The sequence below is a fragment of the Hyperolius riggenbachi genome, chromosome 2, assembly GCF_040937935.1.
Source record: "Hyperolius riggenbachi isolate aHypRig1 chromosome 2, aHypRig1.pri, whole genome shotgun sequence".
In the NCBI taxonomy this organism is placed as follows: domain Eukaryota; kingdom Metazoa; phylum Chordata; class Amphibia; order Anura; family Hyperoliidae; genus Hyperolius; species Hyperolius riggenbachi.
In genome coordinates, this window is record NC_090647.1 from 559,784,536 (window position 1) to 559,856,241 (window position 71,706).

The following is a 71,706-nucleotide window of genomic DNA, read 5'->3' on the forward strand; positions in this document are numbered from 1 at the left end:
TCTCGCTAACCATCTCCACTAAATAGGCAGAATAGTCTCCTTCTTGAAAACCTGAATCACCCTCAACTTTTCTGCCAGTTAGGCCTCTTTTCCACAAACTGTTGAGCTGTGTGCTCAGCGAGCAGTTACCAGGCAGCAGTCAGCAGTTGTGAGAGTTTGAGAGGCATTTCACTTCCTGTAAACAGTTCGTGGAAAAGAGGCCTTAGGGCTCAGCTACACTATAAGCTCCTTTCTGAGCGCTTTTAAAAAATCTCTCCCAATCACTCTCATTAAATTAGCTGTAAAAATCGTTTAAAAATTGCTGCAATTTTTCACGTATGAGATCACGCAATCGCATCGATTTTTACTGCAATTTTAATGAAAGTAAATGGGAGCAATGTTTTAAAAAGCGCACAGAAAGCGCTAATCAATCACAAAGCACTCAGAAAAGTGCTTTAAGTGTGGCTGAGCCCTTGGCCCTCTTTTCCACGGACTGTTGAACTGTGTGCTCAGCAAGCAGTTACCAGGCAGCAGTGAGCCGTTATCAGGCAGCAGTGAGCCGTTATCAGGCAGCAGTGAGCCGTTATCAGGCAGCAGTGAGCAGTTATCAGGCAGCAACAAGCAGTTATCAGGCAGCAGTGAGCCGTTGTTAGAGTTTGAGAGGCATTTCACTGCCTATCAACCGTCCCTGGAAAAGAGGCCTCAAACATATTCAAACTTCATAAATTTGCATAAAAAGTTTGCATCAACTTGGAACTATTTGCATTGTATTGACCTTCCTAATCTCTAGTTGTTGGTCCCCCACCCCTCCTTCCAGCTGGTAATGGTACAGCCCGCACATATATAAGCACTTGCTCTGGTTACCTGCAGTCATTCAGTCAGTTGCTGCACAATAGAAGATGTGTGACCAGAAGCCCCAAGTTCAGCAGCCTTTGGATGGAGGATTTGGGGAAGTGCAGCAGGTAGATGAGAAGATCCAGGCTCTCTGTGATGCAGTAAGTGGCAGTGATATTCTTATAGGGAGATTGTAAAGCTCATATATCAGTTAGAGGAGCCTTCTCTGAAGGCTGTAATATGAAAGCAAGTTTTTATTTGTTGATATAAATTTTACAAATCTAATCTAAAGGCTTACCACTGTTTCTTTACTTTGGCACAGTAAGTAGTAAAGATCTGACCAGTCTGGTTTGGACTAGTCTATCACCTCATGGAGACCTTGCAAGAATTACTTTAATTTCAAAAATGCTCCTTGGTTGACAGGCACAACCCAACTGCCGCCACATTGAGCTCTAGTCACAATCACACATGTGGTAAGAGACTTTTGACTGCTATATTCTCTAGTGATAACTTCTGTTTTTTTTGTCGTTTGTTTTTCTCCTTTACACACGAAAAATGCTAAGACCAGCAAACCTAGTGCTCCAGACTCCACTTAAAGGGATCTGAGATGAGAAACTATAACAAATTGCTTGTCTTATCTAAAGTTTGGATTGTTTACACAGCAAATCTAGCTACAAACAGATTCAACAGTTTTTGATTATTTGTTCCTGTGATACAATGAAAGCAGCTATGTGTGTCACATTACACACAGGCAAGCTGATAGCATCTGCAGCCCTCAGCTCCATCCCCTCTCCTCCCTCCTCCCCTCTGCCCCTGAAATCTCAGTCTAATAACCTCCTCCTCCTGCCCAGACTGAGGTCCCATAAGCCCTTGCTACAGCAAGTGCAATTCTGCATGTGGAAAATTATTGTGAATAGAGCCCAATGGTGTGCAAGTGCCTGATTGTAATCTGCTACTTATGATTATACAAAATGTTGTGTAAATTTCTTTTCTTGCAATTACAGCCATATGTGATTAGTTTGGACATGCGATTGAAGTGACCTATCTGAAATCTTGCACAATTTCATGCTGACTCTAGGGGGTTATAGCAAAGCCCATATGCATGCTATCACCAAAACTGCTACGTATGCTAAGGGTATTATTGGGAAAGTAAATGGGGTGTTTCTCCCCCCCCAATATTCCCCTTAACATAGCAATTTTGGTGATAACATATGGTGGCATTGCTGTTAACTGCTAAAAAGTTGATGCAAAATTACAGCTGGATTTAATTTCCATGTGAAATATTCCCAAAACGTTGCATTACAATTTCTTGTAATTGTGAATTGGGATGCAAAATTACAATTATGACACTAGTAAAGAATGAATAGTATGAGGGATATGGACTTATATTTGTGCTCTTTGGGGGCTTAATGTAACATAAGGTGAAAACAGATGAAGAAGCTTTGCCTCATGCCCATGTGTAGGTAGGCTCTCGTACTACATGGCAGTGGTAAGATGGGCCAATCACAATTGGATGTGTACCTGGCTTAACCACTTGATGACCCACCCTTTACCCCCCCCCCCCTTAAGGACCAGTGCTGATTTTTGTGATCTGTGCTGGGTGGGCTCTGCAGCCCCCAGCACAGATCAGCTGGCATGCAGAGCGATCATATCGCCCCCTTTTTCCCCCCTATGGGGATGATGTGCAGGGGGGCTCTGATCGCTCCTGCTGGTGGCATGTTGTGGGGGGGGGGGCACCTCAAAGCCCCCCTCTGCGGCGACATTCCCCCCTCCCTCCCGGTGATCGGGGCTGCACAGGACGCTATCTGTCCTGTGCAGCCTGTGACAGGATGTCCTCTGTCACATGGCGGCGATCCCCGGCCGCTGATTGGCCGGGGATCGCCGATCTGCCTTACGGCGCCGTACAATGTAAACAAAGGAGACAAATGTCTCCTGCATTTACATTTAGTCTGCGAGCCGCGATCAGCGGCTCGCAGGCTATTCACGGAGACATGCTCCGTGATCTAACAGGAAACGGCCGCTCGCACGAGCGGCCTTTCCTGATATTAGGGAGGCACCTGGCGACGCAAATGTGCGTCGCTGGTCCTCCAGCTACCACTTTGCCACCGCACGGTATGAGTGTGCGGTCGGCAAGTGGTTAAAGGACAACTGTAGTGAGAGCTATATGGAGGCTGCCATATTTATTTTTCTCTTAAATACCAGTTGCCCGGCAGCCCTGTTGGTCTATTTGGCTGCAGTAGTGTTTGAATAACACAAGAAATAAACATGCAGCTAATAAACATGCAGCTAATCTTGTCAGATTTGACAATGTCAAACACCTGATCTGCTGCATGCTTGTTCAGGGGCTATGGCTTCTAGTATTAGAGGCGGAGGATCAGCCAGGTAACTGGCATTGCTTAAAAGGAAATAAATATGGCAGCCTCTATACCCCTCTCGCTACAGTTGTCCTTTAAGGGCTGGGTTGGGGTTAATGGGAACCAGTGCTTGTCAATGACATGCACATAATACTCTGTCCCAGGTTCTCAACGTGTGGTACGCATACCCCAGGGGGTACTTCTGATGGTTCCAGGGGGTACTCTGTTTTCATATACTTAACCAAGAATAACAACTTTAGAGTCTTAGAAAATGATAAATCTTATTTAAACACCAAATTAGTATTTTAGCTGATTAAAAGCAATAGTAAATGCTTGGAAATAGTTTAGAACCAATTATCATGTACTACAATGAAATATATTTGTCAAGGGGTACTTGTGATAATGTTTACTATGCCAGGGGGTACTTGGAGAGTACAGGGTTTTAAAATGGGTACATATACCAATAAAATGTTGAAACACTGCTCTATGTAGTCTATGCAGCTTGCAGGCTCAATAGAGTGAAGCTAAGGTGACTCTACTGGTCCATTTAGCTGCAGCAACTCAGCAGTAGGAGTGATCAGTCACATGCACAACATTCTGACTTGAAGCTTAATTTTATGAAAATGATGTAGGTTAATTGACCAATCAAATGAAACTGAGGCAGAAGTTAATCCAATGTCCACCTTAGTTTCATTTGGTCACAGCATAATTTATATTATCCTGCCTCCACTCAGAATTGCCATGGTAACAGCCCTGTCAGAAGGCTGCAGGTTGATTCCTGCTTGGCAGAGCGGTGGTACAAGTGCAGCTAAATGGCTTCTTCAGTCACTACTTTAGGTCCTCTTCCTTAAAGGGAAACTAAACTGAGAAGGATGTGTGTTTTTTTTTTTTTTGTTTTTTTTTATATATTCCAGTTACCTGACTCTCCTGCTGATCCTGTCTCCAATACTTTAGCCCCTCAAAGAGTATGCAGATCCGTAGCTATGACTGAAGTCAGACTGGATGAGCTGCATGCCTGTTTCTGATTCAGCCAATACTGCAGCCAAATAGAGCAGCAGGACTGCCAGGGAACTGGTATAGTTTAAAAAGAAACCTCCCCATCCCTCTCAATTCTCAATTAAGGTTCCCTCTAATGAAAAGCTAACAGGTCACTCTTGTAATGTGAGACACAATACGAGCATGGAGTACTCACAGCCAATGTGTCAAGTGATATTTGAGATTTCATCCACAAAAGCTGGTTCTCTGAAAGACGTTTGCAAACATTCTTGGCTCCTGTCAGGGTTGGAACCCACTAGAGCGTATTTGTGAGTGTTTAGGGAGCGATTCAAAACACTAGCGATTTCCCTAAACACTCGGCTAATGCTAAAGGATACCTGAGGTGACATGAGATAGACATGTGTATGTTCAGTGCCTCGCACACAACTAGGCTGCGTTCCCCTTTTCTTTTCTCTGCCTGGAAGAGGTAAATATCGTATCTTTTAATGGATGGGCCAAATTCCACTGGAGCGATTGCAAACGCAGGACATTCAGCATTTTTAGCATTAACGTTTCTGCAAAGTATATAAACAATGGCCTAATTGCTCGTCAAACTACAGAGCGATTTTGCTAGTTTTGAAGTTATTGCACACTGTAAAAAATTAACTAAAAGGACCAATCACTTAAAAATGCTAATCACTACACACTTGCTGGCAAAATGCTTACTCTTTAAAATCGCTATAAAATCGCTTACAAAATGATAACCGTTGCAATTACCAATTTGTAGTGGGTTCCAGGCCTCACTTTGAGGGACTCTTTAGGAACCCTGTCCCTCTTTCTCCCTCATGTGTCCCTCTTTTAGGACTGATATACAGATCTATGTAAAATGTGTTTTCTACTGAAGTGTTTAATTGACTCAACTTTATTCCATCCTTAAGGTGGCCACACAATAACTTTTTTTTTTTTTATTTGTAAAATTGAGAATTGCAATCAATTTCTGACATTACAAACATCTGACCAATGTACCACACCGATGTTCAATGCCCCCCATTATGATCAAACTGATTGAAAACTCTTAGACTTGCTAGTGTGAACTTGAGGGTAGTTGGAATTACATGCTGTGTAATCTTATATCTCCCTCCCCTCTGCAGGTGAAGCCGCAGTTCTTGGAGCAGTCTGGAGTGAACACCACCATGTTTGTGGCCAAATCGTACAGGCAACAGGTTGTGGCCGGCATGAACTACCTCATCAAGGTAACTTGTGCACATGTGGATGCTGGGGGGTCTTGGCACAAGAAGTTTATAGTATTAGTAACCTTACCTTGCTGAGATTTAGTAATAGAAGGCTTGCAACACGCATTAATCCTACTGACTTCATCTAACACTTTACAGGGCCGGTTCTAGACTTTTTGCTGCCTGAGGCAAACTTGTGAGGGTGCCCCATCCCCTCCCCAATTTGAAATTATTGCACAGCAGCACCAGACAATTTACTCTGCTTCATTTAATGCTCTCACATGACATGCTGCAGCCCAACACAATAGCACGCTGGCTGTGGGTGACAAACTGCTCACCCTCAGCTACTCCATTCCTCCTCAGTCAGGACAGCAGTGCCACCTCCTCCCTTCTGCTGTGCAAGTCAAATGAAACCCTGTTCCCCTTCTGCCTCCCTCCTAACTCACTGCCAGACTTCTCACACAGCACAACAAGCTGCTTTTCCCCAATGACCACTCCACCTAGCTCTCCTCTTGCGTCTCCTCCTCCTCTGCATGTTGGTGTAAACACAGCACAAAAATGCTGCCCCGTAAGCTCTGCGCCTGATGCAAATGTTTCACGTTGCTTGGCGAGAACCAGCCCTGACATTATGCGTCTTGCTCCTGCATTCTTGGTTACCTAGAAGTTGTCTACTTGCTGACTTCTGGCACTCCCTGATTGCAGAGCCGGGACAAGGTGTTCCAGCACCCAAGGCTGAGATACCAAAGTGCGCCCCTCTATCCCTCCCACCCCAGCTGCCACACACTGATTGCTATTAGACTAAGAGGCACCTCCCCATCCCTCCCAGCCATCACACACTGATTACTATTAGACTAAGAGGCACCCCAGGGCCCCAACACCTTAAAGCACGTGTCGAACTCCAGGGCTGGAGGGCCAGATCCATGCCAGTGTTCATGATGGACTGAGAAAGAGAGGAATGTGTTATACCTGATGGACCGCACCTTTCCTGATTCAGAACCATCAATTAATTTGAGCTGTCAAAAATGTTAGGACCTTGGCCCTCATAGGACCGGTTTGACATCCCTGCCTTAAAGGGATTGTCCAACAAAGTTTCACTACCTGGGGCTTCTACCAGCCCCATGCAGCCATCCTGTGCCCTCGTAGTCCCTCACTGCTGCTCCAGTCCCCCGCTGGCAGCTAGTTCTGCTTCTACCAGCCCCATGCAGCCATCCTGTGCCCTCGTAGTCCCTCACTGCTGCTCCAGTCCCCCGCTGGCAGCTAGTTCTGCTTCTACCAGCCCCATGCAGCCATCCTGTGCCCTTGTAGTCACTCACTGCTGCTCCAGTCCCCCGCTGGCAGCTAGTTCTGCTTCTACCAGCCCCATGCAGCCATCCTGTGCCCTCGTAGTCACTCACTGCTGCTCCAGTCCCCTGCCGCCAGCTAGTTCTGCTCCTACCAGCCCCATGCAGCCATCCTGTGCCCTCGTAGTCACTCACTGCTGCTCCAGTCCCCTGCCACCAGCTAGTTCTGCTTCTACCAGCCCCATGCAGCCATCCTGTGCCCTCGTAGTCACTCACTGCTGCTCCAGTCCCCCGCCGCCAGCTAGTTCTGCTTCTACCAGCCCCATGCAGCCATCCTGTGCCCTCGTAGTCACTCACTGCTGCTCCAGTCCCCCGCTGACAGCTAGTTCTGCTTCTACCAGCCCCATGCAGCCATCCTGTGCCTTCGTAGTCCCTCACTGCTGCTCCGGCGGTCCCCCTCTGTCAGCTAGATTTGTTTTTGCTGACCGGGGGGGGGGGGCGCGTTGGCAGGCTGCATTGCGACCATTTTTATGCATTCCAGCTGGTGCAGGAACATTACGCATACAATTTTTTTCATGTTAGCGGTGCAACACTAATATTTTAGCATTGCCCCACAAATGTATTAGCGTTGCACCGCTAATGTGAAAAAAATGTATGCGTTCCCACACTAGCAGGAATGCATACAAATGTACACAATGCGGCCTGGCAAAAATGAAACTAGCTGGCGGCGGGGGACTGGAGCAGCAGTGAGTGACTAGGAGGGCACCGGATGGCTGCAGGGGCTGGTAGAAGCCCCTCCTTTTTTTTTTTTTTTTGTTTTTTTTTTTTTTTGTTTCCCGGACGTCCCTTTAATCTCTATTTGGCTTGCAGTCACTATGTATCCCCTTTTCTTATATCTCTCTCTGCTTCAAACACAATAGGGGGATGATGGCTAAGTGAGTTGTGTGCCCCCTCCTACACTGAGGGCTCTCTCGCCTCTGCCCGGCCCTGCCTGATTGTAATCTAAGCATCCCAGTGTGCCATAGCAACAGTTGAATTGCAGGCTATGGTTTGGAGGGAGCACTGAAGAGACAGTAGCTTGTATGGTTGAGCCAGCATAAAGTCCATGGGGGGGGAACAGTTTTCAATCCACAACTTGCATCGTTCTACCTGGCTGAACAGTGTGGGCATATTACTACAACCTATCTGGATATCGGTAATATTTACCAATGTTTTTGCTATGCCCTACTACAAGTGTACATTTTTGTTCTACAATAGTTTGCCATTTTATTAGATGAAGCAATAAAAATATTATAACATTTCAGCTATACCCCACAACCTTCTTCTGGTGCCCTTATTTAATGCATGGTGTATAGAGCTGCCTGTGGTTGAAAGTGAAGTTCTGAAGCCTTAAGTATGTCCAAAGCTTTAGTTTAGGCTCATTTAAAGCAACCCAGAGACGAATAAAAAAAAAGCAGCTTTAAACTTACCCGGGTATTCCTCCAGCCCCATAATCACGAATGCGTCCCTTGCTGTCCTCACAGAATCCTCCATGCAGCTGCAATCAAACCCCAGACTGTCTGACATCGCCAGGGCTTTCTGCGCTTGCTGCAGTTGAACGGGACATTGTAGGACGGCGAGGGACACTGCCATGCTTATGGGGCTGGAGGAAGCCCTGAGCAAGTGTGGAAAAAAAAGCTTTATTCATCTCTAGGTCACTAACTTGAATCAAAGATCAGGAAAAGCATTGCTTGTAGTGTTCTGCCAACCAGTCAATGGAACAAATTAAAAATCTTGCAGCATTTACATTGACACTCAGTTGCGCTATGCATGGCTCTGCTTCTGAGCGGCAGGAGATTTGGGCACATGAGGCAAGCAGACAAAAAATGGCACCGCCATTGACTCATGTTAAATATTTAATGGGTGCTTGATAGGAAATTTGGGCACCCAGTGAATAACATTTTCAATGGGTGCTGGTGAATAACATTTACAAACATAATTATAGTTTCTATGTAAAGTTCCATACTACAATATTTAGTAGAAAATACAAAAATGCCTCAACTCAATATAAATTTTTATTTTTGATAATTTGAGTTTTAGGGTTAGGCACCATCAGGGGGGTTTAAGGGTTAGGGATAGGTACAGGGAGGGTTCTGTGAGTAGGGTTAGGTATAGTTGTAGTAAAATGCTAGTAAAGCTGCTACAGTTATAACTCTGTAACAAGCTACTTATATTTTTTCCTTGGTTTAAACAATCCTTTAAGATTTTATTACATGAAGAAATGATAAAAGGTTATACACAATACATTATTTTCAGTGTTCTAAACTATATTTTTGATTTTTATCACAACTGATAAAATATGGTTGACAAAATCCTTAAATTTCAGATACACCACATGCCCTTTTCCAGGTTTTTTATGTACGCTTGCTGCTCATCAGATTATGCATACAAGTTGCTGGCCTGGTGGGGGGGGGGGGGGGGGGGTCAACTTGCTGATGTGCTCCTGGTCACACCCATGCTGCTTCCTCCCAGGTATCAAGTGTGGGAATGTGGAGCAAATCAGCTATAGGGGTGACATACATCACAAGAATTTACAATTTTTAATCTAGCAAACCTATGAGGGTCCAAAGAAATGTATACTTCCTCTGACCTTGACGCTCCCTCGTTGTCCTCAGTTGCCACCAGTATCCTTTGCAAATTGCCCCTGAAAGTTGTCCGGTACATGCTGTGTGGCTGCACACGCCCCTGTCTCATGTTCTGTGCTGAATGCCCCGGCCATGGGAGCATGCCTGGCTGGACTACACTGACTTACTGAAGCCAGTTGTGGACAAACCAGGCAGCGACTGAGGACAAGGAAGCTATCAGGTCAACGTGGGCAGGAGGAAGCACCAGGGATGTATCAACTTTTCCTCTGGTACATTTTTTTTTTTTTTTAATCCCCCCCCCCCCCCCCCCAAAAAAAAAAGGCTAAAGTGAGAGAAAGTCTGAATGCTTGTTACAGGTGTGACTCAAACACAACCAGAGCAGGACAAGGTCCTCCAGCACCCAAGGCTGAGACCCTAAAATGCACCCCCATCCCTCCGTCACACACTGATTGCTATTTGCCTAAGAGGCCCCCAATACCTTAATCTCTAGTTATCTGGCTTGCAGTCACTGCCATGTATCCCCTTTTCTTATTTCTCTCAGCTTTAAACACAATAGGGGAATGATAGCCGAGTGAGCTGTGCACCCCCTCCTACACTGCGCCCTGAGGCTGGAGCCTCTATCGCCTCTGCCCGGCCCTGTGCCCCCTACTACACTGAGCCTGGAGCCTCTCTCTGCCTCGGCCCCGCCTCACGCCCCCTCCTACACTGCACCCTGAGGCTGGAGCCTCTCTCGCCTCAGCCCCGCCCCCTCCTACACTGCGCCCTGAGGCTGGAGCCTCTCTCGCCTCTGCCTCGGCCCGCCCCTGAACACAACTATAAAACCGAAAGCTTAGCAGGACTGCCAGGCAACTGGCCTTAATTATAATGGAATGAAGCTGACTGTGCTCCCCTCACTTCACTTACAAATAAAAATTTTAAACCAGGAAATCACAATTCAGCAGTGTATGTGTATCAAACACAGGAAAGTTTGCATTCTTTGTGGTGGAATTGCATCAATGCAACTTTCCATCAGTCCAATCTAGCCTTTTGGTTGAAATGTTTCTACACCAACTTCAGCTAGATGGAATGATTGACTCGGAAGGGCAATCAGGCTGCAATATCTAGTGGTGTATGGGCACCTTTACAGATGAGAGCTTATTTCATATCAGGCCTGGGAGAACTATATTAGAAGTTCTGATTTCTGCAGACTGGGAAGAGAAGTCACATTTCTAAAGACTTTGGCCTCAATTCACTAAGATCATGCTAGAGATAAGGCAAGAGAGAACTTACCTCCACACGTGAGTATCTTACCTCTTCATTCCTTAAGTTACCTTCTCTGTAGTTTACCTCCTCTGTAGTTATTTTCACATGCAGCTAATTAACAGCCTGTCTTTAACTCTGTCTTTAAATTAACTCTCCAATCCTTAAAATAACTCCAGAGTTAACTTTAGGCTTGCCTGAGGTAAAATGTTTCCTGAATACTACATGCCTTGTCACCATGGTAACAACTCTATAAAGACAGGAGAAGTTTAGTGAATTGAGGCCTTTATCTTTGTGTTTACAGGTGCAGTATACGGATGACACTTGCGCTCACATCCTGGTGTTTGAGCCGCTGCCGGGAGAAAATAAGCCACCATCTCTCACCTCCTACCAGCTGGACAAGACTGAGGGGGATGAGCTTGTGCCTTTCAATGAGGAAGCTGGGCCTCCTGAGGGGGAGGAGCTTGTGCCTCCTAAGGGGAGGAGGCTGCGCTCCCCTGAAGGAGAATAGCTTGCGTCTTCCTGTAGAATTGCATCAGTCCTTTCCTGAGTTGCTGAATATCCATCCAGATTCACTTGACAAAACTCCTCCCCTTGCTGCACTGTGCTGCGGTTCCAAATTCCCCCACCCCTTGCTGCCCTGTGTTGGGGGATGTTATCACTGAAGGCAAGTTTGAGTCTTGGAAACATTCATTTTGTCTGTATAAACTGAAATAAATAACTTATTCTGTTCAGCTTTTTGTCTTTATATTGCAATGTGATTTTTACTTTAATAGTCTGGATAGAAAATACAAAGTATCGTGTTTTTAACTTGGTAAAACTAATTTTTGGCTAGACGTTTGACTTTCCCCCTGCAGCTCATATAGGAACATTCTTGTAAAAACATATCCAAAGTAACATGCACTGCAAATAATTTGTCCTGCAGTGTCACTTACAGTAAACATGACAGGTTTTGGACTTATCCATCTCCTTATGGGTATTTCCTTCTGTGGAGAGTATCTAGGCAAAGATGCCAGCATGCACACTGTCTTGTAGTTGGACTGAGCAACTGCTGTCCAGGAAGTGCTTTTTTTTATATCAAGTGAACCTGAAAATCCCCATGAGTAGATGGGATTAGTCAAATCCTCTCCTGTCACTCTATAAATGCCTTTTGCCCCGTGTCCCTTACAATAGTGTATTCTACTCTGGAACAAATGTACATCCTATACATATGCATACACTTATTTAAAAAAAAATTGCTGGTGGTCCTTTAAAGAAGTCTATATCTATCTTATCTAAAGTTTAGTTTACACAGCAAATCTAGCTGTGAACAGCTTCAATAGTATCTGATTTCTTCCTGTGATAAAATGAGAGCAGCCATGTTCTGTTATTACACTGGCAAGCTGCTCTGTATCTCCTCCCGTCAGCCTGTGAAAACTCCACTCCTGTCTCAGCCTCCCTCCTCCCCTCTGCCTCCAAAATCTCTGGCTGATAATACCACCTCCACCTCAGACTGAGCTCCCATGAGCAGAGCCAGATTAAGGCTAAATGGGGCCCCAAGCAAAGTAACTGATTTGGGCCCCCCCATCATGTCGTAATAGAATCAGAAGATGCAGCTGCACAGCAATATGTTGCACACACCGGGCAGCCGAGCTACTGGTTGCTATGGGCAACAGCACGCTTTCCTCTGTGGGTGCACAATGCAGGGAATAGCAGCGGCAAAATGCAGAGTGAGAGATGAATGGCTGGGACATTTGCACTCAGGGGCTGAGGCACCCCTGTGAAGAGGGCGCCAGATATCACAGCAGCAGCCCTTTCCCCCTGCATCTCCAGCCTGGCAATAGCAGAAAGCTCTGGACACCGACAAACCGGAAGCCGTTCCCTAGACAGAATTACATAACCACTCCCACCACCGAACAACCAATTTCCTCCCAAACTAGACAGCCACCATGCAGCCTCCATCCCAGTGAATACGATAGTCCAGCAGAGAAGGCAGCCGCAGTGGGGGAGAATGACAGCACCAGATGAATCACATTCACCTATTGCGATCCAAGCAATAGAGGTCCCGTCATCCGGAGCCCATCTGTCTCCTCTAGAGTGCTGCCGCTCTGTTACTACTACTATTACTACTTCCTACTTCATGTCTGATCTGAGAATCAGGAAGTTCAGAGCGAGCGGCTGCACTGTAGAAGAGACAGATGGGTTTCAGATGACGGGATCTCTATTGCTTGGATTATGGATAGGTGAGTGAGCGTTTGCCATCTGCTGCTATCATTCTTGCTGCAGCTGTGGTTCTCTGTGGGAAGGGAGGGTGGAGTGGGCAGCGGCAGAGCGCACAGTAGCAGGAGGGGGACCTAGGAGGAGAGCCTGGCTCTGAAGACAATCAGCAGCGCACGGCATCATTTGACAAGACAAATAACATTTATATCGCGCTTTTCTCCTGGTGGACTCAAAGCGCCAGAGCTGCAGCCACTAGGACGCGCCCTATAGGCAGTAGCAGTGTTAGAGAGACTTGCCTACGGTCTCCTACTGAATAGGTGCTGGCTTACTGAACAGGCAGAGCTGAGATTCGAACCCTGGTCTCCTGTGTCAGCGGCAGAGCCCTTAAAGGGACTCCAAGCAGTGCCTGTGGATATGCCTTTAAGCATACCCACAACTAATTCATTACATCCTCACACCTACCAGCATGATGTTTGTAATTATATCCCCCTGGGTTCCTTATATTTCATTGCATTGTGCTGAATCGAGCTGCCAACTTTGGAGAAAAGTCATCCTGTGGCCATGATTTCGATCGTAAAAATATCAAAAACTAAAAGGCATAGAGCAGCCGTTTATATATCATTGGAAAGAGGAGAAAGAGAGCTTTAAAATGATATGCATCTTTCCATAGTTACTGCACTGCTCACAGTCCCTTTAACTTATACCATCCAGCCACCGCTGACAGGATGGCAAGGGCTGGTTTATGTGCTAATGGGGCCCCTTTGACTCTGAATGGGGCCCCAAGCGACTGCTTTTGTTGCCTGGTCGGTAATCCGGCCCTGCCCATGAGCACTGGCTACATGGGACTCAGAATGCCTAGGCACTGTGGGTGATGGTTTTTTATGTAAATGGAATTGGGGTATTAAAACAAATTAGCTTGAGGAATGCCATATAACCTACATGTAAGGGGCACTTATGCAATGAGTAAATTTATCTCAGATCTACTCCAAGGGCTGGCTTACACTGAATCAGTTGCTGGCAAGTGGCAACTGGAAAACAATGCCCATATGAGAATTTTTTTCCATGTTTCACAATGCTGGTTGCAGCTCACACACAATTGTGGACCAAATGTATACAAGTGTCTGAAAATGCCCAGCGACTGAGCACAGAACTGATCCATTAAAGTGAACCTGGGATGAGGACTATTTGGAGGCTGCCATTTTCCTTTTAAACAATACGTTGCCTGGCAGCCCTGCTGGTCTATTTAGCTACTGAAGTCTAAACACCAGAAACCAGCATGTAGCTTTCTTGTCAGTTCTGATGTGTCAGAAAAAGCTAATCTGCTGCATGCTTGTTCAGGGGCTATGGTCAAAAGTATTAGAGGCAGAAGATCACCATGGCAGCCAGGCAACTGGTATTGATTAAAAGGAAATATGGCAGCCTCCATATACCTCACTTTGGGTTCACATTAAAACAGATCTCTTGTAAATCGGCATTGCATCATTGACACTATCGATTTGAGGTCTGATCTTGAGCATGGATGTCTCTCTGCCAGATTCCCACCCAACATGCCCAGGAGATCCCACTCTGATCAGGAGGATCTAATGCTAGACTGACACCACCAGAATCCATGAGAAATGGAAGGAACTAATGGGAGTCATATACCAAACATTTTTCTAATGCCTGGTACACACCATACAACTTCCCTTCAGATTGATGGGTTGAATAATTCCCAACAGATCTAATTTCCAATCATTCCATTAAAGTGATCAAACTGATCATACAATTTCTTTTCAGAAACAGGTCTGGTGTGCCATGCTTTAGACAATTGGCACATTGTCCAGGCTTAATCTCCCTAGCGGTATGATTACTTCCATCAGAGGCATAACAATAGGGGGTGCAGAGGTTGCAACTACATGGGGGCCCTTCAGCCAGAGGGGGCCCTCCCTCAAATGCAGTATTAGCTCTATATTGGTCCTTTCCTAGTAATCATTAATCACTTCTATCGATGCTTTGCCTAGTAGTAATTAAAAAAAAACTGTACCCCATCTTGCACCTCTAACACTGGGGTTGTCCTTGGCAGGTTTTGGTGTGCCATATCAATTGCTGTGTATACAGTGCTGGGGGGACCAAATGTAAACAGGGGCCCATAACTCCTTGGCTATGCCACTGACCTACAGATTATATCTTCTAAACAGCAATGCATTTTTTTTTTCAAAAAGCTTTTAGATCCTAAATCCTAGACCAATTTGTGAAGTGTCAGTAGCCTTACTTTCAGGAAGGAAATGGCTGCCATAAAGGCATCCCAGTGGGTAACTTCATCATACCTCCCAACTTTTTGAGATAGGAAAGAGGGACACTTAAGCCACACCCCTAACCCTGCCCCTGGCACACCCCTAGTCATGCATTGCATAAAGATTTCCTAAGAAATGTTTTATAATTCAAACCACCTAGTCCTCTCTATCTTGGCTCATCTTCCTTCATAGTAACATTTAAAAATAACTATCTCAATTTTAAGAATGGGAATAAAGTTTAGATTCAATTACATATGTTTTCAATGGAAAAATACATTTACATAGATCTGTACATCAGCCCTGGAAGAGGGACAAATAAGGAAGAAAGAGGGACAGGGTTCCCAACGGGACTGTCACTTCAAAGGAGGGACTGTTGGCAGGGCCGGTTTAAGCAACAATGGGGCCCCAGGGCAAAATAAACCAGGGGGGCCCCCCAACATATACCACGGAGCAAAAATTGGCATTAAGGGACCTTTTTTGCAGCTGGTATAGTCAGGGTGTGAAGCCCCAATCGGTCGGAGCTCCACATTCTGGCTATCCCAGCCTGCATGGGGGACAAGGGGTTAAAAAGTTTCAGGAGGGGGGGCCCCACATAATTTTTTTAAAAAAATTCCAACTCTCTAAACATAAAAAAAATTGGGAAAATAGGAAAAAAATGCCAGGGATCTTCATACAGCCATAGTGCGGCTGTATAGCAATCCCTGGCCAAAGCGCTGCGGCTGCGTATGGACCCCCTGGAAACCCTGTCAGGAAATGTATTGCGCTTTCGTTTGATGCATGTAAAATTACACTACCGTTTGCTACTAAAAGTGACATTTACCGTAATTAAAAGTATACTTTTTTCCTTCGAAACTTTAAAATCGATTTTCTCAAAAACTATAAGGTCTTTTTGAAAAATTGTTTTTTCCTCTTATTCCTAATGATCTCCTTAATATATCCTGCAAATTTAGGGTTTCTAGCATTTAAGGTGGACTTGCTATTAACCATTAAAGTCGGCAGGTTTTTAAATGTGTGTTGTTTTTTTCTTTGAAACTTTAAAATCGATTTTCTCAAGAACTATAAGGCTGATTTGAAATTTTTTCCCTCTTGTAACCACTGGGGGTCCCTACAAGCTCTGGGGCCCTGGGGCAGCTGCCTCCTTTGCCTTAATGGTAGCGCCGGCCCTGATTGTTGGGAAGCTATGCAGGAGAACAGCTGGCTTTCCTGGTGAAAATGAGTTGATTTATACCATCTATGTGGGGAGATTACATGATGGCCTATGACACAGCAGCAATATTCCAGAGTTAATGTGATTATACTGTGCTGCTGAACGATTGTACTGGTGACAGGATCAATGTAGCTGATACAATGTCAGCATTTTCCTCTAGCAATGAAGCAACATCACATCCTCTGCTGCAGGGGCGTAACTAGAAATCACTGGGCCCCCCTGAGAAACTTTGGATGGGGCCCCCTCCCCTACATCACTTTCTGCTCAGGTAAACTGAGTGCCAGTTATTCAATTGGCTAGCGCACACTTGAATGTCTTTTCCCACGTAGATAAAAACAGACAGCAAGCACTGCAGGCATTCTCTCTATCATTTACATTAGCATCTGTGATAAAACGTGCATGTTTTCACACATACAGACACACATGGTGTGCAGAAAACACATACAGAAAACAAACAGACTAGAGTGCGCCCAGCCTCAGCTTATTACACTCACTCTATCAATCTCTGATGGAGCAGATTTGGCTCTGCAGACTCCCCCAGCATCACTACAGTACAGAGATTGAAAAGGGGCTGGGGCAGGGCCATGTACACAAGACCCTGCTGCACACTCAATGGGGACTGTATACAAATCTTTGTATGATTTGTTATCAGTGGCTGAGCAGTGGCAGTCATTAAAACAATTGTGCAGATAACAAAGTTGTTTTTTTTTTTTTTTCCCCTCTCCGTGCCCTTAGCTGTCAGTCTCTCAGGACAATGAAAAGAAACTTCTCCACCCACAAGGCCCCCTGCAGATTCTGGGCCCCCCTGCAGCTGCATCCCTTGCAGGGTCTATTGTTACGCCCCTGCTCTGCTGGCAAAGCCGTAGACCAGTATTGGCTAACCTTGGCACTCCAGCTGTGGTGGAACTACAAGTCCCATGAGGCATTGCAATACTGACAGCTTGGGGAGAGAGAGGCATGATGGGATTTGTAGCTTTGTCACAGCTGGAGTGCCAAGGTTAGCCATCACTGCCATAGACCATAATATCAATGTATTTGGATCATTTGTGACTTGGAGACACAGACCTTACAGCACAGTTGCCGGAGGGAAGATGATCATGATAGGAGATAGCAGTCCTCTGTAACATGAGCCTGTGCCCAGCTTCTGCCTGTGCCTTATCTTCCAGCAGGTCTCTGCAGCCAGTGTCCATCCTCTCCTCTGGAGATTGTGCAGACAGGGGGGGGAGGAAGGTCAGAGGGCACGGCTGCTGGAGCGTGACAGTCAGGCAGAGGACCCACATCACATTAGTTAGGAGCAGACAGACAAGGAGGAGAGAACAGGAGATGTGTGGGGAAGCAGGCATCACGTTTGCAAAGAGCAGACAGGGCCGGCCCGCTCATGAGGCAGCGTGAAACTTTTGCCTCAGGCGGCAAACTTCTAGGGGCGGCACCCGCCCGTCCGTGGGGCCGGCCGCCGAGCCGGAGGGGTAGCGGGCAGGACGGGGGTATTGGGCCTAGCGGTGGGGAGGGGGGTCGGAACCCCCGCTCCCTCGTCTGGGTCCGCCGATCTGCGCTCCCCTCCAGCTGTAAATAGTTAGGAAGCAGCCGATAGTAAGAGGCACGGGCGGGGAGGACTCACCTTTTCCGCGTTCCAGCGTGCGCTCCACTGACGTCACTTCCTGACACGCTGTCCACTTACAATACAGTGGGCGGCGTTGCAGGAAGTGACGTCAGTGGAGCGCACACGCTGGAACGCGCAAAGAGGTGATTCCTCCCCGCCCGTGCCTCTTACTATCGACTGCTTCCTAACTATTTACAGCTGGAGGGGAGCGCAGATCAGGGGACCCAGGCGAGGGAAGGTGGGTCCGACCCCCATCCTGCCTGCTACCTAGTGCTGGGCCGAAATTACGCATTAGCGTAATTATGCATCGTAATTCACTACAAATGCACCGTAAGCGTTACGTGTAAGGTTACGGTATTACACGTAATTAATTACGCGTAGACCGTAAGTTACGTTATTACGCGTAACAAATTACGCGTAAGACCGTAAACTCCTATTGAAATTACAGTCTGCCGTAATCGCGTAATATTACACTCCCGTATAATATAAAAAAGCCGCCGACTTTAAAGGTTAATAGCAAAGCCCCCTTAAATGCTAAGAGCCTCAAATTTGGAGAATATATTAAGGAGATCAGAAGGAATAAGAGGAAAAATTTTTTTTTCAAAAAGACCTTATAGTTTTTCATAAAATCGATTTTAAAGTTTTAAAGGAAAAATTTATACATTTAAAAACCCGCGGTTTATAGCAAAGCCTGCTTAAAATTTAGGAACACCAAATTCCCAGGGTATATTAAGGGGATCAGTGGGAATAAGAGGAAAAAAAATTTCAAAAAGACCTTATAGTTTTTGAGAAAATCGATTTTTAAGTTTCAAGGGGAAAAATGTCTTTTAAAAAGTTCGGAAAATGTTTTTTTTGCACAGGTAACAATAGTGTATTATTTTCATAGATTCCCCCAAGTGGGAAGAGTTTTACTTACTTCGTTCTGAGTGTGGGAAATATAAAAAAAAACGACGTGGGGTCCCCCCTCCCAGACCTCTTTAACCCCTTGTCCCCCATGCAGGCTGGTATAGCCAGAATGCGGAACACCGGCCGCGTGGGGCTCCGCACCCTGACTATACCAGCCCGCATGGTCCATGGATTGGGGGGTCTTGGAAGGGGAGGGGCAGCCAAGCTTTCCCCACCCCCTCCGAGCCCTTGTCCAATCCAAGGACAAGGGGCTCTTCTCCACCTCCGATGGGCGGTGGAGGTGGAGGCCGCGATTTCCTGGGGGGGGGGGGGGGTTCATGGTGGCATCTGGGAGTCCCCTTTAAAAAGGGGTCCCCCAGATGTCCACCCCCCCTCCCAGGAGAAATGAGTATAGAGGTACTTGTACCCCTTACCCATTTCCTTTAAGAGTTAAAAGTAAATAAACACACAAACACTTAGAAAAAGTATTTTAATTGAACAAAAAACATAACCACGAAAAAAGTCCTTTAATATTCTTAATTAACCATTAATACTTACCTTTCCCTTTAAATAAATGATCCCTCGCAATAGCCTAGGAAATGTTCTATCAGTTACAATGTAACAAAGTTATTACAATGTAACAACTTTGTTACATTGTAACTACGCCGCACCCGACGTCACTCGCCGCTCAGCTGCCGCATACACTTACGCGTCCTTGCAGGACGCTAAGTCCCCACCGGCTCTCACTGTCCACCCCGCCCACATCTGTCACCCACATGTCACCCACATGCCACCATGACCCCAGATGCCACCATGAACCCCCCCCAGGAAATCGCGGCCTCCACCGCCCATCGGAGGTGAAGAGCCCCTTGTCCTTGGATTGGACAAGGGCTCGGAGGGGGAGGGGAAAGCTTGGCTGCCCTTCCCCTTCCGAGACCCCCCAATCCATGGACCATGCGGGCTGGTATAGTCAGGGTGCGGAGCCCCACGCGGCCGGTGCTCCGCATTCTGGCTATACCAGCCTGCATGGGGGACAAGAGGTTAAAGAGGTCTGGGAGGGGGGACCCCACGTCGGTTTTTTTTTATATTTCCCACACTCAGAACGAAGTAAGTAAAACTCTTCCCACTTGGGGGAATCTATGAAAATAATACACTATTGTTACCTGTGCAAAAAAACCTGACATTTTCCGAATTTAAAAGACATTTTTCCCCTGAAACTTAAAAATCGATTTTCTCAAAAACTATAAGGTCTTTTTTTAAAAAAAAATTTCCTCTTATTCCCACTGATCCCCTTAATATACCGTGGGAATTTGGTGTTCCTAAATTTTAAGCAGGCTTTGCTATTAACCGTTAAAGTCGGCGGGTTTTTAAATGTATACATTTTTACTTTGAAACTTTAAAATCGATTTTATGAAAAACTATAAGGTCTTTTTGAAAAAAAAAAAAATCCTCTTATTCCTTCTGATCTCCTTAATATATTCTCCAAATTTGAGCTCTTAGCATTTAAGGGGGCTTTGCTATTAACCCTTAAAGTTGGTGGCTACCTAACATTGATCCATGCGTCAACTTTTCCGCTTGGGTGCATGGCCTTACGCATTAATTGCTAGTAGGAATTTACGTGTAAGACCGTACTGTAACAACCTGCATTACGGTATTCTTACGCGTAATTGCGTAAGGGCAATGCGTAATTACAGACATAAAGCGTAGATAAATGTCTACGCCGTAACCGTAATGCGTAATAGCGTAAAATTACGCGTAATGATCCGTAAGCGTAGATTTTTCCATTACGACCAGCACTGCCGCTACCCCTCCGGCTCGGCGGCCCCCCACGGAGGGGGGGGCGGCAATCTTTTCTACATTTGCCTCAGGCGGCAAAAAGTCTAGGGCCGGCCCTGAGAGCAGAGCAATCACCCGGGGCTTTGTAACTGACCTCATTGCTCACGTCTGTGTAGAAAGTCCCGCGGTGACTGCTCTGCTCTATAATCATTCTGACGCTCTCCATCCTGACTTCCCTCAGCCCGGGACACAGGCAGGTAATCGCAGGAGGCGGGATCAAGCCTCCTAAAGCGGGAGAATCCCGACCAATCGTGGCGGTTGGGGAGTATGCTTCATCCAGGCACAGACCCAGATTTACCTCACAGGAGTCTATAGGCACAGATGTCCTGGGCTGGCACCCTAGACTCCACCCTCCATGAACCTACAAACGTACCTTTATTTTCAGGTGTATATAGCTTTTTTTATAGCATTTTATAATTTGCAATTTACAAATCACACTGTATTTTAAACTATGTAGCGGAGCTAATGACCCTTTCAACTTACAAGCAGTAAAAATCTTATCTGAAGAGGTGCCCGACCTCTCCCTCCCCTCCTCTCCCGGGCCGCCCTCCATGCTCCCCCCTCAGCTGTAGAGTGAGCAGGAAGCGCTGTATATAACTCACCTCCCTGCGTTCCACTCCCTGCTCTCTCGCCGCCGGTCTCCTCACTGCCTACACGCTGATACAGCCGGAAGCAGCGTGTGTATCAGCGTGTAGGCAGAGAGGAAAAGACCGGCGGCGAGAGAGCAGTGATTGGAACGCAGGCAGGTGAGTTATATACAGCGCTTCCTGCTCACTCTACAGCTGAGGGGGGAGCATGGAGGGCGGCCCGGGAGAGGAGGGGAGGGAGAGGTCGGGCTGTCCTCCCCGTGGCTCCGGCTCCCTCCTCAATTATGGGGGGCAGCTACCTATCTAACCTATACTGGGGACACCTACCTAATCTCACCTATACTTGGGGGCACCTACCTAATCTAACCTATACTGGGGGCAGTTACCTATCTAACCTATACTGGGGGGCACCTATCTTATCTAGCCTATACTGGGGGGCACCTATCTTATCTAGCCTATACTGGGGGGCAGCTACCTAATCCAACCTATACTGGGGGGCAGCTACCTAATCTAACCTATACTGGGGGGCACCTATCTAATCTAGCCTATACTGGGGGGCAGCTACCTAATCTAACCTATACTGGGGGGCAGCTACCTAATCTAACCTATACTGGGGGGCAGCTACCTAATCTAACCTATACTGGGGGGCACCTACCTATCTAACCTATACTGAGGGGCAGCTACCTATCTAACCTATACTGGGGGACAGCTACCTATCTTACCTTTTTTGTGGGCACCTACCTACCTAGCTAGCCTATACAGGTGGCAACTATACTGGCTACCTATATTGGAGGCACCTACCTAACTAACCTATACTGGGGGCACCTACCTATCTAACCTATGCTGGGGCAACTATTCTGGCTACCTATATTAGAGGCACCCAGCTAGCTAACCTGTACTGGGGCGGCTACCTATCTAATTTATACCGGGGGCGCCTGCCTATCTAACCTATTCTGGAGGCAACTATACTGGCTACCTATACTGGAGGCACCTACCTGGCTCACCTATGCCTGGCTACCTATACTGGGGTACCTATTCTTGGCTACCTATACTGGGGGGACCTATACTAAGTGCAACTGGACCTGGGTAACCTATACTGCGGGCACCCATACCTTGCTCTGGGGGGGGGGGGGTGCAATTTTTACACCCTCACCCTGGGTGCATTTTAGCCTAGAAACTGCACTGGACCACGCCCACTTTCATTGGCATGACCACGCCCTTTTTTGCCATGGCGCGCTATGCACTCCTCACAATCTTTCCCTCTTGGTGCCCAGGGGTGCCCCGGATCTCCCAGGAACCTAGAAACGCCCCTGGGCAGCACTTGACGGCGGGACAACTGAAGAAAGTTCAGGTTATTTCCTTTTTTCTTACTTATATATAAAAACTAACAATGGTACAGCTCAACAAAGAACCAAATAATTATGTCCATATGAAAGAAGATGCTAGAACACAGGGGTAGGGAACCTATGGCTCAGGAGACAGATGTGGCTCTGTGATGGCTGCATCTGGCTCACATACAAATCAATAGGGGATTGAATCTACATTGTTTAAGCAGCACAGCTTAGTGTGGCAAATAATTGTATGGCTCTCACGGAATTACATTTTAAAATATGTGGCATTTATGGCTCTCTCAGCCATATAGGTTCCTGACCCCTGAAATAGTCAATGATATTCTAATAATTACCACTGGCATGCAGGATTATGTAGCTTTTTGTATGCAAATTTATCTGCCAAAATCCGCCAAGCTAGATCGTTAGTTTTTAATGATCTAGCTCGTCCGTCGTTAGACTTAATGGTCGTTGGCTGCTTTTTTTTAAACGATCGTCGTTTGAAATGATCGGGGAACGATCGTTCCAAACGACTACAGTCGCATGTGTGTACGCACCTTTAGGCCTCTTTTCCACGAACTGTTGAGCTGTGTGCTCAGCAAGCAGTTACCAGGTAGCAGTGAGCAGTTACCAGGCAGCAGCAAGTAGTTACCAGGCAGCAGTGAGCAGTTGTGAGAGTTTGAGAGGCATTTCACTGCCTAACAATAGTTCGTGGAAAAGAGGCCTAAATTTGCATAAACAGTTTGCATCAATTTGGAACTATTTGCATCTTATTGATCTTCCTAATCTCTAGTTGTTGGTCCCCCACCCCTCCTTCCAGCTGGTAATGGTACAGCCCACACATATATAAGCACTTGCTCTGGTTACCTGCAGTCAGTCAGTCTGTTGCTGCACAATAGAAGATGTGTGACCAGGAGCCCCAAGTTCAGCAGCCTGTGATTGGAGGATTTGGGGAAGTGCAGCAGGCAGATGAGAAGATTCAGGCTCTCTGTGATGCAGTAAGTGGCAGTGATGTTCTTGTAGGGAGATTGTAAAGCTCATATATCAGCTAGAGGAGCCTCACCTGAAGGCTGTAATTAGAGTTGGGCCGAACCTCCGATTTTAGGTTCGCGAACCTTCGTGGAACGTTCGGTTCGCGTTAAAGTTCGCGAACCGCAATAGACTTCAATGGGGATGCGAACTTTGAAAAAAAAAAATAATTATGCTGGCCACAAAAGTGATGGAAAAGATGTTTCAAGGGGTCTAACACCTGGAGGGGGGCATGGCGGAGTGGGATACACGCCAAAAGTCCCCGGGAAAAATCTGGATTTGACGCAAAGCAGCGTTTTAAGGGCAGAAATCACATTGAATGCTAAATGACAGGCCTAAAGTGCTTTAAAACATCTTGCATGTGTATACATCAATCAGGTAGTGTAATTAAGGTACTGCTTCACACTGACACACCAAACTCACCGTGTAACGCACCGCAAACAGCTGTTTGTACTAGTGACGGCCGTGCTGGACTGGTGCGCACCATGGCGAGAGTGCAGGTTTTGGTGGCTTTACAGCCCATATGGTCGGTCTGGCTGATGTAGCTGAATGACAGAACAGTGACTGTCCAGCTGATCAAATTTGGTCTGACCACAATGAAGCAACGACCTTATTATCTTTTGTGTGCCCCCCGAGACACTCGTCTAGGCGCTGGTCATTGCTTCATTGTGATACGCAAGCCCCTTCACCACGGCAAGGTAATGATCACGAAGGGGAATGGGCGCATGTACATGCCTTTTCTTTTGTTGTTGCAGCTGCCCTCAGTGCAGCCAGAAAAATTAGGCAGTCATGTACACGCACCATAAAAATTATTCCAGCGGCCGCTGCTAGCAGCGGCCTAAAAAATTCAGCAATCCGCCTGGAGTCCCGGACCCTGTTGGTGGTGGCGGAGAAGGTAGTGAAGCGGCCTGCAGGCAGACATGCTGTGTGGAGGGACTGGGAGCGACTTAGTCTTTTTGGGGCAGGCCAGGCCCCCTAACAGGTATGCAGTGGCAGGATCACTGAACACAATAGGTATGCAGTGGCGTGTTCACTAAACAGGTATACAGTGGCGGGTCCACTGAACAGAACAGGTATACAGTGGCGGGTTCACAGAACAGGTATGCAGTGGCAGGATCACTGAACACAATAGGTATGCAGTGGCGTGTTCACTAAACAGGTATACAGTGGCGGGTCCACTGAACAGAACAGGTATACAGTGGCGGGTTCACAGAACCGGTATACAGTGGCGGGTCCACTGAACAGAACAGGTATACAGTGGCGGGTTCACAGAACAGGTATGCAGTGGCAGGATCACTGAACACAATAGGTATACAGTGGCGGGTCCACTGAACAGGTATACAGTGGCGGGTCCACTGAACAGAACAGGTATACAGTGGCGGGTCCACTGAACAGAACAGGTATACAGTGGCGGGTCCACTGAACAGAACAGGTATACAGTGGCGGGTCCACTGAACAGAACAGGTATACAGTGGCGGGTCCACTGAACAGAACAGGTATACAGTGGCGGGTCCACTGAACAGAACAGGTATACAGTGGCGGGTCCACTGAACAGAACAGGTATACAGTGGCGGGTCCACTGAACAGAACAGGTATACAGTGGCGGGTTCACAGAACAGGTATACAGTGGCGGGTTCACAGAACAGGTATACAGTGGCGGGTTCACAGAACAGGTATACAGTGGCGGGTTCACAGAACAGGTATGCAGTGGCAGGATCACTGAACAGGTATGCAGTGGCAGGATCACTGAACAGGTATGGAGTGGCAGGATCACAGTACAGGTATGCAGTGGGCTGAGGGCTCACTGAACAGAACAGGTATGCAGTGGCAGGATCACTGAACAGGTATGGAGTGGCAGGATCACAGTACAGGTATGCAGTGGGCTGAGGGCTCACTGAACAGAACAGGTATGCAGTGGCAGGATCACTGAACAGGTATGCAGTGGCAGGATCACTGAACAGGTATGCAGTGGCAGGATCACTGAACAGGTATGCAGTGGCAGGATCACTGAACAGGTATGCAGTGGCAGGATCACTGAACAGGTATGCAGTGGCAGGATCACTGAACAGGTATGCAGTGGGCTGAGGGCTCACTGAACAGAACAGGTATGCAGCCAGGAAGAAGTTAAGCCTAACTAATCTTTCCCTATATGAGAGACTGCAGCAGCTCGCCCTACTCTCACTAATGCAGGCACACGAGTGGCCGTAATGGCCGCCGCTGCCTGCCTTATATAAGGGGGGGGGGGGGGGGTGGGGCTCCAGGGGCTAGTGTAGCCTAATTGGCTACACTGGGCCTGCTGACTGTGATGTAGAGGGTCAAAGTTGACCCTCAGTGCATTATGGGGCGAACTGAACTTCTTCCGCAAAAGGTTCGCGTGCGGTACCCGCACGCGAACCACCTACGTTCGCGCGAACCACGTTCGCCGGCGAACCGTTCGGCCCAACTCTAGCTGTAATATGAAAGCAAGTTTTTATTTATCTATATATATTAAATCGTATGTATGTATGTATGTATGGCGATAACTCGAAAACGGCTTGACCGATTTGAACGAAACTTGGTACACAGATCCCTTACTACCTGGGATGATATGTTCTGGGGGTCTCGCGGCCCCCCTGCACATGTGGGCGGAGCTACAAACAGCCAATCAGATTCCACCCATTCAAGTCAATGGAAAAAATGTAAAAGGCTGCCATTCTCACAGTAATCAAGCCAAAGTCCCCACACTTGGCACAGTTGGTCACTTGGTGACCGAGGTTACAAATCCAGGAAAAGTGGGCGGAGCATAAAACAGCCAATCAAATTTCAGCCGTTCATTTTAAATGGGAAAATGTAAACTGCAGCCATTCTTAGACTGTTAATCGCAGGGTTCTCAAACTTGCCACACTTGCTCACTGGGTGAATGCGATTAAGATTCAAGAAAATGGGTGGAGCCTACAACAGCCAATCAAAATTCACCTATTGATTTTCAAGGGGAATATTTAAACTGCTGCTATTCTTACACTGTTAATGGCAGAGGCTTCAAACTTCCTACAGTCGGTCATTGGGTAACTGGGGTCCAAATTCACTAAAGGGGCGGGGCCACATACAGCCAATCAGATTTCCTTAGTGGATAAACTGCTTTCATTCACACATTTTTGATGCCAGGAACCTGAAAGCTCACAAACTTGGTCATTGAGTGACTGTGTGTCAAGGTTACAAAAAGTGGGTGGAGCCAAAACAACTTTTACTGGGAAAATATAAACTGCAACCATTCTTACACCGTTAATGGCAGGGTTCTCAAACTTTGCACAGTTGGTCATTGGGTGACAGATTAAGATTTTGGAAGGTGGGTGGAGCCTACAACAGCCAATAAAAATTCACCTTTTGATTTTCAAAGGGAATATTTCATCTGCTACCATTCTCTTATACTGGTAAAAGCAGATGCCTCAAACCTGGTACAGTTGGTCACTGGGTGACTAGGGTCCAAATTCAGGAAGGGGGCGGAGCCACAAACAGCCAGATTTGTTTATTTTTTAATGGGAATATACAAAGTATTGATACCAAGGACCCCAAAGCTGATAAACTTGATAATTGAGTGACTGTATGTCAAGGTTAGAAAAAGTGGGCAGTGCCAACAACTTCATTTTTTACATTGCAGGGTTCCCAAACTTTACACAATTGGCCACTGGGTGACTGGGATGAATATTCAGAAATGTGGGTGGAGCCTACAACAGCCAATCAAAATGAACCTATTGATTTTCAAGGGGAATATTCACATTGCTACCATTCTTACACTGTTAGTGGCAGAGGCCTCAAACCTGATACAGTCAGTCATTGGGTGACTGGGGTCCAAATTCACTATAGGGGTGGAGCCACAAACAGCCAATCAGATTTGTTAGATTGATTTCAGCCATTCTGTTATTGGCAGGGTTCTCAAACGTGACACAGTTGGCCACTGGGTGACTGGGACTAATATTCAGAAAAGTGGGTGGAGCCTACAGCAGCCAATCAAAATTCACCTTTTGATTTTCAAGGGGAATATTTACATTGCTGACACTTATGCACTCTTAATGGCAGAGGCCTAACATCTGCTACAGTCAGTCACTGGGAGACTGGGGATTAAATTCTGAAAGGAGCGGGCCAAAAACAGCCAATCAGATTTGTTTAATTTCAATGGTGAAATGCAACTTATTGATGCCAAAGCTCATAAACTTGGTCATTAAGTGACTGTATGTCAAGATTACAAATAGTGGGCAGAGCCAAAAACAACTAACTTTTTACATGGGGAAATGTAAACTGCAGCTTTTCTTACACTGTTAATGGCAGGGTTCTCAAACTTCACACAGTTGGTCACTGGGTGACTAGAATTAATATTCGGAAAAGTAGGTGGAGCCTACAAGAGCCAATCAAAATTCACCTATTGATTTTCAAGGGGAATGTTGAAACTGCAGCCATTCTCACAGTGTTAATAGCAGAGGCCTCAAACCTGCTACAGTCGGTCGTTAAAGAGAACCTGAACTGAAAATAAAAAGTCAAAATAAACATGCACAGGTCATACTTACCTCCCGTGCAGTCTACTCCCCAATCTCTTTCTCCTCTCCCGTGTCCCATTTGTCCACCAGTGGCGGACACAGGCAGCAGTGGGCCCCTGTGCAAAATATCAATTGTGGGCCCCCCTGTTCGCGCGCCGCGGCAAAAAATGGGTGCGGCTAAATGGGCATGGATAGAAACTGCGGCGCGTAGCGCCGCGGCAAAAAAATGGGCGTGGCAATGACCGGATAAGGGCGGAGCTAACTGTAATTTAAAGTGATCCCGGGGTGAGAGTGATATGGAGGCTGCCATATTTATTTCCTTTTAAACAATACTAGTTGCCTGGCGGCCCTGCTGATCTATTTGGCTGCAGTAATAAACTGAATTACACCAGCAACAAGCATGCAGCTTAATCTTCTCAGTTCTGACAATATTGTCAGAAACCCCTGACCTGCTGCATGCTTGTTCAGGGTCTATGGTTGAAAGAATAAGAGGCAGAGGACCAGAACGGCAACCAGGCAACTGGTATTGCTTAAAAGGAGAGAAATATGGCAGCCTCAATATTCTTCTTACCTCAGGTTCCCTTGAAAAGTGCAACGCAAAGACAGTGGGCCCAAGTTTTGGTGACCCTTTCCCCAGAAAATTCACATAATTGTGCAGGTTTTCTCAAGAAAATACACATAATGTGAGCAGATTTGCCCAGAAAATACATTCAATCATGTCGGCAGATTTGCCCAGAAAATACGTGCAATGATGTCGGGAGATTTGCCCAGAAAATACGTGCAATGATGTCGGCAGATATGCCCAGAAAATACGTGCAATGATGTCGGCAGATATGCCCAGAAAATACGTGCAATGATGTCGGCAGATATGCCCAGAAAATACGTGCAATCATGTCGGCAGATATGCCCAGAAAATACGTGCAATCATGTCGGCAGATATGCCCAGAAAATACGTGCAATGATGTCGGCAGATATGCCCAGAAAATACGTGCAATCATGTCGGCAGATATGCCCAGAAAATACCTGCAATCATGTCGGCAGATATGCCCAGAAAATACGTGCAATCATGTCGGCAGATATGCCCAGAAAATACCTGCAATCATGTCGGCAGATATGCCCAGAAAATACCTGCAATGATGTCGGCAGATTTGCCCAGAAAACACATGCAATCATGTAGCAAATTTGCCCAGAACATACATGCAATCATGTGGCAGACCTGCCCAGAACATACACGCAATCATGTGGCAGACCTGCCCAGAACATACACCTGCTAAAATAAATAATAAAAAAAAAACATTTACTCACCTGCAGCAGCAGACCTCCTGTCCCAGCCTCCATCCGGCGTGCAGCTCCCATGGGTGGTTGGGTGGATAGGTAGCCTGGTGGGTAGGTAGGCAGCCGGGTGGGTAGGTAGGTAGCCCTTAGCCGGGTGGGTAAGTAGCCTGGTGGGTGGCTGGGTAGCCGGGTGGGTAGCCTGGTGGGTGGCTGGGTAGGCGGGTGGGTAGGTAGCCTGGTGGGTGGGTAGGTGGGTGGTTAGGTAGCTGGGTGGGTGGGTAGGTAGCCTGGTGGGTTGGTAGGTAGCCGGGTGGGTAGGTAGGTAGGTAGCCGGGTGGGTAGGTAGGTAGCCGGGTGGGTGTGTAGGTAGCCGGGTGGGTGGTTAGGTATCCGGGTGGGTAGGTAGCCGGGTGGGTGGGTAGGTAGGTATCCGGGTGGGTAGGTAGCCGGGTGGGTGGTTAGGTAGCCGGGTGGGTGGTTAGGTAGGTGGGTGGGTAGGTAGCCGGGTAGGTAGGTAGCCGGCAGGGTGGTTAGGTAGCCGGGTGGGTAGCTAGGTAGCCGGGTGGGTAGGTAGCCAGGTAGGTAGCCGGCATGGTGGTTAGGTAGCCGGGTGGGTAGCTAGGTAGTCGGGTGGGTGGGTAGGTAGCCGGCAGGGTGGTTAGGTAGCCGGGTGGGTGGTTAGGTTGCGGGGTAGGTAGCCGGGTGGGTGGTTAGGTTGCGAGGTAGGTAGCCGGGTGGGTGGGTAAGGTAGCCGGGTGGGTGGGTAGGTAGCCGGGTGGGTGGGTAGGTAGCCGGGTAGGTAGCCGGGTGGGTGGTTAGGTAGCGGGGTAGGTAGCCGGGTGGGTGGGTAAGGTAGCCGGGTGGGTGGGTAGGTAGCCGGGTGGGTGGGTAGGTAGCCAGGTAGGTAGGTAGCCGGCAGGGTGGTTAGGTAGCCGGGTGGGTAGCTAGGTAGCCGGGTGGGTAGGTAGCCGGGTGGGTAGGTAGCCAGGTAGATAGCCGGCAGGGTGGTTAGGTAGCCGGGTGGGTAGCTAGGTAGCCGGGTGGGTAGGTAGCCGGGTGGGTAGGTAGCCAGGTAGATAGCCGGCAGGGTGGTTAGGTAGCCGGGTGGGTAGCTAGGTAGCCGGGTGGGTGGGTAGGTAGCCTGGTTAGGTAGCCGGGTAGGTAGCCGGGTGGATGGTTAGGTAGTGGGTAAGGTAGCCGGGTGGGTGGGTAAGGTAGCCGGGTGGGTGTGTAGGTAGCCAGGTGGGTGGGTAGGTAGCCAGGTGGGTAGGTAGCCGGCAGGGTGGTTAGGTAGCCGGGTGGGTAGCTAGGTAGCCGGGTGGGTAGGTAGCCGGATGGGTAGGTAGCCAGGTAGATAGCCGGCAGGGTGGTTAGGTAGCCGGGTGGGTAGCTAGGTAGCCGGGTGGGTAGGTAGCCAGGTGGGTAGGTAGCCAGGTAGATAGCCGGCAGGGTGGTTAGGTAGCCGGGTGGGTAGGTAGCCAGGTAGGTAGCCGGCAGGGTGGTTAGGTAGCCGGGTGGGTGGGTAGGTAGCCGGGTGGGTAGGTAGCCAGGTAGATAGCCGGCAGGGTGGTTAGGTGGCAGGGTGGTTAGGTAGCCGGGTGGGTAGCTAGGTAGCCGGGTGGGTGGGTAGGTAGCCTGGTTAGGTAGCCGGGTAGGTAGCCGGGTGGATGGTTAGGTAGCGGGGTAGGTAGCCGGGTGGGTGGGTAAGGTAGCCGGGTGGGTAGCTATCCGGGTGGGGGGCCCGACTCCTATCCTCCCTCACTCACCTCGGGGCCCCCCTCCCGGTATGCGCTGCAGCCGGCGGGAGAGCAGAAAATACAGGAAGTCTCCGGCCGGGGCTGCAGCAGACGCTAGAGGCAGCTGCTGCGTAGTTTCCGATATGTCTCCAAGTTGGAGACCAAGCGGCAGCTGCCGCCCCGGCCGGAGACTTGTATTTTCCGCTCTCCCGCCGCATGGGGGGGGGGGGGGCGAGGTGAGGGGGGAGGACAGGAGTTGGGCCCCCCAGGTTAAAAAAATAATACATAAAGAAAAAAAAATTTAAATAAAAAAAACCTGCAATACTTAATGGGCCCCTGAAGCAGCGGAACTTCAGGGGCCCTCGTGCGGCTGCACGGCCGTATGTCCGCCACTGCTGTGATCAATGGAATTCTCCGTCCTCCATTTGTAAAAATGGCCATTACTCCATAACAGCTTCCTGCTCATCACACTGTTAAACTGTAATATCGCTCACTTGAGCCATAGGGAAACATGGACATTACCTTGTACATTCAGTTGTAACTGACAGCTGCTGATATATAACTGACAGCAACTGGTATATTTCAGTTCTGACAAAATATTGTCAGAACTGGAAGTGATCACTGTAAGGAGAAAATGGTGAGCTTCTGAGAGGAACTGACAGTGAGGTAAGTATGTAATATTCATTTGCAGCGACGTCATGTGTTTATTTTAAATAATTTTACTCACTTCAGGTTCCCTTTAAGTGTTTGGGGTTCAAATTCAGTAAAGGGGCGGAGCCAAAACAGCCAGATTTCTTTGCTGGATAAACTGCTTATATTAGCACAATTTTGATGCCAGGAACCCAAAAGCTCACAAACTTGGTCATTGAGTAGTGACTGTGTGTCAAGGTTACAAAAAGTGGGTGGAGTTAAAAACAGATTTTTCTGGGAAATTGTAAACTGCAGCCCGTCTTCACTGTTAATGGCAGGGTTCTCAAACTTAGCATAGCTGGTTACCGGGTGACTGGGATTAATATTCAGAAAAGTGTGTGGAGCCTAAAAATGCCAATCAAAAATCACATGTCACTTTTCAAGGAGAATATTAAAATTGCTGCCATTTTTGCACTGTTAATGGCACAAGCCTCAAACCTGGTACAGTTGGTCATTGGGTCACTGGGGTTCAAATTCAGAAAAGGGGACAGAGCCACAAACAGTGAATCAGATTTGTTTCATTTAATGGGAAAATACAAATTATTGATGCCAAGGACCCCAAAACTCACAAACTTGGGCATTGAGTAGTGACTTTGTGTCCAGGTTACAAAAAGTGGGCGGAGCCAAAAACAAATTTCACTGGAAAAGTGTAAACTGCAGCCCCTCTGTTTATTTCAGGGTTCCCAATCTTTGCCCAGATGGTCACTGAGTGACTGAGATTAATATTCAGGGAAGTGGGTGGAGCGTATAGTAGCCAATCAAAATTCACCTGTTGATTTTCAAGTGGAATATTTAAATTGCTGCCATTTTTACACTGTTAATAGCAGATGCCTCAAACCTGCTACAGTTGGTCATTGGTTGACTGGGGTTCAAATGCTGGAGAGGGGTGGAGCCACAAACAGCCTATCTGCTTTGTTTAATTTCTATGGGAATATACAAATTATTGATGCCAAGGACCCCAAAGCTCACAAACTTGGTCATTGAGTGTTTGTGCGTTAGGGTTAGAAAGTGGGCGGAGCCAACACCAGTCAAATACATACCCGGGCAACGCCGGGTCATCAGTGGGTGAAGACAAATACAAATTTCACTGAGAAAATGTAAACTGCAGCCATTCTGTTAATGGCAGGGTTTTTAAACTTTGCACAGTTGGTCACTGGGTGACTGAAATTAATATTCAGAAAAGTGGGTGGAGCCTACAAAAGTGAATCAAACTTCACCTGTTTTTCAAGGGGAATATTTAATTGCTACCATTCTTGAACTGTTAATGGCACAGGCCTCAAACCTGGTACAGTTGGTTATTGGGTGACTGGGGTTCAAATTCAGAAAAGGGGGTGGAGCCACACACCCAATCAGATTTGTTTCATTTCAATGCAGATTATTGATACCAAAGACCGCAAAGCTCACAAACTTGGTCAGTGAGTAATTGTGTGTTAGGGTTAGAAAAAGTAGGCGGAGCCAACACCAGCCAAAAACTGTACATACCCGGGCAACGCCGGGCAATCAGCTAGTGTTGCTATTAATCTAAAGTCTTACCACAGTTTGTTTACTTTGGCACAGTAAGTAGTACAGATCCGACCAGTCTGGTTTGGACTAGTCTATCACCTCATGGAGACCTTGCAAGAATTACTTTCATTTCAAAAATACCCCTTGGTTGACAGCCACAGCCCAACTGCCACACTAGGCTCTATTCACAATCGCACAATCACCTATTCACTAAATTTATTTATTTTATTTATTTATCTTTTCTGCATTTGGGAACAATGTGTAACAAAAAAAAATTAAGCCCAGCAAACACAGCGCTCAAGGCTCCATTTAAGTAAATGGAAGTGAAATATATCACGAAGTACTGGTAGGTGATATAAAATCTGTAGTTAAAGGGACTCCGAGCAGTGCAGAAACTATGGAAAGATGCATATCACTTTAAAGCTCTTTCTCCTCTTTCCAATGATATATAAACCGCCGCCCTACGGCTTTTAGTTTTCGCCATTTTTGCGATTGAAATTGCTGTGGCCGCGATATCAATTGTGAAAATAGAGAACTAAAAGGTGTAAGGCGACGACTTATATATCATTGGAAAGAGGAGAAAGAGAGCTTTAAAATGATATGCATCTTTCCATAGTTTCTGCACTGCTCGGTGTCCCTTTAAGTCAGAAATAAGGTGCCCCTTTTTGTTTGTGAATTTCAGTTTTGCATGCAGGTAAACAATGTGCACAATTTTGCACATGCAGTAAATCATGTGTCAAACTTTAAGAATGTCAAGAATTTACTGCAAGTGCCATTCTGCATGTGGAAAATGATTGTGAATGGAGCCCAATGGTGTGCAAGTGTGATTGTAATCTGCTACTTATGATACAAAATTTTGTGTAAACTTCTTGCGATTACAGCCATATGTGATTAGTTTGGACATGAGATTGGAAGTAAAATCTTGCCTAATTTCATGCTGACTTTAGTACTTTATAGCAAAGTCACTATGCATGCTATCACCAAAACTGCTGCGTATGCTAAGGGGAATATTGGGAACGTGTGGAGTTTTGTTTTCTCTCCCAATATTCCTCTTAACATAGCAATTTTGGTGGTTTATCGCATAATTAAAAAAAAAAAATCAGCAAAATCAAAGTAAGCTATTCCGGATTAACTTCATTTTTCGTCCAACCCTCCAGGACAGTGACATTGAGATTTGGGCTCCGCCCCCCAGAAACAGGAAACACCCAGCGTGAGCTCTATAAATCTGTTCCCCGGTATCCACACCTCAGTTGTGTGTTTCCTTCCCTGGGAACATGAGCTCTGTAAAGGGAGCTAGCTGGTCAGCAGCCTGGGAGTGCTGAGGCTGGTAATAGTTCCCTGAGGGAGCCTGCTTCACTACCCTGGAGGGTTGGAATATTGTTGCAGCAGAAAGCTCCTTACCTGCTTAAACAGGTTTTTCCCCTCTAGCAGCCACCTGAGCGGCTGTGCGTGCTAGAGGGAGGACAACGCGGAGCAGCCCTGACGGAGGTCCTGGACGCAGCGGTGGGGGAATATCGGCTCTGCACGGAGGAAGGATGGCTTTGCCCCCAGTCTAGCGGTACTTCCGCCGTCGAGTGACTTCACTTCCGCATTTTCCGCATTTTGCGCGGCTGCAAAACAGCGTTGTGTGCGTTCCTTGTGGCACTTAGCGTTTGGCCTTTGCCGAGGATGGACGCACGAAAACTTCAGGATCAGGTAAGCCGGCGGAGATCTTGTGGGGAGCCGCGTTTGATCACGGTCTGACTGGTCGCCGCACTGGTCTGAGGTTTGATTATGCTGCTCAGATGTATTTAGTCAGCATATGAATGACAGTGGCTAGATCAAGGATATTTGCTGAAGCTGTCTTTTTGTGGTGGCACATTGTTGTTTAAATCCAGTTAAACATGGATAACTGCACTGATCTTAAGTTTAATTAATAGATCAGAAAAAGCATGTTAGACTACTTGGTGATTTGATTACTTAAATGGAGCAAGATGTTTGTTACCAGTTTAAGTATTGTAAAAGTCCTGATAGTTCAGAAAAGCATTTGTTCACATGTGACTGATTGGTTTTTGTGCAGCTCAATGTGTTTTGCATAAGTAATCAGGGCCGGATTTCTGGCAAGGCCACCAAGGCACAGGCCTAGGGCGCCAGAAAATCAACCCTGTTTAGGGCGGCTGAGGGCAGGAAACATTTGTATACACCAGGCTGGATCAAAGCGCCCAACCGCGCTAATCATCTAAGCCGACTCTCAGTCCTGACTCCTTCATAGTGCAGGGCAGCGGCCGCTCTGCCTACATTAGTTTACCCATAGTAGCGGCAGAGGCAGGCATGTGACTCACACTCTGGCAGGGATGTACACGTGGCTGGCAGAAGGATCCCAGTGGCGGCAAGGCAGGGAAGCTGATTTGAGGAGCAGTGTGTGGGGGACACAGAGGAGCCGTGCCTTGGAGGCCAGTGGCCAATCCAAATGCATGGAGGCACACGGCACAGAGCGTGGCCTCATTCCGAAAAACTTCACAAGAGAAAGAACAGCTGATTTGTCATGGACGCAGTCAGTCAGAGAAAAAGCATGCACAGACGTGCAGAGCAGCATCCATCCTCACTGCTGCTGCTTCCTTTAGTTTTGATCCAGGCTGGCTTTTTTTTTTTTTGTAATCTTTGCTTCATCGCCTGGCTGTTGGAGCTTCACGGAGAAGAGCAGAGCAGATGTTCAGCGTCAGGCTTATCACCGCACAGCTCCTGTCCTGCTGAGAGGGACTCTCTGCCAACGGAGATAGAGTACATGGCTGCTTCTTTGTAAGTATGTGTATAGTGTATGGTATTTGCAGCCTTGTCTGTGTTTGCAATGCTGTGGGGGATGGAAGGGAATTGCCGGGGACTGAGGCAAAGGTCTGTTTTAGTGAGTTTTGTTTTATTGGCTATTGTGCTGTCTGATTTCTGCCCACAATTATTAAGGTGCTGTATAACAAGCATTCAGACCAAGTGTTCTATACTCCCATCTCTCTTTTACAGTTCTGTGATTATCTATCCAAGCCAAAATGTTGCATTGCATTTCACTAGCTTTTAAGTTTAGGTTTCAGGCATGTTTGTAGTTAGGTTTCAGGGTTGTCTGAATTGGACCGTGGGGGGGAGTTTTTTTTTCAGATTTACTTACCTGGGGCTTCTCCCTCCAAAGTGCTACCTGCCACTCCAAAAGATCTGAATGTCGGTCACCATGGGACATGCTTGCATCCATCTGGGTGCTTCCTCAATCACACTGTCATTGCCAGAAACATTTGCAGTTCACAACAACTTAAACTGCATACGCAGACCGCTCCTGGCCATCGTAAAGTGATTGAGGAGATGCGGAGTAGCCAGATATTTTGGAGGGGACGTCACCATGGAGGGATTCAGAACTAAAGCAAGAGATTTGATAGACTTCTGGGAACTGAAAGAAGCCTCAGGTAGGAAAATCTAATCTTCCCAGCCTCCCCTCCCCCCCCTCCCCCCATTCTGCAATAAGCAGGGCTGAGGTGGACATAGGCCGTGCAGCAGTACTACTAAGGCTTCATGACTCTGTCTGTGTAGTCAGGGGCGCCTCTAGCCACTGGCATTCCAGGCAACTGCCTGAAGCGCCCCCACAATGCACAGGGCGCGCTCTGTGTCATTAAAATTACCCGCTACATGGCCCCTTTAAAGCTGCGGGCAAGTTATCTCTCTGCCGCCACTGTGCTAGGAAGAGAGCAGGGGAGGGGGTGTGCCGTTCAACAGAAGGAGGAGAGCCAATGTGGGAAGCATGTTTAGCTAAAGGAGCCCCGCCCCCCTCGCAGCGTGACTCCAGCGTGACGAAGAAGAGAAAGAGACTGTCACTGCTGAATCCCCTACCATAGGCTTCCCCGGTCATGCTGCGACTCACATTGAGGGAAGGGGAGGAGATATTGGCCTGGTTCCAGGACTTTCGGTTGTATGCAGGTGAAACCCCGGCCGCGGGAAACTCCGCCCCCACCGAATTGAAGCTCCGCCCCCACCGAATTGAAGCTCCGCCCCCACCCGACCATGAATTCTAGTTGTGGCTGTAATGAATGAAAGACTGGGACCCTGCGAGCAGGACAGGTAAGATGGTGCCTCCACTCCATCAGCAGGACCATGACTTCTCCTCACCACCAGAACCACCCCAGGCCAGCATCACCCAGTGACCTCTCTTGACCCCCCCCCCCCCACGTGACTTCTTCTGAGCCCCAACAGCCAGGGCCGGATTTGTACTTTTTACCGCCCTAGGCCACTGTCACCGGCCGCCCCCTTCAGTATAGGTAGCGAGACGACCCCTTCCCTCTAGTATAGGTAGCCTTATGACCCCACCCCTTCCCTCTAGTATATGTAGCTAGATGACTCCTCCCCCCTTTCCCTCCAGTATAGGTAGCCAGATGACTCCCTTAATCCCTCTTTTTCCCACTCCCCCCTTTCAATATAGGTAGCCAGCTCACCTTCACATCGCAGCAGCCATCAGTGTCACGTATTTTTCTGCTTGTCTCCAGTGCAGAAACTTCCTCTTCCCTTCCATCTCCAGTGCTGCCCAAGTCCACAGCCACCGGCCCCAATGCAAATGTGCACAGAGAGCAAGGTGGCTGCTGCACAGGCGGCTAGCAGCAGAGTACCTGGCATTGCAGCAGTTGCAAACCTGAAAATGCTGCACCAGTTAGCCTGCTGCTTTGGTGCCCCTGCTCCTGTGGTGCCCTAGGCCATGGCCTAGGTGGCCTTGTCCTAAATCCGGCCCTGCCAACAGCACCCAGTGACCTCTTCTGACTCCTGCCCTGCCCCCCCCCAGCAGCACCCAATGATGACCTCTCCTGATCCCCCCCAGAAGCACCCAGTGACCTCTCCTGATCACCCCAACCCCAGCAGCACCCAGTGTTCTCTTTCCAACCACCACCAGCACCCTGTGACCTCTCCTGATCACCCCTCCCCTTCCCCAGTAGCACCCAGTAACCTTATCTGACCCCCTCAGCAGCATTCAGTGACCCCCAGCAGCACTCAATGACCTCTCCTGACCCCCAATCAACACCCAGTGTCCTCTCCTGACCTCCAGCAGCACCCAGTTACCTCTCCTGACCCCAACCCCAGCAGCACCCAGTGACCTATCCTGATCACCCTCCCCTTCCCCAGTAACCTCATCTGACCCCCTCAGCAGCATTTAGTGACCCCCAGCAGCACTCAGTGACCTCTCCTGACCCCCAATCAACTCCCAGTGTCCTCTCCTGACCCCAGCAGCACCCAGTTACCTCTCCTGACCCCAACCCCAGCAGCACCCAGTGTTCTCTTCCCAACCACCAGCAGCACCCAGTGACCTCTCTTGAGCCCCCCAGCAGCACCCAATGAACTTTCCTGCCCATTCTCCCCCAAACAGCACCCAGTGACCTCTCCGCAATGTCCTACCATATTATTATGTATTTATATAGCACTGAAATCTTCTGCAGCATTTGATCTATGGGGGACATATCTGCATTTGATCTGTGAGGGACGTGTTATGTGCATTTCGATCTATGGGGGACACATCTGGATTTGGTCTGTGGGGGATGTGTTATGTGCATTTGATCTATGGGGGACATATCTGTATTTGATCGGTGGGGGACGAGTTATGTGCATTTGATCTATGGGAATCATATCTGGATTTGGTCTGTGCGTGACGTGTTATGTGCATTTCGATCTATGGGGGACATATCTGGATTTGGTCTGTGGGGGATGTGTTATGTGCATTTGATCTATGGGGGGCATATCTGCATTTGATCTATGGGGGACGACGTGTTATGTGCATTTGATCTGTGGGGGACGTGTTATCTGCATTTGATTTGTAGATACCTGACATTGTTATTTGTGCTATTATATATCTGAACGTGTTCTGAAGTGGCCATGCTATCTGCTGATTTTATCTTAGGGAACGGTGGCAGCATGAATCATATGGCACACGCTTTATATCAAAAAGGATGCATTATAGTTGGTAATATATAATAAACATAATTGCCCCGTTTTATAACTTTTTTTTTACAAATTGCATGAAATACCGGAAGGGGGGAGCAATGCGGGGGGGGGGGGGCGCCACAAACTTTCTCGCCTGGAGTGACAAAATGGCCAGGGGGCGCCCCTGTGTGTAGTGGGCGCTAAGGCTGCTAAACCTACCTGGCTGTTTCCTCTGTGTGATTACAGCCGAACACACTCCTGTTCCTCCCTGCCTCCTCCACCCTAGTGATGTGGCTCACATAAATGGACCTGATGTGTGCGGCTTTCTATTGGCCTGAACATGCTCACTTCACAGTGACTGACAGAGTGTTCAGGCCAATGGAAAATGGCACAGATCAGGTGCATTTATGCGAGCCGCATCACTAAGGAGAAGGAGCGGGTGTTTGTCCAGCACTCTGCTGTAATCAAACTGAGGAATCAGTCAGGTAGTTCTTAGTTATATTGAAATTTAAAATGGGTTCCATTTCACTTTAAAGGGCAGGGGGCGGAGATAGGCCATGGTGGTGGTGGTGGTGGTGGTGGGGGGGGGGGGGTCGGGGGTTGGATGCTGTTGAACTGGGGGCGGCTTGTGATAGTTGGCCTAGGGCAGTAAAAAGTGCAAATCCGGCCCTGTAAGTAATTGTTGCATAGCTACCTGAATGAATGTTAACTACATGGTGCATTCATTGTGGGGAGTGAGCTGGTTACTGGGTTAGCTGCATATAATGTTGGATGTTTTCCTTCTAAGTTTGCAGGAGGGATTTATTGGTGCAGTATCACCGAATATATTTAGTTTAAAAAAAAAAAAAAAAAAAAAAAAAAAATTTCTCTCTCTCTCTCTCTCTCTCTCTCTCTCTCTCTCTCTCTCTCTCTCTCTCTCTCTCTCTCTCTCTCTCTCTCTCTCTCTCTCTCTCTCTCTCTCTCTCTCTCTCTCTCTCTCTCTCTCTCTCATCTCTCTCTCTCTCTCTCTCTCTCCTCTCCTCTCTCTCTCTCTCTCTCTCTCTCTCTCTCTCTCTCTCTCTCTCTCTCTCTCTCTCTCTCTCTCTCTCTCCATTTTAGCAGCTGTATGCATCTACATTCCGTCTAGATGAGCTACACTTGAGTTGATATGCATCCTAAATTATCTGTCTGATTGCTGTACTTAAGCTTATTTTACAGATAATGATATTCCTTTTTTTGGTAAACAGCTCACTATATACACAGAGTATATATAAATAAACATCACATCTGTTCAGGAGAGGATTTATGTGATTAATTACAGGCTTTAATGAATTATAGTAATTAATCTCATGGTATTATTCTCTTCATATGTTTTTCAGGAGACTTCGGACTTATCCGATAGCTCTAACAGGTCCAGGAGTTGCCTTGTCTGTAAGGTTGTTTTGCCAACTAGCTGGACAAAAGCATCTTGCCAAGGATGTATTACAAAGTTAATTAATGAAGAGAATACTGCCTCCTGCAAAGAGTTTATGACTACCATGAGGCATGAAATGGTAGAGACATTTAGAGCATTCAGGGAAAATCTGCCTACAGGGTCAGCTCCTGTGGTACCTCCTGTGGCAGTTATTCCCAAGGAGAATCCTAAGCCAAGAAAAGCTCTTGTAAAAACTACAAGACGTTTAATTTCTTCAGATGAAGAAGAAGAAGAGGAAATACAGGATGTTCTTCCTGGAGGACAGGTTAACAGGGATTTATCACAGGATGATATGTCAGATCAAAGTGATACGGATGAGAAACTTATGTTTTCAAGATTCAGATTTCCGGTGGAAGAGACTGATGAATTAGTGCGGGCTATTCACACTACCTTGAATATTAATCAGACCACTCCCGCTCCTGTGTCCATACATGATAAATTATATTCTGGTATGGATCCCACACCACATTTAAATTTTCCTGTACATCCCTCAACAAAAAACCTAATTAATACGCAATGGAAATACCCAGAGAAAAAACTTTTTATTTCTAGAGGGTTTAGAAAGCGATTCCCCTTTTCAGAAGAAGATGCAAAACTATGGGAAGGTTGTCCCAAGTTAGACGCAGCGTTCAGTCTAATGAATAGGGAGAATGAACTTGCTTTTGAGGATTTGGGTTTCCTTAAAGACCCAGCAGACAAGAAAATTGATTTGTCACTTAAAAAAGCTTATACAGCAGCAGTAACTAACTTTAAGCCTGCTGCAGCCACCACCTGTGTCTCTAGGACCACTTTATTATGGATAGAGAGGGTGGAAGAATTAGTCAAAACTGATGCTCCTAAAAAGGACATTTTAGAAGCTCTGAGTGTTGTTAAGAAATCTAATAATTATGTTACTGATGCTTCAACAGAGTCACTAAGAGTTACAGCAAAGACAACAGCACTAGTTAATAATGCCCGCAGAAATCTGTGGCTCAAGACATGGGACGGTAGCCAATCGTCCAAGTCTAAGGCATGTAATCTACCCTTTACGGGGGATCTGTTATTTGGCCCTCAGCTCCAAGAAGTCTTGGAGAAGACGGCAAGCAGGAAATTATCATTTCCGAAGAAAAAGAAATTCAAGCCGAATAGGCCCTTTTTTCGCCGCAATAACCAGGCGAGAGATAAAGGGGTCCAAAAAAGGACTTGGCCAATTAATAAGGAAGGGGCCTAGGAGGACTCCGCTGCATAAGCCAGCGGAGCCCCAAAGCAAGCACCAGTGACGCCAGGCTGAAAGTAGGGGGCAGGTTATCTTGCTTTTATCCAGAGTGGAGAAAGATAACCTCGAATCAATTCATTTTAGACCTAATAAAAGACGGGTACAAGATAAGATTCATAAAAAAGCCCCCGGTGAGATTTGTAAAGACTTTAATGCCGAAAGACAGAGAAGCCAGGATGGCATTACAGGAATTACTAAGACATGATGGACAGAAATGTCATAAAAGAGGTACCACCTCAGGAAAGAAACCGAGGGTTCTATTCTCGAATTTTTCTGATCAAAAAGCCAACCGGAAAATTCAGAATGATTCTGAACTTAAAACCACTAAACCCCTTTATTGTATACGAAAAGTTCAGAATGGAAACTGTGTATACGATGAGGAACTTACTGAATGCAGACGTGTTTATGGTGAACATAGATCTGACAGACGCTTATTGGCACATCCCAATCAGAAGGGAGTCTCAAAAGTACCTAAGATTCAGTGTACAAGGAGACGGTGGAGTGCTGCATTATCAATTCTCGTGCCTTCCTTTCGGAATATCTTCAGCACCAAGAGTGTTTACGAAAGTAATGGCAGAGGTGGTAGGAAATCTTCATCTCCAGAACATTATTATAATCCCTTATCTGGACAACCTATTAGTTCTAGCAGACAATGCGGTACTGCTTGAAAGAGATCTGAAGAGGGTGTTAGGTCAGTTAGAAACCCTGGGTTGGTTAGTAAATTACCAAAAGTCACATCTGGATCCATCCCAGGTGATCAAATTTTTGGGGTTCATAATAAATTCACCCCTTCAAAGACTGTTCTTGCCAGAGGACAAGGTGACGAAAGTGCAGTCGACAATAGTCAGCCTTCTAGAGGCAGACGCCATCTCAGTACGGCAGTGCATGAGTATAGTGGGTCTTCTAACCTCAACAGCACCAGCAGTAGATTGGGCAATGGCTCACGTAAGAGTTCTCCAGAACTGGCTACTGGAAAACTGGAACAGAAATCAGGGCGATTTAGAAAGCGTGTTATCAATACCAACCTGGGTAAAGGAATCACTGCCTTGGTGGATGGATATAAAAAAATCTTCAGTTAGGAAGACTATGGCGGTCTCCTCCAACAAAGATTATAACAGACGCAAGTTTGATGGGTTGGGGAGCCCATGTGGACGGACTATACCTGCAAGGGTCATGGACAGACCCAGTAAGGGGAGAGTCATCCAACTTCAGAGAATGAAGGCAGTTCATATGGCCCTATTACAAGCATCAGAGTGTCTAAAGGGGCATCATCTTCAGGTTCGTTCAGACAACATAACAGTAGTAGCCTATCTGAACAAACAAGGAGGGACAAGGTCCAGAAAACTCCTAGAAGTGTCACTGAAGATCTTAGATGGGCAGAGCTGAATCTATCGTTAACAGCAGTCCATCTGAAAGGGACATTAAATCGAATGGCCGACCTTCTAAGCAGACAAAGACTGTCAAATTCCGAGCTGAGGCTCAACCCGGAAGTATTCAGAATGATAACGGCCAGATGGGGGTGGCCCGAAATAGACCTTTTTGCCAATCAGACGAACTCTCAGTGCAGAAGGTTTTTCTCTCTAGATCCGAAGGGAGCATGTGCAATAGATGCGTTGGCCCAAGATTGGATCTTCAGCAAAGCATATGCCTTTCCACCAATCCCCTTGATTCCTCTTGTATTACAGAAGTTGAAACTGTCCAGAATGACTCTGATATTAATAGCACCAGATTGGCCAAAACGATCATGGTACCCGTTGTTACTAAAAATGCTGAAAAAAGATCCTTTACTCCTCCCTCAGGAGGAATTACTTTTAGATCAAGAGGAACACAGATGGGTACATGTTCCAAATCTGCATCTAAAAGCGTGGTTTCTGAAAGGATGTTCTGAAGTCCAAGGGCCTGTCAGACAGAGTGATCAAGACGGTTCTGAATAGCAGAAAGAAAGTAACCAGATCGATCTATTCTAAGTATTGGAAGACTTTTTTAGACTGGAAAAAGAGAAATAAAGTTAAAGACAATAAATTACCGACAATTCTTGAGTTCCTGCAAGATGGAATTGAGAGGGGTTTGGCCTTAAAGAGAATCTGTATTGTTAAAATCGCACAAAAGTAAACATACCAGTGCGTTAGGGGACATCTCCTATTCCCCTCTGTCACAATTTCGCCGCTCCCCGCCGCATTAAAAGTGGTTAAAAACAGTTTTAAAAAGTTTGTTTATAAACAAACAAAATGGCCACCAAAACAGGAAGTAGGTTGATGTACAGTATGTCCACACATAGAAAATACATCCATACACAAGCAGGTTGTATACAGCCTTCCTTTTGAATCTCAAGAGATCATTTGTGTGTTTCTTTCCCCCCTGAGGGGGGAGTGCATAGCAGAACCACAACACTGAAGAACTTGGCAGCCTTCCAGACACAGGCCGACATGTCTGACAGGGGAAAGATACATTGATTTATTACAGAGACAGTGATAGTACAAAGTGCTGCAGTAAGCCAGAACACATTAGAATAGCTTTTGGAACTTGTAGGATGATAAAAAACAGGATGCAATTTTGTTACGGAGTCTCTTTAAGTACAATTAAGGTACAAGTAGCAGCAATTTCTGTTTTCGTTGATAAGAAATTAGCCTTAGATCCCCTGGTGATCAGATTTATGAAATCAGTAGAAAGATCAAGGCCAATAGTTAAGAAATCATGTCCTAGGTGGGACCTATCTTTAGTTCTCAATGTACTTATGGAAGAGCCATTCGAACCTCTAGAAGAAATTTCGTTAAGGAATCTTACAATTAAAACCATATTCTTAGTAGCGATTACCTCTGCAAAAAGAGTAAGCGAATTAGAGGCACTAAGCAGTGATGAACAATTCTGTTCTATATTTGAAGACCGAGTGATATTGAAGACGGTAACTGATTTTTTACCAAAAGTATCATCAGTGTCTAATAGGGGGCAAGAGATAATATTGCCTACCTTCTGCAATAAAGCAGTTCATCCAAAAGAGAAGCAGTGGCACAAGCTGGATGTAAGGAGGTGCTTACTAATATACTTAAAAAGAGTGAAGCAACTCAGGAAAACAGACAGGTTATTTGTCAATTTCACTGGAAATAAAGTGGGAGAAAAAATGACCAAAGCTTCGATAGCAAGATGGCTCAAGGTTTGTATTGAGGAAGCTTACAAATTGAGGCAGTTGGAGTCACCTAAAGAGATCACAGCACACTCTACTAGAGCTATGGCAACCTCCTGGGCCTATAGAGCTGGGGCATCGGCATCGGAGATCTGCCGGGCAGCAACATGGAGGAGTGTCAACACGTTCGTCAGACATTACCGTCTAGATCTGATGACAGCAGGAGAACAGTCCTTCGGGAGGAAAGTTCTACAGGCTGTGGTCCCGCCCTAAGGTGGGTGATTCCTTGTTTATCATCTCAATGTCACTGTCCTGGAGGGTTGGACGAAAAAACCAAGATTACGACCTGGTAATTCTATTTTTGACAACCCTCCAGGACAGTCCTTATTTCCCACCCGTTAAGCATCATATATTTTGATGTGGGTAAGAAGTATTAGGGTATCCAGTATGACTAGGTTCAGGTCTTGTGCACAACCTGAGCTGTGGATACCTGGGAACAGATTTATAGAGCTCACGCTGGGTGTTTCCTGTTTCTGGGGGGCGGAGCCCAAATCTCAATGTCACTGTCCTGGAGGGTTGTCAAAAATAGAATTACCAGGTCGTAATCCTGGTTTTCAATATTCCTTTTCTTACTTTAATTTGGGGGCTTAAAAATGTAACAAGAGGAAAAAGCTTTGCCTCATGCCCCTTGTGTAGGTAAGCTCTCGTACTACATGGAAGTGGTAAGATGGACCAATCACAATTGGATGTGTACCTGGCTTAAAGGACCACTGTAGTGAGAGGTATATGGAGGCTGCCATATTTATTTCCTTTTAAATACCAGTTCCCTGGTAGCCCTGCTGATCTGTTTGGCTGCAGTAGTGTTTGAATAACACCAGAAATAAGCATGCAGCTAATCTTCTCAGATCTGACAATGGGCTCTATTCTCAAAGAGCAAACATTTCCGCCAGCGGTAAACTCCGCATTTTTTTCCACATTCACTAATATTTTCCGCATGCGGGAAAACAGATGCGGAAACGGCCATTATCCATGCGGTAAAAAGGTCGCATGAAAAAGTGTTTAAAAAAAAAAGTTAAAGTCCAGCAAGCACAGCCCTTAATCCTCCAGACTTCATTAAAGTCAATGGGATGCGGAATATATCACCTACTACTTGTAGATGATAAAAAATCGGTACTTAACGACGAAATGATGCGCCTGAACTTTTTTTTTTTTTTTGCGGAAAATACCGACTTCTGTGTCCGCATGAATCCCACACTTTTTTCGCATGCGGAACATTTTGAGAATGTCAACTTGACGGTATTTTGGTCGCAAACTTCCCGCATGTACTTTACCGCATGCGGGAAGTCTTTCAGAATAGAGCCCATTGTCAGGCACACCTCATCTGCTGCATGCTTGTTCAGGGGCTGACTAAAAGTATTAGAACCAGAGGACTGGCAAGACAGCCAGGCAACTATTTCTTAAAAGGAAATAAAGGCATCCTCTATATCCCTCTCGCTACAGTTGTCCTCTAAGGGCTGGGTTGGCGTTAATGGGAACCTGTGCTTGTCAATGACATGCACATAATACTCTATGTAGTCTAGGCAGCTTGAAGGCTCAATATAGAGTGAAGCTAAGGTGACTTTACTGGTCCATTTAGCTGCAGCAACTCTGCAGTAGGAGTGACCAGTCACATGCACAACATTCTGACTTGAAGCTTAATTTTATGAAAATGATGTAGGTTAAAAATTGATAAAAAACAGAGGCGGGAGTTAATCCAATGTCCACCTGGTTTCATTTGCTCAAGCGACATAACTTTATTTCATAATCCTGTGTCAGAAGGCTGCAGGCTGATTTCTGCTTGGCAGAGCGGTGGTACAAGTGCAGCTAAATGGCTCCTTCAGTTACTACTTTAGGTCCTCTTCCTTAAAGGGAAACTAAACTGAGAAGGCTGTGGATTTTTTTTTTTTTTCTTTAAAATGCCAGTTGCCTGACTCTCCTGCTGATCCTGTCTCTAATACTTTTAGCCCCTCAAAGAACATGCAGATCCGTAGTCCTGACTGAAGTCAGACTGTATGGGCTGCATGCCTGTTTCTGGTGAGATTCAGCCACTACTGCAGCCAAAGAGATCAGCAGGACTGCCAGGCAACTGGCATTGTTTAAAAATCTCCATATCCCTCTCAATTAAGGTTCCCTTTAATGAAAAGCTAACAGGTTGCTCTTGTAATGTGAGAAACAATACGAGTATGGAGTACTTACAACCAATGTCAAGTGATATTTGAGATTTCATCCACAAGCTGGTTCTCTGAAAGACGTTTGCAAAAGCATACTTGGCTCCTAACTCAGGGCTGGGACCCACTAGAGCGTTTTTGAGTGTTTAGGGAGCGATTCAAAAAAACTAGCACTTTCCCTAAACACTTAGATAATGCTAAAGGATACCTGAGGTAACATGAGTTAGACAGGTGTATGTTCAGTGCCTAGCACACAAATAACTGTTCCCTTTTTCTTCCTCTGCCTGAAAGTTAAATATCAGGTATGTAAGTGGCTGACTCAGTCCTGACTCAGACAGGAAGTGACTACAGTGTGACCCTCACTGATAAGAAATTCCAACTATAAAACACTTTCCTAGCAGAAAATGGCTTCTGAGGGCAAGAAAGGAATAAAAAGGGGGATTTCTTATCAGTGAGGGTCACTTCCTGTCTGAGTCAGGACTGAGTCAGCCACTTACATACCCAATATTTCCCTTTCAGACAGAGAAGGGAAAAGAACACCGCCTAGTTATTTGTGTGCTAGGCACTGTACATGAACGTCTGTCTCATCATGTCACTTCGGGTATCCTTTAATGGATCGGCCAAATTCCACTGGATTGATTACCAAAATTGCAAATACAGGACATACACTTTTTTTTTTTTTTTTTTTTTTTTAGCGTTTCTGCAAGTATATAAACAATAGCCTAATTGCTCATCAAAACCTACAGAGTGATTTTGCTAGCATTTTGAAATTACTGCACACAGTAAAAAAAAAAAAAAAAAAAAAAAAAAAAAATTAACTAAAAGGACCAATCAGAATTAAATGCTAATCGCTGGCAAAATGCTTACACTCTTTAAAATCGCTACCAAAATCGCTTACAAAATGCAATGTAATTGCAATCAATTTCTGACATTAAAAAAATCTGACCAATGTACAATACAATAACATTTATATAGCGCTTTTCTCCCATAGGACTCAAAGCGCTTAGGCTCTCTCAGATTCAGTAATTAGTAGGATGAAGTATTCACACAACAAAAGTTATATATTTCTGCAAATGCCAAACTAAACAGGTGGGTTTTCAGTCTGGATTTAAACATGTCCAGGGATGGAGCTGTCCTGATCTGTTGAGGTAAGGAGTTCCAAAACGTAGGGGCAGCATGACAGAAGGCTCTGGGACCAAAAGTTTCCAAGTGGACTCTGGGTATGACTAGAGTGTACCACACCGATGTTCAATTCCCCCCCCCAAAAAAAAAATTATGATCAAAATGATTGAAAACTCTGAGACTTGCTAGTGTGAACTTAAGGGTAGTTGGAACTACATGCTGTGTAATCTTATATCTCCCTCCCCTCTGCAGGTGAAGCCGCAGTTCTTGGAGCAGTCTGGAGTGAACACCACCATGTTTGTGGCCAAATCATACAGGCAACAGGTTGTGGCCGGCATGAACTACCTCATCAAGGTAACTTGTGCACATGTGGATGCTATAGGGGTCTTGGCATAAGTAGTTTATAGTATTAGTAACCTTACCTTGCTGAGATTTAGTAATAGAAGGCTCGCAACACACATTAATCCTACCGACTTCATCTAACACTTTACAGGGCCGGTTCTAGACTTTTTGCTGCCTGAGGCAAACTTGTGAGGGTGCCCCATCCCCTCCCCAATTTGAAATTATTGCACAGCAGCACCAGACAATTTACTCTGCTTCATTTAATGCTCTCACATGACATGCTGCAACACAATAGCACGCTGGCTGTGGGTGACAAACTGCTCCCCCCTCAGCCACTCCATTCCTCAGTCAGGACAGCAGTGCCACCTCCTCCCTTCTGCTGTGCAAGTCAAATGATACACTGTTGCCCTTCTGCCTCCCCCCTCCTCACTCACTGTCAGACTCCTCACACAGCACAACAAGCTGCTTTTCCCCAATGGCCTCTCCACCTAGCTCTCCTCTTGCGTCTCCTCCTACTCTGCATGTTAGTGTAAACACAGCACAAAAATGCTGCGCCTGATGCAAATGTTTCACGTTGCTTGGCGAGAACCAGCCCTGACACTATGCTTCTTGCTCTTGCATTCTTGGTTACCTAGAAGTTGTCTACTTGCTGACTTCTGGCACTCTCTGATTGCAGAACCGGGACAACGTCCTCCAGCACCCAAGGCTGAGATACCAAAGTGCGCCCCTCCATCCCTCCCACCCCAGCCGTCACACACTGATTCTTATTAGACTAAGAGGCCCCTCCCCATCCCTCCCAGCCATCACACACTGATTGCTATTAGACTAAGAGGCACCCCAGGGCCCCAACACCTTAAAGCACGTGTCCAACTCCAGGCCTGGAGGACCAGATCCATACCTGATGGACCACACCTTTCCTGATTCAGAACCATCAATTAATTTGAGCTGTCAAAAATGTTAGGACCTTGGCCCTCGTAGGACCCGGTTTGACATCCCTGCCTTCAGCCCCGTTTCTTGCCCCGTGCGGAGCGTGCCGCCGCCCGGGGCGCTGTTGGGAGGGGGGCGCTATAATGGAGGGGGGAGCCGGAGCCGCGGGGAGGGCAGCCCGACCTCTCCCTCCCTCTCCTCTCCCGGGCGCCCTCCGTGCTCCCCCCTCAGATGCAGAGTTCGTGAGCAGCAGGGAAGCGCTGTTTACAACTCACCGGCTGCCTGGCTCCAAGCGCTGCTCTCTCGCCGCTGGTCTCCTCTCTCTCTCTGTATACGTACTGATACACGCTGCTTCCTGTAGCCGGAAGCAGCGTGTATCAGTATGTATACAGAGAGGGGAGACCAGCGGCGAGAGAGCAGCGCTTGGAGCCAGGCAGCCGGTGAGTTGTAAACAGCGCTTCCCTGCTGCTCACGAACTCTGCATCTGAGGGGGGAGCACGGAGGGTGCCCGGGAGAGGAGAGGGAGGGAGAGGTCGGGCTGCCCTCCCTGCGGCTCCCCCCTCCATTATTGGGGGCATCTACCTATCTAACCTATTCTGGGGGCACCTACCTAATCTAACCTACGCTGGGGGGCAGCTGCTAATCTAACCTACGCTGGGGGGCACCTACCTATCTAACCTACACTGGGGGGCACCTACCTAATCTAACCTACAGTGGGGGGCAGCTACCTATCTAACCTATACTGGGGGCAGCTACCTAATCTAACCTACGCTGGGGGGCAGCTACCTATCTAACCTATACTGGGGGCAGCTACCTAATCTAACCTACGCTGGGGGGCAGCTACCTATCTAACCTACACTGGGGGGCACCTACCTAATCTAACCTACGCTGGGGGGCAGCTACCTATCTAACCTACACTGGGGGGCAGCTACCTATCTAACCTACACTGGGGGGCAGCTACCTAATATAACCAACACTGGGGGGGCAGCTACCTTTCTAACCTACACTGGGGGGCAGCTACCTAATCTAACCTATACTGGGGGGCAGCTACCTATCTAACCTATTCTGGGGGCACCTACCTAATCTAACCTACGCTGGGGGGCAGCTGCTAATCTAACCTACGCTGGGGGGCACCTACCTATCTAACCTACACTGGGGGGCACCTACCTAATCTAACCTACACTGGGGGGCAGCTACCTATCTAACCTATACTGGGGGCAGCTACCTAATCTAACCTACGCTGGGGGGCAGCTACCTATCTAACCTATACTGGGGGCAGCTACCTAATCTAACCTACGCTGGGGGGCAGCTACCTATCTAACCTACACTGGGGGGCACCTACCTAATCTAACCTACGCTGGGGGGCAGCTACCTATCTAACCTACACTGGGGGGCAGCTACCTATCTAACCTACACTGGGGGGCAGCTACCTAATATAACCAACACTGGGGGGGCAGCTACCTAATCTAACCTATACTGGGGGGCAGCTACCTAATCTAACCTATACTGGGGGGCAGCTACCTATCTAACCTATACTGGGGGGCACCTACCTAACCTATACTGGGGGGCACCTACCTAACCTATACTGGGGGGGCAGCTACCTTATCTAACCTATACTGGGGGGCAGCTACCTAATCTAACCTATTCTGGGGGGCACCTGTCTAATCTAGCCTATACTAGGGGGCACCTACCTAATCTAACCTATACTGAGAGGCACCTACCTATCTAACCTAGGGGGGGGGGGGGCGCAATTTTTACACCCTCGCCCTGGGTGCATTTTAGCCTAGAAACTGCACTGCCTGCCTTAAAGGGATTGTCCAACAAAGTTTCACTTACCTGGGGCTTCTACCAGCCCCATGCAGCCATCCTGTGCCCTCGTAGTCACTCACTGCTGCTCCAGCGGTCCCCCTCCATCAGCTAGATTTGTTTTTGCTGACCCGGGGGGGGGGGGGGGGGGGGGGCGTTGGCAGGCTGCATTGCGACCATTTTTATGCATTCCAGCTGGTGCAGGAACATTACGCATACAATTTTTTCATGTTAGCGGTGCAACACTAATATTTTAGCATTGCCCCACAAATGTATTAGCGTTGCACCGCTAATGTGAAAAAAATGTATGCGTTCCTGCACTAGCAGGAATGCATACAAATGTACGCAATGCGGCCTGGCAAAAATGAAACTAGCTGGCGGCGGGGGACTGGAGCAGCAGTGAGTGACTAGGAGGGCACAGGATGGCTGCAGGGGCTGGTAGAAGCCCCTCCTTTTTTTTTTTTTTTTTTTTTTTGTTTGTTTGTTTGTTTGTTTGTTTCCCGGACGTCCCTTTAATCTCTATTTGGCTTGCAGTCACTATGTATCCCCTTTTCTTATATCTCTCTCTGCTTCAAACACAATAGGGGGATGATGGCTAAGTGAGTTGTGTGCCCCCTCCTACACTGAGGGCTCTCTCGCCTCTGCCCGGCCCTGCCTGATTGTAATCTAAGCATCCCAGTGTGCCATAGCAACAGTTGAACTGCAGGCTATGGTTTGGAGGGAGCACTGAAGAGACAGTACTAGCTTGTATGGTTGAGCTAGCATAAAGTCCATGGGGGGGGAACAGTTTTCCATCCACAACTTGCATCGTTCTACCTGGCTGAACAGTGTGGGCATATTACTACAACATATCTGGATATTGGTAATATTTACCAATGTTTTTGCTATGCCCTACTACAATTGTACATTTTTGTTCTACAATAGTTTGCCATTTTATTAGATGAAGCAATAAAAAAAAATAACATTTCAGCTATACCCCACAACCTTCTTCTGGCGCCCTTATTTAATGTATGCCTGTGAGCATGGTGTATAGAGCTGCCTGTGGTTGGAAGTGAAGTTCTGAAGCCTTGAGTATGCCCAAAGCTTTAGTTTAGGCTCACTTAAAGCAACCCAGAGACGAATAAAAAAAAAAAAGCAGCTTTAAACTTACCCTGGCTATTCCTCCAGCCCCATAATCACGAATGCGTCCCTTGCTGTCCTCACAGAATCCTCCATGCAGCTGCAATCAAACCCCAGACTGTCTGACATCGCCAGGGCTTTCTGCGCTTGCTGCAGTTGAACGGGACATTGTAGGACGGCAAGGGACACTTCCATGCTTATGGGGCTGGAGGAAGCCCTGAGCAAGTGTAAAACAGCTTTATTCATCTCAGGGTCCTTTAACTTGACTCAAAGATCAGGAAAAGCATTGCTTGTAGTCAGTGGCGGACACAGGCAGCAGTGGGCCCTTGTGCAAAATATCAATTGTGGGCCCCCCTGACCTGCGGCGCGCTAAGCGCGCCGCGCCCCAAAAATGGGTGCAGCTATAACCTGCGGCGCGCGAAGCGCGCCGCGGCAAAAAATGGGCGTGGATAGAACCTGCGGCGCGTAGCGCCGCGGCAAAAAATGGGCGTGGCAATGACCGGATAAGGGCGGAGCTAACTGTAATTTAAAGTGATCCCGGGGTGAGAGTGATATGGAGGCTGCCATATTTATTTCCTTTTAAACAATACTAGTTGCCTGGCGGCCCTGCTGATCTATTTGGCTGCAGTAATAAACTGAATTACACCAGCAACAAGCATGCAGCTTAATCTTCTCAGTTCTGACAATATTGTCAGAAACCCCTGACCTGCTGCATGCTTGTTCAGGGTCTATGGTTGAAAGAATAAGAGGCAGAGGACCAGAACGGCAACCAGGCAACTGGTATTGCTTAAAAGGAGAGAAATATGGCAGCCTCAATATTATTCTCACCTCAGGTTCCCTTGAAAAGTGCAACGCAAAGACAGTGGGCCCAAGTTTTGGTGACCCTTTCCCCAGAAAATTCACATAATTGTGCAGGTTTTCTCAAGAAAATACACATAATGTGAGCAGATTTGCCCAGAAAATACATTCAATCATGTCGGCAGATTTGCCCAGAAAATACGTGCAATGATGTCGGCAGATATGCCCAGAAAATACGTGCAATCATGTCGGCAGATATGCCCAGAAAATACGTGCAATCATGTCGGCAGATATGCCCAGAAAATACGTGCAATCATGTCGGCAGATATGCCCAGAAAATACGTGCAATCATGTCGGCAGATATGCCCAGAAAATACGTGCAATCATGTCGGCAGATATGCCCAGAAAATACGTGCAATCATGTCGGCAGATATGCCCAGAAAATACGTGCAATCATGTCGGCAGATATGCCCAGAAAATACGTGCAATCATGTCGGCAGATATGCCCAGAAAATACGTGCAATCATGTCGGCAGATATGCCCAGAAAATACCTGCAATCATGTCGGCAGATATGCCCAGAAAATACCTGCAATCATGTCGGCAGATATGCCCAGAAAACACATGCAATCATGTAGCAAATTTGCCCAGAACATACATGCAATCATGTGGCAGACCTGCCCAGAACATACACGCAATCATGTGGCAGACCTGCCCAGAACATACACGCAATCATGTGGCAGACCTGCCCAGAACATACACCTGCTAAAATAAATAATAAAAAAAAAACATTTACTCACCTGCAGCAGCAGACCTCCTGTCCCAGCCTCCATCCGGCGCGCAGCTCCCATGGGTGGTTGGGTGGATAGGTAGCCTGGTGGGTAGGTAGGCAGCCGGGTGGGTAGGTAGGTAGCCCTTAGCCGGGTGGGTAAGTAGCCTGGTGGGTGGCTGGGTAGCCGGGTGGGTAGCCTGGTGGGTGGCTGGGTAGGCGGGTGGGTAGGTAGCCTGGTGGGTGGGTAGGTGGGTGGTTAGGTAGCTGGGTGGGTGGGTAGGTAGCCTGGTGGGTTGGTAGGTAGCCTGGTGGGTAGGTAGGTAGCCTGGTGGGTAGGTAGGTAGCCTGGTGGGTAGGTAGGTAGCCGGGTGGGTGTGTAGGTAGCCGGGTGGGTGGTTAGGTAGCCGGGTGGGTGGCTAGGTAGCCGGGTGGGTAGGTAGGTAGCCGGGTGGGTAGGTAGGTATCCGGGTGGGTAGGTAGGTGGGTGGGTAGGTAGCCGGGTGGGTAGGTAGGTAGCCGGGTGGGTAGGTAGCCGGGTGGGTGGGTAGGTAGCCGGGTGGGTGGGTAGGTAGCCGGGTGGGTAGGTAGCCAGCAGGGTGGGTAGGTAGCCGGGTGGGTAGGTAGCCAGGTAGATAGCCGGCAGGGTGGTTAGGTAGCCGGGTGGGTAGCTAGGTAGCCGGGTGGGTAGGTAGCCAGGTAGATAGCCGGCAGGGTGGTTAGGTAGCCGGGTGGGTAGCTAGGTAGCCGGGTGGGTAGGTAGCCGGCAGGGTGGTTAGGTAGCCGGGTGGGTAGCTAGGTAGCCGGGTGGGTAGGTAGCCGGGTGGGTAGGTAGCCAGGTAGATAGCCGGCAGGGTGGTTAGGTAGCCGGGTGGGTAGCTAGGTAGCCGGGTGGGTAGGTAGCCAGGTAGATAGCCGGCAGGGTGGTCAGGTAGCCGGGTGGGTAGCTAGGTAGCCGGGTGGGTAGGTAGCCAGGTAGGTAGCCGGCAGGGTGGTTAGGTAGCCGGGTGGGTAGCTAGGTAGCCGGGTGGGTAGGTAGCCGGGTGGGTAGGTAGCCAGGTAGATAGCCGGCAGGGTGGTTAGGTAGCCGGGTGGGTAGGTAGCCAGGTAGATAGCCGGCAGGGTGGTTAGGTAGCCGGGTGGGTAGCTAGGTAGCCGGGTGGGTGGGTAGGTAGCCTGGTTAGGTAGCCGGGTAGGTAGCCGGGTGGATGGTTAGGTAGCGGGGTAGGTAGCCGGGTGGGTGGGTAAGGTAGCCGGGTGGGTAGCTATCCGGGTGGGGGGCCCGACTCCTATCCTCCCTCACTCACCTCGGGGCCCCCCTCCCGGTATGCGCTGCAGCCGGCGGGAGAGCAGAAAATACAGGAAGTCTCCGGCCGGGGCTGCAGCAGACGCTAGAGGCAGCTGCTGCTTAGTTTCCGATATGTCTCCAAAGTTGGAGACCAAGCTGCAGCTGCCGCCCCGGCCGGAGACTTCTTGTATTTTCCGCTCTCCCGCCGCATGAGGGGGGGGGGGGGGCGAGGTGAGGGGGGGAGGACAGGAGTTGGGCCCCCAGGTTAAAAAAAAATAAAATAAAAAAAAACAAAAAAAAAAACCTGCAATACTTAATGGGCCCCTGAAGCAGCAGAACTTCAGGGGCCCTTGTGCGGCGGCACGGCCTGCACGGCCGTATGTCCGCCACTGCTTGTAGTGTTCTGCCAACAAGTCAATGGAACAAATTAAAAATCTTGCAGCATTCACATTGCTGACACTCAGTTGCGCTCTGCTTCTGAGCGGCAGGAGATTTGGGCGCATGAGGCAAGCAGACAAGAAAATGGCACCGCCATTGACTCATGTTAAATATTATTTGATGGGTGCTTGCCGGGAAATGTGGGCACCCAGTGAATAACGTTTTCAATGGGTGCTGGTGAATAACATTTACAAACATAATTATCGTTTCTATCTATGTAAAGTTCCATAAAACAATATTTAGTAGAAAATACAAAAATGCCTCAACTCAATATAAATTTTTATTTTTGATCATATTTAGTTTTAGGGTTAGGCACCACCAGGAGGGTCTAAGGGTTAGGGATAGGTACAGGGAGGGTTCTGTGTGAGAGTAGGGTTAGGTTTAGTTGTAGTAAAATGCTAGTAAAGTTACTACAGTTATAACTATAACAAGCTACTTATACTTTTTCATAGTTATAAACAATCCTTTAAGATTTTTTACATGAAGAAATGACAGGTTATACACAATACATTTTCCGTGTTCTAAACTATATTTTTGATTTTTATCACAAATGATAAAATGTGGTTGACAAAATCCTTAAATTTCAGCTACACCACGTGCCCTTTTTTTATGTACACTTGCAGCTCATCAGACTATGCATACAAGCTGCTGGCCATGGGGGGGGTCAACTTGCTGATGTGCTCCTGGTGGTCACACCCATGAGTTGTCCGGCCAGGTATCAAGTGTGGTATTGTGGAGCAAATCAGCTATAGGGGTGACATACATCACAAGAATTTACAATTTTTAATCTAGTAAACCTATGAGGGTCCAAAGAAATGTATACATAGCTGTAGCTTCCTCTGACCTTGACGCTCCCTCGTTGTCCTCGGTTGCCACCAAGATCCTTTGCAAATTGCCCCTGAAAGTTGTCCGGTACATGCTGTGTGGCTGCACACGCCCCTGTCACATGTTCTGTGCAGAATGCCCCGGCCATGGGAGCATGCCTGGCTGGACTGCACTGACTTACTGAAGCCAGTTGTGGACAAACCAGGCAGCGACTGAGGACAAGTAAGCTATCAGGGCAGCGGGGGCGGGAGGAAGCACCAAGTATGTATCAACTTTTCCTCTGGTACACTTTTTTTTTTTTTTTTTTTTTTTTTTTGTTCCCCCAAAAAAAGGCTAAAGTGAAACAGTCTGCATGCTTGTTACAGGTGTGACTCAACACAACCAGAGCCAGGACAAGGTTCTCCAGCACCCAAGGCTGAGACCCTAAAATGCACCCCCACCCCAGCCATCACACACTGATTGCTATTTGCCTAAGAGGCACCCCAGGGCCCCCAATACCTTAATCTCTATCTGGCTTGCAGTCACTGCCATGTATCCCTTTTCTTATTTCTCTCTGCTTCAAACACTATAGGGGAATGATAGCTGAGTGAGTTGTGTGCTGCCTCCTACACTGCGCCCTGAGGCTGGAGCCTCTCACCTCTCACCTCTGCCCAGCCCTGCGCCCCCTCCTACACTGCGCCCTGAGGCTGGAGCCTCTCACCTCTGCCTCGGCCCGCCCTGAACACAACTAAAACCGAAAGCTTAGCAGGACTGCCAGGCAACTGGCCTTAATTATAATGGAATGAAGTTGACTGCTCCCCTCACTTCACTTACGAATAAAAAAATTTTAAACAAGGAAATCACAATTCAGCAGTGTATCACACACAGGAAAGTTTGCATTCTTTGGGCTCTATTCTCAAAGACTTCCCGCATGCGGTAAAGTACATGCGGGAAGTTTGCACCCAAAATACCGGCAAGTTGGGATTCTCAAAATGTTCCGCATGTTTTTTCCGCATGCGGAAAAAGTGTGATAAAAGTGCGGGATTCATGCGGTAAAATTTCCGCAAAAGTCGGTATTTTCCGCAATAAAAGATCAATTCTCAAAGATGTTCAGGCGCATCATTTCTTCGTTAATTACCGAATTTTTATCACCTACAAGTAGTAGGTGATATATTCCGCATCCCATTGACTTTAATGAAGTGTGGAGGCTTAAGGGCTGTGCTTGCTGGACTTTAACTTTTTTTTTAAACACTTTTTCATGCGACCTTTTTACCGCATCATTCCCGCATGAATAATGGCTGTTTCCGCATCTTTTTTCCCGCATGCGGAAAACATTAGTGAATGTGGAAAAAATGCGGAGTTTACCGCTGGCGGGAATATAGCGGTAATAATTTGCGGAAAATTTGGCTCTTTGAGAATGGAGCCCTTTGGGTTGGCATTGCATCAAAGGAATTTTCCATCAGTCCAATCTAGCCTTTTGGCTGAAATGTTTCTACACCAACTTCAGCTAGATGGAATGATTGACTCAGGTCGATTGGGCTACAATATCTAGAGATGTATGGGCACCTTTACAGATGAGGGCTTATTCAATTTCATATCGGGCCTGGGAGGACTATATTAGAAGTTCTGATTTCTGCAGACTGGGAAGAGTGGTCACATTTCTAAAGACTTATTATCTGTTTACAGGTGCAGTATGCAGATGACACTTACGCTCACATCCTGGTGTTTGAGCCGCTGCCGGGAGAAAATAAGCCGCCGTCTCTCACCTCCTACCAGCTGGACAAGACCGAGGGGGATGAGCTTGTGCCTTTCAATGAGGAAGCTGGGCCTCCTGAGGGGGAGGAGCTTGTGCCTCCTAAGGGGGAGGAGGCTGCGCTCCCCTGAGGGAGAATAGCTTGTGCCTTCCTGTAGAGTTGCATCAGTCCTTTCCTGAGTTGCTGAATATCCATCCAGATTCACTTGACAAAACTCCACCCCTTGCTGCACTGTGCTGGGATCCCAAATTCCCCACCCCTTGCTGCCCTGTGTTGGGGGATGTTATCACTGAAGGCAAGTTTGAGTCTTGGAAACATTCATATTGTCTGTATAAACTGAAATAAATAACTTATTCTGTTCAGCTTTTTGTCTTTGTATTTTCTATCCAGACTATTAAAGTAAAAATCACATATTGCAATATAAAGTATGGTGTTTTTAATTTGGTAAAACTAATTTTTGGCTAGACATTTGACTTTCCCCCTGCAGCTCATATAGGAACATTATTGTAAAAACGTATCCAAAGTAACATGCACTGTAAATAGTTTGTCCTGCAGTGTCACTTACAGTAAACATGACAGGTTTTGGACTTATCCATCTCCTTATGGGTATTTCCTTCTGTGGAGTATCTAGGCAAAGATGCCAGCATGCACACTGTTTTGGTAGTTGGACTGAGCAACTGCTGTCCTGGAAGTGCTTTTTAAAATCAAGAGAACCTGAAAATCCCCCCCCCCCCCCCCCAATGAGTAGATGGATTAGTCAAATCCTCTCCTGTCACTCTATAAATGCCTTTCACCCCGTGTCACTTGCAATAGTGTATTCTACTCTGGAACAAATGTACATCCTATACATATGCATACACTTATTTAAAAAAAAAAATTGGTGGTCCTTTAAAGAAGTCTAGTCTATTGTCTATATATCTTATCTAAAGTTTATACCAGTAGTTTACAGAGCAAATCTAGCTGTTAACAGCTTTAAAAGTATCTGATTTCTTCCTGTGATAAAATGAGAGCAGCCATGTTCTGTTATTACACAGGCAAGCTGCTCTGTATCTCCTTCCCCCCCCCCCCCCCCTCAGCCTGTGAAAACTCCACTCTTCTCTCATCCTCCCTCCTCCCCTCTACCTCTAAAATCTCTGGCTGGTAATACTGCCTCCACCCCAGACTGAGCTCCCATGAGCACTTGCTACATGGGACTCAGAATGCCTAGGCACTGTGGGTAAGGTTTTTTAATTTATATGGAATTGGGGTATTAAAACAAATTATCTAGCTTGAGGAATGCCATATAAACTACATGTAAGGGGCACTTATGCAATGAGTAAATTTATCTCACATCCACTTTAAGGGCTGGCTTACACTGAATCAGTTGCTGGCAACTGTAATGCAATGGAAAATGATGCCCATATGAGATTTCTTTTTTTATATTTTTTTTTTTTTTTTTTTTGTCCGTGTTTCACATTTCCACAATGCTGGTTGCAGCTCACACCACTGGGGCCAAATGTATACAAGTGTCTGCAAATGCCCAGCGACTGAGCACAGAACTGATCCATTAAAGTGAACCTGAGATGAGGGCTATATGGAGGCTGCCATATTTCCTTTTAAACAATACCAGGAGGGGGCCCTCCCTCAAATGCAGTATTGGCTCTATATTGGTCCTTTGCTGGTAATCAATCACTTCTATAGATGCTTTGAATAGTAGTAACTAAAACAATAACTGTACCCCATCTTGCACCTCTAACACTGGTTTTCCTTGGCAGGTTTGGTGTGCCATATCAATTGCTGTGTATACAGTGCTGGGGGGACCAAATGTAAACTGGGGCCCATAACTCCTTGGCTATGCCAATGACTGATTTTCTAAAAACAGCTTTTAGATCCTAAATCATACTGCTAGATCTGCAGCAGCCCTGCACATTACATCTCTGCCATGGATTCAGCTCTGTTACTGCTCTGAGCTGCATATTTCCAACCTGAGCCTAGCTCAATGTTACCGCTAAGGAGGCTAATGAGAATCTCAACCTGCAGATACACAACTGAGATGATTGCCCATGTCACCTTACAGAGTGACCAATTTGTGAAGTGTCAGTAGTCTTACTCACAGGAAGGAAAATGGCTGCCATAAAGGCATCCCAGTGGGTAACTTCATCCAGGCACAGGCCCAGATTTACCTCACAGGAGCCTATAGGCACAATGTCCTGGCACCCTAGACTCCGCCCTCCATGAACCTATAAACATACCTTTTTTATTTTCAGGTATATAGCTTTTTATAGTTTGCAATTTACAAACCATACTGTATTAAACTATGTAGTGGAGCTAATGACCCTTTCAACTTCCAAGCAGTAAAAATATTATCTGAACTTTCTTCTGTGGCAATTATACAAAACAATGAATCCATAACCCAAGTTGGGTTGAAGAGCTCAGGTTCTTTAGCATAGATAACTAGCATCTTAACTCTTTCTGTATTGGGAACAATGAGACTCATATCTGCTAATGTTCTATTTCTTAGCTGTATTCAGGGATGGAATCAAGTCCATAAGGACTCAAATTCGTAATTAAAATGAGCCTTAATTGCTGCAGCTGGATGAGGGGTTATTTACCCACAATTCCACTGTCCTGCCTGTGCTCCAAACAGCTTGCACGCGTCCTATTGGACACATTGCAAGTCTCACTATGCGCACTTCTTCTTCCCGGCTTGAAGGAGGAAGTGCGCGTAGTGAGGCTTGCAATGTGTCCAACAGGCAGTGTGCAAGCTGTTTGGAGCGCAGGCAGGACTGCAGCAATTAAGGCTCATTTTAATTACGAATTTGAGTCCTTGTGGCCTTGTGATTACTTGTGAGCCCATCTCTGGCTGTATTACATGTACAAATCTCATGTTTGGTTTCACTTTCATCACTATCATGAAAAACTAGGCAGTTAAAATCTGACAATTGATAGGTTTTGGGCCAGTCCATTTCCTCATGGGGGATTCTCAGGGATTTCTTTTTCAACAGCATTTCCTGAACAGCAGTTGCAATAGTGTGCAAGTAAGCAGGGAGGCTGCCTGGTATCTTACTATTTTGTTCAGGAAATGCTGTTAAGAACAAGACCCTGAAAATTCCCTCATGAGGAAATGGACTAGCCCAAAAGCTGTCGGTTCTGTAAGATTTTTAACTGCCTACCTTTTTTTTTTTTTTTTTTTTGACAGTGGTCCTTTTAACCTTCCTGGCGGTAACCCCGAACTTTTTTTTTTTCTGCACGCAGCTAGCACTTTGCTAGCTGCGTCAGCACACTGATCGCCGCCACCCCACGCACGGGATTTCCTGATCGGAGATCGCCGAAGGCGATCAGAGCGGGCGGGGGAATGCCGCTGAGCAGCGGCTATCATGTAGCAAGCCCTGGGCTCGCTACATTATTTTAAAAAAAAAATAAACTGCTGCGCTGACCCCCTGGCGGAATTTATTAGACCTTCCAGGAGGGTTAAGGAAGTGGGCTATCAACGGAGGCAAATCTAGGGCGGGTGCCTTCTCTGTGGATACAAATTATCCAATATTAAATTTCCATAAAATTGGTTCATTTTAATGATCAGATTTCTGAAAAATCAAGATTCTTTTTTTTTTTCTTACAATTTATCCATGTTCATATTGTACATTATAGCTTTAATGTAAATAGCGTCTTGTACATAAAATCACACATTTGTCTAGCTGTCCTGTTTATGTAAACAGTTCATTTGTTTTAATATGTATTAGTAACACTTTGTATATACCCTACTCTCATTACATCTGTCTGCTCCAGGAATGTTTGTTTTACACTTGTTTACACATTAATTCTGCCATTGAATTCCCTGGGAGGAGGAGAGGGGTTTGCAGTCTTTCCTTTCCAACTGTAGCATTGTTATCAGCTCAGAGATGAACAGTGGTATCTAGGATTTTGTAGGGAGGGGAGTGCAGAGACTTATTTTCATGCTATGGGGCAGGAAGTGGTTAAGGTGATCCTTAAACGACCAATCACGAGGAGTGGCCATGACTTGATGTGGGGGAAGCCAATTATATGATATGTCGATATGGACAAAAAAAATCTCTAAAGAATCTCATGAAGGCAGTTCTGATAACAAAAAGTCATACTCAGTACTAGCAAGGCATATCTAATAAAGTGACCAGCGAAATTCAGGTAAGGTAGTTCCCAGTTAACTAACAAGATAGGGACTGTAGGTACATTCTTAACTGAATCCATTCCTAAGTCGGAACACTGTCACCTCAGTTTCTTTTATCCACCCCCCTCCCCCTGTGCCTCTTTTGTGCCCCTCTATGTCCCCCTGTGCCTCTTTTCCCCCTCTGTGTCACCTCATCCCTGTGCTGTGGCCCTGGCCCCTTCTGCCATAACTCACATGCCCTGATCCAGTGCTGAATTGGACCCTTTGGTGATTTTTTTTTTAACTGGTCGGTTTGCAGAAGAAGTGGAGGAATCAAGGAAGAGGGCATTTCTTATGTGTCAAATGGATTTAAGATGTATTTAATAAACCTTCACATTAAAGTCTATGAAAGCCGTTACATGAAATATCTCGAGACCACCAACCAACCAACCACTTCTCTTCACAAATACCAGAAAGCGGCCAGCGTCTCCATTCATCATAAGAAAAGGGCATGTCCATTCGTCAGCTGGTAAATGCTATGGAGTCAGCCCTTTAACCATGCAAACAGGAAGTACATACAAACTCCATGCAGACAGCGTGCCTAGTGGGAACTGACTCCATACAGAAAAGCACAGCATTTTTGACTATAGACCTGCTGTGATGTCTATTTCCTTTTGTCATTCAATAGACTAAATTCATTAAAAGACGAAGAGAGAGAGGTACATGGAGGCTGCCATGTGTATTTCCTTTTAAAGAGAATCTGTATTGTTAAAATCGCACAAAAGTAAACATACCAGTGCGTTAGGGGACATCTCCTATTACCCTCTGTCACAATTTCACCGCTCCCCGCCGCATTAAAAGTGGTTAAAAACCGTTTTAAAAAGTTTGTTTATAAACAAACAAAATGGCCACCAAAACAGGAAGTAGGTTGATGTACAGTATGTCCACACATAGAAAATACATCCATACACAAGCAGGCTGTATACACCCTTCCTTTTGAATCTCAAGAGATCATTTGTGTGTTTCTTTCCCCCTTCTGCTCTCATGCACTGAAGTTTCAGGCTGCTCTTTTCTTGCTGCATACAGCTTTGCCCTTGTCTGTAATCTCAGTATGTGAAAGCCCAGCCAGCTCAGAGGACACTTTATCCAGCTTGTAAAAGATACGAGAGAAGAGAGAAGCTGCCCTAATCTAAATAACACACAGGCAGTGTGCATAGAGGGGCCTGGAAGGGGGCGTTCATAGCAGAACCACAACACTGAAGAACTTGGCAGCCTTCCAGACACAGGCTGACAAGTCTGACAAGGGAAAGATACATTGCTTTATTACAGAGATGGTGATAGTAGAAAGTGCTGCAGTAAGCCAGAACACATTAGAATAGCTTTTGGAACTTGTAGGATGATAACAAACAGGATGCAATTTTTGTTACGGAGTCTCTTTAAGCAATACCAGTTGACTGGCAGCCCTGCTGACTCTCTGACTCTAATATTTTCAGCCATAGCCCCTGAACAAGCATGCAGCAGATCAGGTGTTTCTGACATTATTGTCAGATCTGACAAGATTAGCTGCATGCTTGTTTCTGGTGTTATTCAGACACTCCTGCAGCCAAATAGACCAGCAGGGCTGCCAGGCAACTGGTATTGTTTAAAAGGAAATAAACATGGCAGCCTCCATATACCTCTCACTTCAGTTGTCCTTTAAGCAATACTGCATTGGGTAATGCAGAAGACAGCTGATTTTACTGATCACTTTGCCAAATGCCAATTCACTAAACTTATTACCGCACTGAAAATTACAGACTTGTTCGCTACATGCCTCAAGAAATGTCAAGAAATTTGAATTCACAAAGATTAAAGCATTCAGTAAATCAAGCAAAAGTGTCCGGTATTTACCACCAGCTCTGATCAGCTGATAACTTACACACTCCTTGTGGTAACACTGACAGATGTAGCGGACAGCCAATAGGGAGAGCCACACAGCCCTGCTTCTCACCTGATTTGGTCCGATACCCTGGAAGGTGGGACTTCACTCTGGCAGAGCAGGGGAAATAGACATGTTATGTGAATATCTGTATACTCTTATACAAAAGACACATCGCCCTGGTGGCTGCAGCAAATCTAAAGGGATGCTGGGGATGCACTGAACAGAAAACCCTGGCCCATGCACACAGACTCAGGCCTCATTCACACTTAAAATCGCAAACGCAAGCGGTTTGTGTTTTTGTGTGCTTTTTTCCCCCTCCCGGCGCTCCACTGTGCGCTGTGTTTCTGGTAAAAGCGCTTTTCCAGAGCGGTTTTGTAATTCACTCCCTGACGCAAGTCAGGAAGTGAACTCTTTGACCCGGAAAAGAATAAATACAATGTATTTATTCTTAACGTGAATGCAATTGCCGCATTAGGCGATTTTGTGAGCGTTTTGTGTTTTTCCTATACCTTCCATTATAGCAAAAACGCCCCGAAAATGGTACAGGCACCGCCTTGCCGACCGCAAAGCGGGTGCATCGCGCTGGTATGAACCTTCTCATAGGGATTCATTACACAAGCGTTTTATAAGCAATTTTGAAAATCGCCTGCGCTTGAAAAGAGGGCAAAAACGCCCCTAGTGTGAACAGGCCCTCACAGCTTCCTGAGGCCAGCACTGTATTTTGGCCGTGGTATAAAAAACTGACAACATGCACTACTTTTACTTTTATCTGCAAATCTATTATGCATTCAAATGGGACAAAATGCATCAAAAAATGCACACTGGATAAAAAAGCAAATGCCTTGGAAAATGCAGAAACACACTAGCATACAAACGCATGGGGAGGGCCGGGCCGAGGCATAGGCTGGAGAGGCTCCAGCCTCAGGGCGCAGTGTAGGAGGGGGCGCACAATTCATTCAGCTGTCATTCCTAATTGTGTTTGAAGCAGAAAGAACTAAGAAAAGGGGATACATAGCAGTGACTGCAAGCCAGATAACTAGATATTAAGGTGTTGGGGAGGTTGTGGGCCCTATGGCACCTCTTAGTCTAATAGCAATCAGTGTGTGACGGCTGGGGTGGGAGGGATGGGGAGGGGCCTCTTAGTGTAATAGCAATCAGTGTGTGATGGCTGGGGTGGGAGGGATGGGGGGCGCACTTTGGTGTCTCAGCCTTGGGTGCTGGAGGACCTTGTCCCGCCTCTGCGCATGGGTCTACCATCCTGCAGGGTGATTCCTCCCAGGGTCGGTTCTAGACTATTTGCCGCCTGAGGAAAACTTGAGGATGCGCCTCCCCCCATGTGATCATGTGAAGATCACACAGCACCCACCAGAGGAAGGGGGGCAGCTGTTCGCCAGAGGGGAGGGGGGGGCTGATTTCTCTCTAGGGTCCCCCTCCGGTGCTCTCCTCCCCCTCCATGCAGAAGCATCATAAAGGCGCTTACGGCCAGCCACAGGCCGGTCTCCCTGTGATCTGATCTGCCCCTGCAGCAGAGACAGGACGTAGACGAGAGGCAGCTACGGAGCACAGATCACATGGGAGACCCGCCGGCAGCTAGACACAAGTGCCTTTATGCTGCTGCTGCTGTTCTGCATGGAGGGGGAGGGATGCACTGGAGGGGGACTCGAGAAGAATGCGCAAAGTGCTAGCTGCGTGTAACAAAAAAAAAATTATGCAAATCAGCTTTTTAAAGCGCTAGTGCCATAATACCCTATGGGCCCGTTCTCACTTGGGTGATTTGCATTAATCGCCGCCGATTAAATCGCCAAATGCAAATTTGTATCCTGCACCATTTTCAGGCGATTTCCCGGCGATCGCGTTTAGTGCCATAGAAGCGCTAAACCCAATCTCGAAAAAACCGGCAAGTGTGTATGCCAATTTTTTCACGTTAATCGCTAAAAAAATAGACAGGGTTTTGCGTTTTGCAAGTGTGGGTGGGCCCTGAGGACTGGAACCCACTAAAGCGATTTTCTGAGTGTTTAGGGAGCGATTCAAACCACCAGCGATTTCCCTAAACGCTCAGCTGATGTTAATGGACAGGCCAAATTCCACTGGAGCGATTGCGATGACCAAATCGCAAAACTCAGGACATGCTGCATTTATGAGCGTTAACGGTTAGCGTTTCTGCAATGTAAAGCATATAAACTCTGGCATAATCGCTCGTCAAAACCTACACAGAGCAATTTGGCTAGCGTTTTTACATTACTGCACACTGTAACAAAATGAAAATTTATTGAAAGGACCAATCAGAATTAAAAACTCTAAGAGCGGTGGCTGGATAGTGTAATGGTTAAGGGCTCTGCCTCTGACACAGGAGACCTGGGTTCAAATCTCGGCTCTGCCTGTTCAGTAAGCCAGCACCTATTCAGTAGGAGACCTTGGGCAAGTCTCCCTAACACTGCTACTGCCTATAGAGCGCGTCCTAGTGGCTGCAGCTCTGGCCTAACACTGCTACTGCCTACATAGCGCTCCCTAGTGGCTGCAGCTCTGGCCTAACACTGCTATTGCCTATAGAGCGCGTCCTAGTGGCTGCAGCTCTGGCCTAACACAGCTACTGCCTATACAGCGCCCCCCTAGGGGCTGCAGCTCAGGCCTAACACTGCTACTGCCTATAGAGCACTCCTAGTGGCTGCAGCTCTGGCCTAACACTGCTACTGCCTATAGAGCGCCCTCTAGTGGCTGCAGCTCTGGCCTAACACTGCTACTGCCTATAGAGTGCCCCCTAGTGGCTGCAGCTCTGGCCTAACACTGCTACTGCCTATAGAGTGTGCCCTAGTGGCTGCAGCTCTGCCCTAACACTGCTACTGCCTATAGAGTGCGTCCTAGTGGCTGCAGCTCTGGCCTAACACTGCTACTGCCTATAGAGTGCCCCCTAGTGGCTGCAGATCTGGCCTAACACTGCTACTGCCTATAGAGTACCCCTAGTGGCTGCAGATCTGGCCTAACACTGCTACTGCCTATAGAGCGCACTCTAGTGGCTGCAGCTCTGGCCTAACACTGGTACTGCCTATAGAGCGCCCCCTAGTGGCTGCAGCTCTGGCCTAACACTGCTACTGCCTATAGAGCGCGTCCTAGTGGCTGCAGATCTGGCCTAACACTGCTACTGCCTATAGAGTGCACCTCCTAGTGGCTGCAGCTCTGGCCTAACACTGCTACTGCCTATAGAGCGCCCCCTAGTGGCTGCAGCTCTGGCCTAACACTGCTACTGCCTATAGAGCGCCCCCTAGTGGCTGCAGCTCTGGCCTAACACTGCTACTGCCTATAGAGTGCACCTCCTAGTGGCTGCAGCTCTGGCCTAACATGGCTACTGCCTATAGCGCTCCCCCTAGTGGCTGCAGCTCTGGCCTAACACTGCTTCTGCCTATAGAGTGCACCTCCTAGTGGCTGCAGCTCTGGCATAACACTGCTACTGCCTATAGAGTGCCCCCTAGTGGTTGCAGCTCTGGCCTAACACTGCTACTGCCTATAGAGTGCCCCCTAGTGGCTGCAGCTCTGGCCTAACACTGCTACTGCCTATAGAGTGCCCCCTAGTGGCTGCAGCTCTGGCGTTTTGAGTCCGCCAGGAGAAAAGCGCAATATAAATGTTCTGTGTTTGTTGCAATTTTAGATTTTTTGCACGTTTTTATTTTTCCCCTCCCGCCACTGTATTTTTCCCCTCCCGGCACTGTATTTTTCCCCTCCCGGCACTGTATTTTTCCCCTCCCGGCACGGTATTTTTCCCCTCCCGGCACTGTATTTTTCCCCTCCCGGCACTGTATTTTTCCCCTCCCGGCACGGTATTTTTCCCCTCCCGGCACGGTATTTTTCCCCTCCCGGCACTGTATTTTTCCCCTCCCGGCACTGTATTTTTCCCCTCCCGGCACTGTATTTTTCCCCTCCCGGCACGGTATTTTTCCCCTCCCGGCACTGTATTTTTCCCCTCCCGGCACGGTATTTTTCCCCTCCCACTGCACGGTACGATTCTGTGCAAAGCGCTTTTGCTGAGCGATTCCATTTTTTCACTTCCTGCCTTCAGTCAGGAAGTAAACTCTTTAACCCGGAAAAGAATAAATACAATGGGCTCTATTTTCAAAGAGGCAAAATTACCGCTAAATTTTACCGCTAAATTTCCGCCAGCGGTAAACTACGCATTTTTTCCGCATTCAGTAATATTTTCCGCATGCTTTCCGCATGCGGTAAAAAAAGTGCGGAAACAGCCGTTATTCTTGCGGTAAAGATGCGGTAAAAAGGTCGGATGGAAAAGTGTTAAAAAAAAAAAAAAAAGTCCAGCAAGTACAGCCCTTAACCCTCTGGGCGATACAATAAGATCGCCCAGGAGGGGACGCAGCACTTTTTTTTTTTAATTTTTTATTTTTTAAATCATGTAGCGAGCCCTGGGCTCGCTACATGATAGCCGCTGCCCAGCGGCATCCCCCCACCCACTCCGATCGCCTTCGGCGATCAGAGTAAGCAGGAAATCCTGTTCAGAACGGGATTTCCTGCTGGGCTTCCCCGGTCGCCATGGCGACCAGGCAGGATGACGTCACCGACGTCATGACGTCAGAGGGAGTCCCGATCCACCCCTCAGCGCTGCCTGGCACTGTTCGGCCAGGCTGCGCAAGGGGTCGGGGAGGGGGGGGGCTGCGCGGCACGGCGGCGAGCGGCGGATCGTCGGCGAGCGGCGGCGATCGGAAGTTACACGCAGCTAGCAAAGTGCTAGCTGCGTGTAACAAAAAAAAATTATGCAAATCGGCCCACTAGGGCTGGAGAACTCCTCCTGCGCGACATACCCCGAGCTCAGCTCGGGATTATCGCTCAGGAGGTTAAAGAGAGTCTGAAGCGAGAATAAATCTCGCTTCAAACCTCATAGATAGCAGGGGCACGTGTGCCCCTGCTAAACCGCCGCTATCCCGCGGCTTAACGGGGGTCCCTGATCGTCCAAATCCCCTCGTTTCAGTGGGGGAGCGCTTCCTGGTTGGGGCAGGGCTAACCGCCGCAGCCCTGCCCCACGCGCGTCTGCCAGCGCGTATCTCCGCCTCTCCCCCGCCCCTCTCAGTCTTCCTTCACTGAGAGGGGCGGGGGAGAGGCGGTGATGCGCCGCTGATAGACGCGACTGGAGGCAGGGCTGCAGCCGTTAGCCCTGCCTCCAGGAGTGACCAAGTCTGCGACCAAGTGTCGCAGTGGGGGGTTTGGGGGTGAAGGGACCCCCGTTTAGCGGCGGTTTAGCAGGGGCACACGTGTCCCTGCTAACTATGAGCTCTGAAGCGAGATTTATTCTCGCTTCAGTGTCTCTTTAAGCCTCCAGACTTCATTAAAGTCAATGGGATGCAGAATATATCACCTACTACTTGTAGGTGATAAAAAAATCGGTAATTAACGACGAAATGATGCGCCTGAACATTTTTGAGAATTGATCTTTTATTGCGGAAAATACCGACTTTTGCGGAAATTTTTCCGCATGAATCCCGCACTTTTACCGCACTTTTTCCGCATGCGGAAAAAACATGCGGAACATTTTGAGAATGTCAACTTGACGGTATTTTGGGTGCAAACTTCCCGCATGTACTTTACCGCATGCGGGAAGTCTTTGAGAATAGAGCCCAATGGGCTCTATTCTCAAAGAGCCAAAAGTACCGCAAAATTTTACCGGTAAATTCCCGCCAGCGGTAAACTCCGCATTTTTTTAGCATTCACTAACATTTTCCGCATGTTTGCCGCATGCGGGAAAAAAGATGCGGAAACAGGCATTATTCATGCGGGAATCATGCAGTAAAAAGGTCGCATGAAAAAGTGTTTAAAAAAAAAAAGTTAAAGTCCACCAAGCACAGCCCTTAAGCCTCCACACTTCATTAAAGTCAATGGGATGCGGAATATATCACCTACTTCTTGTAGGTGATAAAAATTCGGTAATTAACGAAGAAAAGATGCGCCTGAACATCTTTGAGAATTGATCTTTTATTGCGGAAAATACCGACTTTTGCGGAAATTTTACCGCATGAATCCCGCACTTTTATCACACTTTTTCCGCATGCGGAAAAAACATGCGGAACATTTTGAGAATCCCAACTTGCCGGTATTTTGGGTGCAAACTTCCCGCATGTACTTTACCGCATGCGGAAACTCATTGAGAATAGAGCCCATTGGGCTCTATTCTCAAAGAGCCAAAAGTACCGCAAAATTTTACCGGTAAATTCCCGCCAGCGGTAAACTCCGCATTTTTTTAGCATTCACTAACATTTTCCGCATGTTTGCCGCATGCGGGAAAAAAGATGCGGAAACAGCCATTATTCATGCGGGAATCATGCGGTAAAAAGGTCGCATGAAAAAGTGTTTAAAAAAAAAAAGTTAAAGTCCACCAAGCACAGCCCTTAAGCCTCCACACTTCATTACAGTCAATGGGATGCGGAATATATCACCTACTTCTTGTAGGTGATAAAAATTCGGTAATTAACGAAGAAATGATGCGCCTGAACATCTTTGAGAATTGATCTTTTATTGCGGAAAATACCGACTTTTGCGGAAATTTTACCGCATGAATCCCGCACTTTTATCACACTTTTTCCGCATGCGGAAAAAACATGCGGAACATTTTGAGAATCCCAACTTGCCGGTATTTTGGGTGCTAACTTCCCGCATGTACTTTACCGCATGCGGAAACTCATTGAGAATAGAGCCCATTGGGCTCTATTCTCAAAGAGCCAAAAGTACCGCAAAATTTTACCGGTAAATTCCCGCCAGCGGTAAACTCCGCATTTTTTTAGCATTCACTAACATTTTCCGCATGTTTGCCGCATGCGGGAAAAAAGATGCGGAAACAGGCATTATTCATGCGGGAATCATGCGGTAAAAAGGTCGCATGAAAAAGTGTTTAAAAAAAAAAAGTTAAAGTCCACCAAGCACAGCCCTTAAGCCTCCACACTTCATTAAAGTCAATGGGATGCGGAATATATCACCTACTTCTTGTAGGTGATAAAAATTCGGTAATTAACGAAGAAAAGATGCGCCTGAACATCTTTGAGAATTGATCTTTTATTGCGGAAAATACCGACTTTTGCGGAAATTTTACCGCATGAATCCCGCACTTTTATCACACTTTTTCCGCATGCGGAAAAAACATGCGGAACATTTTGAGAATCCCAACTTGCCGGTATTTTGGGTGCTAACTTCCCGCATGTACTTTACCGCATGCGGAAACTCATTGAGAATAGAGCCCAATGGGCTCTATTCTCAAAGAGCCAAAAGTACCGCAAAATTTTACCGGTAAATTCCCGCCAGCGGTAAACTCCGCATTTTTTTAGCATTCACTAACATTTTCCGCATGTTTGCCGCATGCGGGAAAAAAGATGCGGAAACAGGCATTATTCATGCGGGAATC

General features: G+C 47.1%; 2 protein-coding genes across 2 annotated transcripts; both read left to right on the forward strand.

Annotated features, from left to right (window-relative positions):
• Positions 1–820: 820 nt before the first annotated feature.
• Positions 821–11,251, forward strand: LOC137545150 (stefin-C-like). Its single transcript, XM_068266260.1, has 3 exons — positions 821–974; positions 5,294–5,395; positions 10,822–11,251. Exons 1-3 carry the CDS (start codon positions 879–881, stop codon positions 11,026–11,028), a joined length of 405 nt encoding a protein of 134 aa, XP_068122361.1. The 5' UTR covers positions 821–878; the 3' UTR covers positions 11,029–11,251.
• A 12,024-nt stretch (positions 11,252–23,275) lies between these two features.
• Positions 23,276–58,632, forward strand: LOC137545152 (stefin-C-like). Its single transcript, XM_068266265.1, has 3 exons — positions 23,276–23,430; positions 48,503–48,604; positions 58,226–58,632. The coding sequence occupies exons 1-3, from the start codon at positions 23,335–23,337 to the stop codon at positions 58,421–58,423; spliced, it is 396 nt and encodes a 131-aa protein (XP_068122366.1). The 5' UTR covers positions 23,276–23,334; the 3' UTR covers positions 58,424–58,632.
• Positions 58,633–71,706: the final 13,074 nt, after the last annotated feature.

Excerpts from the sequence above, each read along its gene's own strand:
- LOC137545150 (XM_068266260.1), top strand. The coding sequence starts at position 879 with ATGTGTGACCAGAAGCCCCAAGTTCAGCAGCCTTTGGATGGAGGATTT. Across the intron at positions 975-5,293 it reads TCCAGGCTCTCTGTGATGCA|GTGAAGCCGCAGTTCTTGGA; the intron begins GTAAGTGGCAGT and ends TCCCCTCTGCAG. Across the intron at positions 5,396-10,821 it reads GCATGAACTACCTCATCAAG|GTGCAGTATACGGATGACAC; the intron begins GTAACTTGTGCA and ends TTGTGTTTACAG.
- LOC137545152 (XM_068266265.1), top strand. The coding sequence starts at position 23,335 with ATGTGTGACCAGGAGCCCCAAGTTCAGCAGCCTGTGATTGGAGGATTT. Across the intron at positions 23,431-48,502 it reads TTCAGGCTCTCTGTGATGCA|GTGAAGCCGCAGTTCTTGGA; the intron begins GTAAGTGGCAGT and ends TCCCCTCTGCAG. Across the intron at positions 48,605-58,225 it reads GCATGAACTACCTCATCAAG|GTGCAGTATGCAGATGACAC; the intron begins GTAACTTGTGCA and ends ATCTGTTTACAG.